This window comes from Eurytemora carolleeae, unplaced genomic scaffold, assembly GCF_000591075.1.
Source record: "Eurytemora carolleeae unplaced genomic scaffold, Eaff_2.0 scaffold1102, whole genome shotgun sequence".
In the NCBI taxonomy this organism is placed as follows: domain Eukaryota; kingdom Metazoa; phylum Arthropoda; class Copepoda; order Calanoida; family Temoridae; genus Eurytemora; species Eurytemora carolleeae.
In genome coordinates, this window is record NW_019397205.1 from 1 (window position 1) to 72,089 (window position 72,089).

Consider the following 72,089-nt stretch of genomic DNA (forward strand, 5'->3'; position numbering starts at 1 on the left):
GCAAATTTAATAGGAATATAATCGGGTTAGAAGAAGACGATCTTTTAGATTTATTTTCCTTTAATAAGTAAGCATATACGACAAAACTACTTTAGAGGAGTAATAAGTTCTACAATCTTTAAAAATAAAATTTTAATTGAATAATCATACCTTTGAATTTATTGATCTGAGAGCTGGATATAAACTGCTTCGGACTGGAGTGTGTTAGGACTAGAACTGGGACAGGAGGGATCTTAGGACGATTAACAAGGACGGAGCTGAGACGGTCCACGGATGGATTCTCCGGGTCTAGATCTAGAAAGAGAACTCCAGTAGTTCCGGAGAATATCGTCTTACGGTCGGACTCAGAAAAGGTGGACTGTTTCAGGTTTTCCTCTGTTATATTTCTAGACATAAAAAAAATAAATGAAAGTAAAAAAAAAAATTATTGTATACTATAAATTGAATAAAGAGACAAAAATTATTTAATTCAATTAAAAGTGTTCGTAAAACAATAACTTGGTCAAAACCGATATCGACATCCCAAAAATTATTTTTATTAANTTTGTTTTTGACAAGTTGCGGTGGCAAAGTGACAAAGTCAGTAAAAAGACGTTAGATTGTTAATTATATTATCTGATAAATTAAATTAAATAATTTACACTAGGCTTTCCATTTTCAGCGACAAAACCGAATAGAATACTTTTTATTCATGAATATCCAAAGAAGGTTTTCAAGAATAAATTACAAGAGTCTTGCAAAAAAATACTAAATTTTTCAAAATAAATCTTAACCTGACGCATATAAAGAGTGAGGCAAGATTAAACGGAACAGTTCTTAGAACTAGGATATCCGGATCCTCTGGCACCACAGGAAACATCTTCCGGAACTTCCGTTTTATCACCTGCTCCAACGGATAGTATTCGGAATCCGAACTCAGATTGTCGGAACTAAGAAGTATCTTGACTCCGATGGAGTAGCGTTGGATCTTATTCCTCCGAGCTTCCTGGAGCATCTCCGGGATATTAAAAGGTTCCAGGATCAGGTTTTGAAGAACCGAATCTTTTAGCTCCGCGTCCTTTAACAAAGCAGTATACTCCATCATGTTTTTCTGTCGTTCAGATATTGATATTCTTTTGGAACCTGATGTACCACGGGTACATTATAATATTTGTTAACTAAGAACAAGAGAATAATGAAAGGAAGAAAGTGCAAATGTAAAACTAACAAATGACGTATAATTGACCGGTATTTAACACAATTTTGATCGATAATTAGATTTCTAAATAATGGCAAAACTTATTGATCTTACGCTTATCAAAAATTAAGGTCTGAAAGTTCAATTGTAATCTTTCTATCAAACTATTAAATTCATCCTGAAAAATGTATAATATACACCCCTGAACCTGAGAATCCGGCCAGCCTGGTATTCTGCTCTGACGAGCTGAGCAAGGACGGAGCTGCTGGAAAATCTGAGATGACCTGCCTCTGCTTTTTTGCACGTAGCGAATATCCTCTCCAGCTCTTGAAGCATCTGGACAACAGTTTGTTTCTAAATCTCTTTTCAAGCAGCTGAATCTTTGTCTCAAGTTCGCGTTTATAATCATCCAACGCAGCAGACGATATAACCCGTAAACTATCCTTAACAGTCTCCTCTACAATTTTATTTCTTAATTCCTCCGCTAGATGTCTCTGTTCTGCATTCTTAAGTTCCTGAACGGATTCTGCTAGGGACTGCTCCGCAACCTCGACTATATTTTCTAGAATAAGGTTCTGCATGATATCGGTGGCAGTGTTTAATATATCCTCCTCTTCCTTCTCCTCCTCCAACCTCTGGAGAAGGAGATTGTTCTTGGACTCTTTAATCTCCCCGAAACAGATGGACACAATCTCTTCCTTCACAGTATCCGTCTCTAGCCTAGACAAAACAATTTATTCACATTTTCTTAGATAAACTTCAAGAAATTCATACTTTTAAAGACTTTATAAACAAAACATAAATCCAGTGCTCAAAACTTTGATTCGCTATGTTTATATTTGGCTAGTTTGTTGGCTTGTCTCCAAAAAATGAGGAACAAAGACAAAAATGTTGGTATATTAAAAGCCACATTTTCTGATCGAAAAATTAGTGCTATGGATTTGGATATGTTGGATTGGTGTGGCTTAGATCCTGAATTTTTAAAAGTAAGCGGATCCACGGACCCGGATTCAAGGGACAAATGTCAATCAAAACCTAATAAGAAATGTTGCTTTATAAGCAAGAAACTAACAAGAGATTCATAAAAGTTTCCAATTCTCTGAATGGTTTATTACGTTTAAGGATAAAAATAAGCGAAATTTTTTTTTCGTTTGTTTAAAAATCCGTAAATCTTCAAGAAATGTTCTGGACCTATTCCGGATCCGGATCCGCAACAAAATTAAATTGATCCTAAGCACTGTGAAAAAAGGGTCCAGACAATTTTCCAGACAACACTAAAGTCTAGATTGTATTTAGACTCCTGTCCCCTACCTGGAGTAGACAAGGTCAGCTTCAGCTTGAATGCGAATATCTCGTAGTACAGATTGTGCAACCTTCACAATCTCTGCACTGCTCACTTCGTCAGTGATTTCCTCTACAACCTGACAAACATAACAGGAGTCAGATCTTGGGATCGATTAATCATTAATCCCCTGCAGAACTACGGATTAATTTAATCCCCTTTATGTCCCGTAGTTGTCGTACCTGGGATAACTTTAATAGAGAGATCAAGCACTGATCCTAACATTTTTAAGTGCTCACATTGGATATAAAGATCAAGCATTCAAGATTAACGATACGCACCACAAAAGTTCCGACCTCGGTTGTATACGCTTACATAACAGTCGGAATTTATGGATTATAAATTACTTAAGAAGCACTAATCTGTTTCCAATGTTCTACCGATTAAGTTTAGAGGATTATCATTTAATCAACGACACTTATTCTACTTAAAACATTGACCAATCAGAAGCAACCAAATACTGCTTTCGGTCAATGAAAGATCACAAAAATACTAGTCCGCTGTTTATCACATCAATGATTTACTTAAATTACAATGTTTCGCTGTGAATATTGATTATGGATATTGGATTAGCGATATCTCCTACAAAAATTCAGAGCTCTGGTCAATGTCATACATAAGACTATATAAACTGTGTTACCACTAATGACACATCATTATTAATTTGATATTTAAAACAAAATTGTGTGCCAAAAATTTGGAATTGAAAAATTACAAGTTTGTTCCTCAATAAATCAGTCGAATCAACCGAAATATAAATTTTTAAAGATTGGTAGAAAGTGTATTTCATAATTTTTAAATTCATACATTCAGTATATTTAAAAATTTAGATACCTGAGTCGAGTAGGATTGAAGACGAACTTTCCTTTCCTCGGCGGCCTTCAGACGAGATAATTCCTCGGGAGACTGTTTGGCGACCTAATTCAATAACATTTTTGTTAGAGTCTAGTGAGATAAATTGTCTTACAAAAATTTAAATATTACTCATACTTTTTAACTAGATTTTAAAAAGTTGTCGGGATGCGTATGAATGAGTGTCTAATTTTCCCATCCTACGCCCGATTACACTCTCATTTATTGACTAGTACTACCCCCCCCCCCCATGACACAAAGCTTGCATACGAAAAATCCGCGAAAAATTGACGTTGGAGTTATCTGCTATGTTCAGAGAATAGTGAGTTCCTTAACTGAATAATCTCTTTAATACAATGATTGGTAAAACCCTAAATCCTTGAGAGTAAGATGCTTTATGCAACAGATATTGTTGATTGGTAAACCCCCCCTCTGAAAGAAAAATTATTTGTACAAAGATCAAGAAAGTGTTCCTTTTTAAAGAAATAGGTAAAACCCAACACCATTAAAAAGTAAAATGCGTTCATCAAAAACTGGTATAAACAATAAGGCCAAGAGTGTTTATTACCTGATCTTTAGCCTCGTAGGACTCAGGTTTTAAATATCCCTGAGCATCGAAGCTGGAGTGTGGAGTATAAGTCAAATAAGGATTCTGAGGAAGCGGAGCTCCGTTAACGATTTCACCGAACGAGCATGTCTTCTTGGAGTCAATCAACCTCTGGGATCTCTTCATCGGAGGCTGGGTCTCCGGGAAGTGGAAGGCCAGTCTCTCCATGAAAACGATATCGTCATCAACCTCGGATTCAACTCCATGAGCGCGAAGGAAGGATGCACACTCGGAGGCTGATTCGAAGAGGAGTAGGTCTACGATCTTCTGGAGTGAATAGTGGAGTATCTGTTTAGGAGCTAGGAAGGATTTTATCATGATCTCCAGAGCTTTCACACGAACCTAGAGAAAAATAAGTGCTTTAGTGAATACAAGACATCAAATATAAAAATGTGTATTCATTCTCAAAAAATCAGTAAATACCAACTTTGTTTTTGGTTTGCGGTTTTATTTTACAATAATTTTTAAATAATAACCTGATAAAAATATCGTTTCAGTATACACATCTCCAAGTAGGTGCTTGCTTTTACAAGACGGAAAAATCTGAAAACCAATATTTATAAAATAATAAAACATAATAATGTCTTTGTATGCATTCAAATGTCATGCTTCACTTCACTTCCTAATATTTAAAATTCTCCCATTTTCATTTCAATTGTTTGTGTAACTGTTCTCTAAAATTGTTTTCATTGTTAGCCTAAAATTTCCCTTTTTAGTCTGACGAATTAAGTCGACACAAAAATATGAAAGAATTACACCATAGACTCTTCTCTACTGTTTACATAATTTCCTCGCTTCTCTAGTTTAAATCATAAGAAAAATCAAGATGTTAAATAATTCTTTCACCTGACGTAGTTGTTACTGTTGAGCGCATAGAAGATATTAAGAGCGTGAACAACACTGAAAAAAAAATATAAGAAATAAAATTTACAAAATAAAAAACAAAATACTTATTTAATAGAATGAAAGAAACACCAAAAACTCCATATATTTGCTAACAAAAAGTATTCTGGAAAAAAACTTTTAAAAATACTTTGTTTTGAATACCTTGGATGGTTTCTAACATTTTCCTCCAGGGTTTGAACTTCTCTGAGTGTATCTCCTTCGTTAAGGTTTAAAAGTATCTCATAACTTCTAAACTCAACCTCCCTCTCACATTCAACATTTTCCAAACTAAAAATATACATTTTTAAATCAATAAATATCTTATTATCTTTAATATATTTGGCTCAATTAGATTTGCAGACTAAAGGGGTGATCTGGAAGGATGTTTGTGTTTATTTGAACTTCAGCCACTGCGAAGACGAATATAAACTGAGGAAGCGGATTTCGACCATATGAAAAAGTCTAACTTTACTCTTTTCCTGGATTGTTCTATTTCTTTTCTTACACTCCCCCCCCCTAATTTTCGAAACATCCCCTTGTTTCCAAACCCTCTTTAATTCCTACCCCCACCCCTTGATTTCTTACACCCCTCCCATTTGTTTACCTAAGATCGTAATACATATGCTTGAGACTTTGAAGACATTTAGTCAGGTTCTCGTTGTTCAGTTTGGGCGCAAAATCATGCGCGTCCTCCTCACAAAGCCGCTCCGCGCAGAATATATGGAAGCGTGCGCACTTTTCAACCAAACTTACACTGACTGCACACACACACAATCAAATTAATATCTTTGACAGAAAAAGTTTTTACATAATCTTGATCAAGCAAAACTAAATCTGACGAAAAGGTCGATATTACAAGAAGATTTTGGTTAACATTGAAAATTCCAATTTACAATTTTGTGTCCATTCCTGAATAACTTTTCCATAAAAGCTACACATTTTTCTTCTTTCGAATCTCTGGTTAAGAAGTTTAAAAAATATGGCTGTGAACATGAGAGCCATGGTAAACATTTGAAATAATAGAATCAAGTGGGAAAGACTTTCGCACGCAACCCCCCTGATCAAAAAAAAAAAAAAAATATCCATGTCTGAATTAGAATTGATAAATGTTCCTGTATCCGCTAGATTCTGTTGTGTAATATCCTTCCTGATTCCTCGTGTAGTACTCCACACAAACTCAAACCAATCTCCAATTGAGAAGTTCTCCTGATAATAAAAGTATTAATATCGCTATTATTAAATAGTAATACTTTTATAATTTATATCTTTTATTTTTGCTTGAAAATTGTCAACCGAGGGGAGGAAGGCCAGCCCCAACAAGTACTTGTCCGAGCCGCATTCTCCTCATTTTCTCGTCTGCGTCACCTTGAAATTCTTGTCCTTCCAAAATTTTTCTTTTTAAGTGTCTAATCGTCCAAGAAAAACTATTTTTTAAGACTCGGGCTACGTTTGGGCATAAATGAAATACTGAATTTTTATAAATCGAAAAGACCAGTTTCAATTGAATTAAAGTTTTTGAGTTAAATGTCCTCAAAAAATGACCTTTTTCAGTCATTCCTGGTATAGAATGCCGAAAATATTTCCGCGTTTATAGAACTTTAATCTTTTGTTTTGCTTAAAGTGAAAACCATAGAATTTTTCCGGATGGTTCCATGGGGAAAATGATTGACAGAGATTTGACAAATATTTTATATCGCGAAGCCATTACGGAGGCAGAAGAGATTTATGTTTTACCTAAATAAATTTGAAATTATTCGCATGGCTTTAAGGATTCCAACATGATGTAATAATTGCAATACTTTAGTCTATCCTACTTGTATGCCCTAATTTAGCCATATCTAAAAATTTAGTTTAATCTCTACACAGGACAATCCAAGGACTAGGATTTAGGGGTGGCTCGTCAACCCCTTCCTCAAATATTTCTATTCATAAGATTTTAAGGTTTAGCAGAATTCTAGCTTTTGAGAATGAAAAAAAATATATTTAAAAACAAAATGTAGAAGTATGGAGAGGCTCATTATATTTTTTACCTAAATATTTTTAAATGAATTGGTTGCAGGGTATAAATATTCAAAACCTTGCAACTCAGTCTCTTCAACATAACTAAAAGTAAACAAGATATATATATATTCTATAAAATAAAACTCTTTGCTCATATATAATTATATATGTATTGTATTTTTAGGCTAGCTATAGCTGGCTAAACGGCTGACCAAAGGGGACCCATTGGTACCCCGGGGATGACATAGGCTAAAAAAATTGTTGAAAATCCACAAGCTATGACGGGCACTTCAGCAAATATCATGATTTAAGACCAAGCGCGGGTGAACGGCGTGAATAACTATGAGTAACTTGAGCAATATATATATTGGTTGCAGAAAGATATTTTTCTTATACATTATTTTTTTCAAGCCAGACCAATATACACTTTGTTTACTTTGAAAAAGAAATAATAATAAGCTATTAACCATTGAAAAAAAAATAAAAAGACCAATTTTATTTAATACTTTTGATTAAGATTTTAAGGGCTCCGAAGTATATGCTCAGATTGAAATTTATAATAATATTATTTTCCATCATACACCAATAACTGNAGATAGATAGATAGATAGATAGATAGATAGATAGATAGATAGATAGATAGATAGATAGATAGATAGATAGATAGATAGATAGATAGATAGATAGATAGATAGATAGATAGATAGATAGATAGATAGATAGATAGATAGATAGATAGATAGATAGATAGATAGATAGATAGATAGATAGATAGATAGATAGATAGATAGATAGATAGATAGATAGATAGATAGATAGATAGATAGATAGATAGATAGATAGATAGATAGATAGATAGATAGATAGAAGGACGGAGTTCATGCGACAGGGGGACATCCTGGTCTGCAGCAGATCTAGAGTGTTCCTAGACAGATATAGATAGATAGATAGATAGAAAGATAGATAGATAGATAGATAGATAGATAGATAGATAGATAGATAGATAGATAGATAGATGGATAGATGAATGGATAGATAGATAGATGGATAGATATATAGAAAGTTTAAAATTACCTTAATAGCTGCTGGATGATAAAGAGCTCCGTCCAGTTTCTCAAACCAACGAAGTAGATTCTTTGCTGATCTGCTATACCGTTCTTTTTCAGGACAAAAATCAGGACAGGTTCCCTACAATCAATAGGAACTTTGGATCAATAGGAACTTAGGTTCAATAGGAATTTAGGAACAATAGGAACTTAGGATCTATGGGAATTTAGGATCAATAGGAACTAAGGATAAATAGGAACTTAGTTTCAATAAGAACTTAGTTTCAATAGGAATTTAGGAACAATAGGAACTAAGGATAAATAGGAACTTAGTTTCGATAGGAATTTAGGTTCAATAGGAATTTAGGAACAATAGGAACTTAGGATCTATGGGAATTTAGGATCAATAGGAACTTAGGATAAATAGGAACTTATTTTCAATAGGAACTTAGGAACAATAGGAACTTATGATCTATGGGAACTTAGGATAATTAGGAACTAAAAAGTCCATTAGGAAATAAAGACCCATTCTATTCTGATCCGGACCTTGGATAAAATCGCAAAACCCAACCCCCCCCCCCCCTCAAAAAAAAATATTTTTGACATATAATACTGCGGGACCCATAAAACAGTGGAATAATAGCTGTACATCAACATAAAATTGATCCACAGAGAATTTTGTTGTAATATCAAGTGGCTTTCCATTTTAATAAGGGCCATGCCCGATTCCCAACAGTTTACAGTACCCTTGAAAACGCTATCTGATTCCTAACGGGAATGATACTGTCGTTGTTTTAATTTGAAAAATAATTATTTCTAACAATTAACTGCATTGCTTCTCTTGTAAGAAATCCATTGGTCACTTTTCAAAGAGAAATCACAATTTAAAAGCTTCAACTGTTTTAAAACGAAATCATGGATGTCTCATTCATTATTGATCAGACAAAGCTTTAAAGAAAACATCGTAAATCGGACCTGCCACTCCTTTTAAATGGAGGGTCGCTTAAAATTACGTCCATTTAAATACCAAGAGCCAGACCGTAGTGTCTCAAAAATTCAAATAATATGTTAAACTAAAACTACACACAATTATTTCGACTCCGTAAAGAATTATGAATATCATCGTACTTGACTTTACCTTGAGATTGATATCTCCGATTTCTAGACCGCTCCTAGTCACACTTTTAGGATTCTTTAATCTAATATACTTGTCTCTGGCTTCCAACACAGTGTATCTAAAGAAAATTAATCAATTTTAATTAACATATTCTTGATTTTGATGGTTATTATATCGTTAGAGATATAAGGTCAACCCAAACCGATATATATTTACTAAAACTGAGACTCTAACAACTCCTTTATTTACTATATCAGGTTTGGATGATCATCATAATCAACACCAAGTTTTAGAACTAATTATTAATTCTGTGATTTATGGTATGTGGATTTAGTAGACAAAAAAACATAGCGGGTACAGAATCAATAATTACTATTTAAAATCTAATTAATAACTAATTGACTGTTAGTTCTTTTAAATCTTTGCATCCGATGTCGTAGACTTTTGAAAATTCAAACTTTTAATTCAGACTAATCAAAAAGAGACTTTTGAAAATTAAAACTTTCAATTCAGCTTAATCAAAAAGATTTACACACCATCAGGATGCAAATACATTGAAACACATAAAACTGTAGAAAGCTATTAAGCATGATGTTTACCAATAGGTTGAAAATCAACTTTCAATGAAATGGATCTATACAATATTCACTGAACAAATACTGTGTTTCATGTTCATCGGAGTGTAATTTCAATTTGAAAATCAATACTTCAATCTTCCTATTTTAGGGTTTTAAGGGTCATATTGTATGTGATTATATTGTATAGGGATAAAATACAAAACATGAGGCAAGTGTTTCATTCCTTGGAAGAAATATTCAGTTTCTTCTCTGTCAAGGAGAATAATAATAATGTACTTCATTGCATTCCTTGGAAGAAATATTCAGTTTCTTCTCTGTCAAGGAGAATAATAATAATGTACTTCATTGCATTCCTTGGAAGAAATATTCAGTTTCTTCTCTGTCAAGGAGAATAATAATAATGTACTTCATTGCATTCCTTGGAAGAAACATTCAGTTTCTTCTTTGTCAAGAAGAATAATAATAATGTACTTCATTTCATTCCTGGGAAGAAATATTCAGTTTCTTCTCTGTCAAGAAGAATAATAATAATGTACTTCATTTCATTCCTTGGAAGAAATATTCAGTTTCTTCTGTCAAGAAAAAAAATAAAAATGTACTTCATTAAATATTAAGTTTATATCTTATTGGGTTTTACCTATCACTATCTGTATTAGCCTGTGATTTCATGATATTTAAAAGCTCTCCTAGCTCTGCTCCTCCAGCTGCTCTCCTAATAGGAGCAGCTACACCAAGATCTCCACCAACTGCTCTTCTAATAGGAGCAGCAATACCAAGATCTCCACCAGCTGCTCTCCTCTTAGGAGCAGGTACTCCAAGATCTCCTCCGGCTGCTTTTCTAACAGGAACCCCTAAGCCCCTCTTTATTACATCTGAACTCTCAGCTTCTACTTTGAAAATTCGATTCATTCAAATATTCAATGCTAATCCATTTGCTTCCGAGTTTGGACACAATTGTGTAATATCTGACAAGATTTGTCCCTTCCAACGGTTTAAAACGAATTATGACAACTTCAAAAAAATTAAGTTAATCCAAAAAATTGTTGGAACTTTTAAAAAAATAGAAACTTCCAAAAAATTGTTGGAACTTTTAAAAAAATTGAAAACTCCAAAAAAATTGAAACTTTCAAAAAAAAATGAAACTTCCAAATCGTATTTTCTTTTAATACGATCTTAAAAAACTCATCTTTAAAGCTTTTCTGCTATAAACCTAGTGCAGTTTATTTAGTGACAATGTGAAGATTTATTACAGTTTTTTGTCTTGACTACAGTCCTTTAATAGTAATACAAATAATCTTACAAAAAACTTCCAGCTACAATGAACTCAGAGTGCAAGAAAAAAGACTGAAAAAATTCCGTACAGTCGTCCCTTAAGTTTCATCCTTTGAGGAGCCCCCTGTAGTTGAATGAATTCTAGAATCCCTGAAGAAGTTAAAGCTTTAGTTATACTAAATGTTTTCTTCTTCAAAGGAAGAGAACTGAACTGAGCTTTCGTGCTTCCACGCACGCTCGCAGCATCATCACTTATCTAACAAATGTTATTTTAATTATTTTTATCGTTTTATCCTTTACTAATAACTAACCTCTGATCTTGAAGTTGTTCTTCTAATTCTTCCCTTTCCTGGAGATATTTGACTGTAGAAAATATGTCCAATTGGCGGAACTTTGCTGCTTACAACTTTTCCTTTCTCCTTAGCGAGTTTAGCGGATTTATGATCGTTGAAGTGAATAATGGCGGTCTTTTGCCGGAGGTTTGACGTCACTCTGGTAACGGTTCCAAAATTAGAAAAATGTTTTGTCATGGTTATTTGGTTATTTATCACGTCAGGGACCTGAAAAAGGAAAATATTTATATTTATATTTAAAAAAGTATCTAACTTTATAAACAACTTACTTCTTCGCAAATTATTGAAGTAATTGTTTGCAATTCCTCTTTACTGAAGCTTCTTATCAACTTTTTCCTAGATTTTCACATTTTAAAATTATTTTCATAACCATTAAAATTTTCTTTACCTTGCAGGTAGTACTGCTGGTTTAGTTTCAGGTTGAGGTTCGGGTTGAGGTTCAGGTTCAGGCTCAGGATCAAGATCAGATCCAACATCATCACCATCCTCTCCGTCTTCTCCTTCCTCACCTTCCTCAAACTCCTCCTCAAAATTCTCTTGTTCTTCCTCATTCCACTCTCCCTGCTCCTCATAATCCTCATCTCTATCCAACCCCTCCTCATCTCCTTCCTTCAAATCATCTATTCTAGAGGATTCTGTGTAAACTTGATTTGATTTGATACAATTTAATCCCCCAATTCAGCGAATAACCCCTAAAAAATGTTGCATATTTAACTTCTGGGGGAAAAAATTATTTTTCAAGAAAATATACACCCCTGTATTTGACCAGAAGTTTAAAATAAGAACTTAAGATAATCTTCTTAATTTTCAAAAGCTGATGTTCGGTTCTTCAGGGCCGACTTAAAATTAAATGATGCAATACATTAAATAAATATATAAAATACTAGCTGAAGGGCCCGACGTTGCCGGTAAATGTAAAAAAAAAATTTTTTTTAAACATTTCGAATTTTTTATAGCCTTTAACACTGCCCGGCCACCACTGAGTGTCCAGAAAAAATTTCAGCCCAATCAGTCCAGCCGTTTAGCCGGCTATAATCAACATATATATTAAATATATACGAATGTCTTGTTTTATTATATAGATATAACGAATGAATAGATGGTTGATTGATAAATGAAACATAATAGATAGATGAAGATTCTGAATGTTGATTGATTGATTGATTTGAGTGGTTGAATAATTGAATAAGAGTGGAATGTCAGATTAAGAACGGTACCCTCAAATGTTTAACAATAATTTTAATTCATTTTCCTTGACAGTAATTTTTAAGACCATAGGAAAACCACAGCCTCACAGGGTGATCCAAAAAATTAGAATATTTTTATGAAGCTTTAACACTAAAATGCAAACAAAATACTAAACTGGAAGAAAGGGAGGGGATTTTAAAGTTTAGGGGGGGGGGGCACATTTTAAATATGTAAATATCGGGTGGAGAGAGGAAGTGATATGGGGAAAAAAACCATCCCCCCTGGAAATTTGTACAGGGAATTTGGTCCTTTTTGTGTCAGAACCATGACCAGCTGGGGGCGGACGGGGGGAATATGTGATACCAAGATTTAAATTTTTATAAAAATATTCATTTTGAGTAATACAGTGGGGCCACAGGCAAGCAAAATTTTTATTCTATTTTTAAAATCTAAATTCAATTGCAATAAGATTTCCATGGAATGTTAATTTTCTAGGGGGTGGGCGTCCACCCCCCCCCCCCTACCTTAAGCCGACTCTGGCAATACTTCATTGTTCATTGTTCTTAGAAAACTATGTAAAATTTAAGATACAAAACCTCTCGATACACTTGTATTACGAAAGCTTACTGCATATTTGATGTTGTACTGTATGTATAAAATCTTAATATCCTATATCAGTAAGCTGTCTTAATCGTACACTCAGGCTAATACACACAGCCAGGTAGCTAAGTTCCAGCCACCCTGGTCATAAATCGAAAGATAGATATTCCTGGTATTGATTGATCGTTTGAGGTCTAGTCTTTGTCACATCTGGAGGTTCAAACATTGTTCTAAATTAATGAAAAATCAACTAAATTTATTATTAATTAATTTTTAGTTATTTAAAAGTGCTTCGACCATTATCTATTTTACTTTGTTCATATTGTTAAAAATGAAAATATGAAAAATAAACGTTTAAAAAAATAAAATTGTTTTATTAACTTGCTTTAACTTCCTACCTGGGGACGGAGCTAGAGAAAGTTTTCCCGCCGAAAACTGAACCAGAACTTCCTGAATCTTGAGAACCAAAGGTCTCGAAAAAATTACTCGCCGGGACTTTTGAAAAGAGGTTTTCTGAACTAATGGGTTTTGAAAACAGTTTCTCAGAGCTTACAGGTTTTGAAAATAGGGTTTCGGAGTCCTTAGGTTTTGAGAAGAGGTTCAGGGACTCCTTGGGTTGGGAGAAGAGGTTCTCAGAGTTCTTGGGTTTTAAGAAGAGGTCTAGGGAGTCACTAGGTTTCGAGAAGAGGTTTTCAGAGTCCTTGGTATTCGAAAACAGGTTTTTCGAATCCTTGGTTTTCGAAAATAAGTTTTCCGAATCCTTGGGTTTGGAAAAGAGATTTTCCGAATCCTTGGGTTTGGAAAAGAGATTTTCAGATCTGCTAAGTTTCGCTCCGAACACATTAACTGACTCCTGAGCCACAGCACTAAATGAACTGGGCTTGAATTCATTTGAAACTCCAGCAGTTAATGGTTTGGCGAACAATGCACTGGGTTGGGTTTGGAAACTGGATCCAGATCCACCTGCTTCAGTCCCGAACCCGGATACTGCTGGTGTGTTGGTATCAGAACCAAAACTCGGTTTTGCACTGAACAGGGAAGACCCACCAGGGTTCCCTTGACTTGATCCAGGGTTCCCTTCAACCCCAAATAGGCTAATCTTAGACTAAAACCAAAAATAAAGCTAAAAATTGATTTTTAAAAAAAAAATGAGATTAATGTATATGATTTTACTGTGATCATCCCCTCAATATTAAAATTTCCCAAAAAATCTAATACAATTACAAATTATTATACAAGATTAGAAAAGGTCTTCAGAGTAGAAAATCTTACAACAATTAAATTCCCTTTTAAGTATTCAAATATTCACCTGGAATGGACTAGTTCCACTGCTCTGACCGAATACATGTGTAGATTTCTCAGCACTAAAATATTACAGTAAGTTATTAATTTCATAACAAAACAACTGAATAATAAGAAACACCCACACTCGCCCTATAACTTACCCAGTGCCGGTTGATTTGGATTCAGCTGAAAAGAATCCGGATCCAGGAGCCGGCATCCCGAACAGTCCACTTGATCCGGATCCCGCAGGCGGCATCCCGAACAACCCTGCAGATCCGGATCCTGGAGCAGGCATCCCGAAGAGTGAGACGGATCCCGATCCAGGCGTTGGCATCCCGAAGAGTCCACTGCCCCCACCCCCCTTCCACTTTGAGCCCCTGCCTCCTCCTTCACTCATATTTAGTTCTGGAAATTATAGAAAAAATGAAACGGTCAAATGCTGGTTTTATTTTCTGTAATGTGAGCTCGAAGTAAGGTAGTGTGGTGTGTACAGAACACTTTTATTTAAATTCACAAGTATATATATCAGATTTATTTACATCAGAGAGAGAGAGTGTATCTATCTATCTATCTATCTGCTAGATGAGACACATAATTTATTTATTTGCCATGTAATTATCCATCTCCTGATCCAGGAGTCCCCGTGTTCCCGCCATATAACTATCTAACTCCTTGTCCAGCTCCTCACGGCTTGGTTGAGGCTGCTTCCGCCCCTGGCCACGACCTCTTCCGCCACCACCACCACGCCTGCCTCTACCTCTGCCCCGACCCCAGTTCCCACCTCCTCCGCCAAAGCGTCCCCGTCCAAATCTCCTTCTTCCGTCCCGGCCAAAGTTGTTGAAAGGTCTTCTTCCCCCTCTAAATCTACCATATGCGCCGCCACCATATCCGCCGTATCGTCTGAATAAAAAAATATTTTTACAAACTACCGCAGAAAGTGAAGAAGACGCCAAGTGGGAAATGGAATAACAAAAACAAGTGAAAAAAATGGGAAAGCAAAAGACAAAATAAAAGAAAAAGGAACGGAACTAAATAGACGGAAGTATTGAAAATTTATTTTTGAAAATACTATTTACTTTAATTTAAATTCTCACACAAGCTAGGACACACATTTTTATGTCTGATATGGTTGCTTTGAATCTAGAAGTACCTTGTACCTTGGTATCTAGGAGTACCTTGGTATCTAGGAGTACCTTGGTATCTAGGAGTACCTTGGTATCTAGGAGTACCTTGGTATCTAGGAGTACCTTGGTATCAAGGAGTACCTTGGTATCTAGGAGTACCTTGGTATCTAGGAGTACCTTGGTATCTATGACTAACTGGGTGGAGTACCTTCGTATATATCTGAGTACCTGAGTATCTAGGAGTACCTGGGTATCTGGTATCTAGGAGTACCTGGGTGTCTGGTATCTAGGAGTACCTGGGTGTCTAGTATCTAGGAGTAACTTAGTGTCTAGTATCTAGGAGTACCTTGGTGTCTGGTATCTAGGAGTACCTTGGTGTCTGGTATCTAGGAGTACCTGGGTGTCTAGTATCTAGGAGTAACTTACTGTCTGGTATCTAGGAGTACCTGGGTGTCTGGTATCTTGGAGTATCAAATGAATGAAGTGAAGTTTGACTGTTCCACCGTGAGAGGGAGTTCATGCTTGTACTTCGAGATAAACCGCTCTGAGCAGATCTCATTCCTCCCATATTCTGCTGAACAACAAACATTATTAGAATAAAAATAGACAAGAGTCCACTTTGTAAGTTTTCTGTTTTAATCGAGATTTAATTTTCATCAATCAATCAACCAGACTTGTAGAGACTTCCCATATTTCAAACTCAAAGTGAACTTTCTTCACTTGTGGTAGATAATTATTTATTTAATTGATTTAGTTTTTATTTCAAAGACGATTTTTAAAATTTCTTTTAAATGGAATAAATAACGTAGTTGATGTTCTTAATTAAAAGACTAAAGAAAGAGGATTCTGATTTCACTGTTCTTCTGCAGGTTGAGGACTGAATTTATTAAATTTGAGCTCTGTCGCTGAACTACATATTACAGATCCGACTACGTATCTGTAATGCTGACGTGAAGTTTACTAACGTAGGACATAAATAAATCATGAATACCAGATTCAAGAAACGTGGTTGAACCGTCTCAAATTCATTAAATCCTGTTGCGGGATTCCTAGTGTCTCTTCCCGTGACCTAAAACTTGTTAGGTTCCCTTACTTCACCTGTCTAGGAGTGTAAGGTTCTGCCCAGACTGGTATCCCAGAAGACATGGTGGGACGAACTCCTAATCTCAGATAAACAGATTTCTTCTTAATCCTGTTGGCAGCTAATACAGTCGAGGAGGGCCGCACACTTACACCTGTGAGAAAATAAATTTATGGTTTACAAAAAAAAACAATTTATATTTACATAAATATAAAAACGAGGGAAAACATGCGGATCTTAGAACATTTTCGGCCTCTACTCTTCACCCCTCAGGGGACGGTGTTAATTCTGGAATATAAATACCCCTAAAACATGTGAACTGCCGAATTTAATTAATGCATAGCATTAAGTAGTTGAACTACGTCGACTAGGTTAAACCATCTCTACTTAAATCGGTGCGGTGCATAAGTGGCTCAACTTTGCTTACGTAGTTTAACTACTGAACACTTATCTTTAATTTTGGTCTTATGATCCGACTAACCGTATGGAGATCTGAGGGGTTGGTTCCTAGGTCTACTCATCCGTCCTACAGGACTTTCACTTCGCCTAATACAAATATTAGACTGTCACCATCAATAAAGATATAAGAGTCTGAATTTATGAATCTATCAATCTATCAATCAATCAATTTATCAATAAAGATATAAACAAGACTAAATCTATGAATTTCTTAATCAAAACTTAATCATTTAATCAAAACTCAAATAAAATCAAAACTTAATCAATTAATCAAAGCTAAATGAATTTATCAGAATTCAATCAATTGATCAATTAATTAAAAACTCGATCTATTAACTTCACTCAATAAAATAATCAAAACTCAATCAACCAACAAATCAATAAGTCAACCATAATGTACATTTTCAAGAACTCCCCCCCCCCCTCCCCCGAGGGGTTATGATTTTTGCAGATATGGGGGGGGAGGTAATCAAATTGGACATAACAGGCAAGTTTATTCATCCTTTTTTATTCTTTTTTCCCAAGAATTTGTTTATTAGTATCCCCTAAAATCATTTATTTTTCCTATTTAAGCAAACAAAATTCTAAAAAAAAAATGGTTTTTTTGAGAAAATTTACAACCCTGATCAACCAACAAACTACTCAAAAAGTCATCACTGATTCAATTAGTCAACTCAGCTTTTTAATCATATAATTCTGACCTCCTTGGAGCGTATCTAGGTTGGTCTGGTGTCCTTGACCTTGGAGTAGAAGGAGAATACTCGTAGCTTCTCATCGTACTAAATATTAATTAATTAGTCAACTTATCAACAAATAAATTAATCAATTAATTTACTTTTTCATTAAATCAACTTATCATTTAATCGATCATTCAATTAGTGTACGTAAACAATAAACTAATTAATTGAAACATCAGCAAGTTAATCAATAATCAACTAATTAACAAACGACCCAACAATAAGCTATTCAAGTAGTAAATCAGCTAATCAAATAAAAAAAGAAATCTGTTCAAAGTGTGGACGGAAAAATAAAAAAATAACTTTTTCTAAGGACGAAAATTAATATCATAAAAAGATGAACTTTTGCTTAATTTTAATCTTTTTCATATAGCAGAAGATAAAAATTGCTCTACTAGAATAATTTAATATTTTTAAAGAGCGCAATAATTTCCTGCCGAAATATTGTAAACTTTTACATTGAATACAGAGATAAACCTTCAACAAATAGACGGACTTAAAAACCCATAAAACAGCGCTTTCATATTGAAAAATGTTTCGACTTGTTGCTTTAAATGATTTGTAAATGAACCTGTGTGAAGTCTGTCTGGATATCTGGCTCTGTCTGGTAAACTGAGGCTGAGGTTTAATCTCCTGTTTAACTATCTGGGAACTCAGCTGGGTAAACCTCTCGTGAAGGGACATCTTTCCCGTTCCCTTCAACACCAGCTTGTTCACCGACATTTTCAGTCTGGAAATGGGAATTCATTTTCAAAATAAACTTGTTAAAAAAATACAATTAATAATTCTTAAATCATCAGCCATTTACAGATATTTTTTTGGATTTCATTTGTTGAGAAAGTTTCAAAGGATTGGTTTTAATGAAAGCGTAACGTGTAATTTTCAGTATACAACATATCATGTGAAACCATTTGGAATTTAATTGGATAAGAATTAACTTATAATTTGATTCATTTTAACAAATAAATATTTCATGATTCGTCTGAAGTATATTCATCAGAATCACTGGTTGCATCCTCAATCATGTGCCCCCTGCAGATCCAGTAGAACGCCTCTTTGTTAAACGCCTTCTTCTTCTTCATGAAGTCCAGGTTGAAAGGATCAAAGATCTTTGCTCCGACAATCTTGGATGTATCGACTTGGAACACTCTCCTGCATCCCTCAAGCTCACAGTTACCAGGCAACTTACTCCGCTTCTATTCATCAAAAACATCTTTGTTTAAAAAATAAATACCAGCGACTGCTGTTTGATGACTAGTGAGAGGTAGTTGAACCATGCAACGCCAGTTCAACCAGTTCTCTTAAACGCCAGTTAAACCTTAAATAGAAGTGGTTAAACCACGTCACGCGTGGTTCAACCATGTCTTGCTAATTACTGATTCTGAGGTCAAATTTAAATAATTTAGACCGCGTCGCTGAACCGCCTAAAACCAGTTTTAATTGAGCGCCAGATCAAATCTCGAAACACTGAATACATTTTCAAGTGGAACCAACCATGTTTGAGCCGCGTCTCAAATTTGTAAAACAAAGAAGGTTATATAGCAAACTCCCCAGTTCGATTTCCAGAACAGGAGATACAAGAGGTCAGGTTTAGATGCAAGCCTGAGCACTCTATAAAGGAGGATCCTCTTCGATCTGGATAAGAAGAAAACCCCTTCCGGACGGACCACTGATGAAGACTTATATCCGCACCTGAAGAAGTTTTAAATACGTGAACCTATTCATAATCTATACTGTGATATTTATAAATAAATTTATTGTATTTTTTTTCTCCCCTAAATTATGACCACTGACCAGTTACATAAGTTATTCTTATAATAGTATATAACCATAACACTATGTAATGTATATTTAAGGTACCCGCCTAGTGGTACATTATCAATCAAAAACAATGTATGGCAAGGATGTTTTCCTTTGAGTGTGGGTAGATTTGTACTCGTTGTCCATATAAAGACACCTCCTAGAAATACACAGATTTTAAAGTCAAAGTTTCTGAAAATTAAATATTCAAGAAACGAATAAACGGCTAAACCTATCGGACCCAATTTTTTTAAATAAACACATTGTCCTAAAAAAAAATGTCGATTTTCATTATTTTTTGAACTGCACCAGTTTAAACAGAAAAAATTTAAAAACGATTAAAACTGGCGACTTTCAGAGCAACATTTAACTTAAAAGCTAAAATTGTTAAAAGGAAAGGAATGCGAAACGGCCTAAACGTCTAATTCTGCTATAATTCACTTTGTCAATAGAATGTCTAAAGTTCTAAACAATAAAAAGTGTGGATTCCTGAGTATTATGGAATTCATCATCTTTTATATCCAGGTTCCTCATATCCTTCAAACCACGGTCAAACCTCGCAACCTTCATGTTCCTGAAAATTACAACTTGGTCAAAGATCAAACTAAGTCCCAAGAGTCCCAAGAGTCCAAAGAGTCCCAAGAGTCCCAAGAGTCCAGAGAGTCCAAAGAGTCAAAGCGTAATAAAGGTCAAAGAGTCGTAAGAGTCGTAAAAGTATAAAAGAGTCAAGGGTAAAAAGACGCCGAAGAATCTAAGAAACAAAAAGTCAAAGCCACAATGATGCAGATGCAGGCTTGGCATAAAAAAACTAGCCAAAAAAACACTCTATAAAACCCACTTTAAAACAACATCTGTAAGTGGGCTTTTTTGGAGTTTATTGGGTTTTTTAAGAATTCTTCTGATTATTACCTTTTCTTCGCTCTTATAATAATAAAGTTTTCTAGAAATAAGGTCACTATCAAAGGACCTCACTAGTCTCCTGGAGTTTGTAATAACTCTTGTAATAATAGAGATAAATGGTGCTAACTTTGCACCTATATTCTTTTAATCCATAAGGGGCATAAAAAAAATTCAATTTTTTTTTCTTGATCAGGGGCGTAGAAAGGGGGGTATTTGGCCCAAAACAGGTATTTATATATATAAATATTTTTTTGCCGATGTATCATTATTGTTTTCAAGATTTTAGGTCTGACAGAATATTAGACCATGACAAAATAGCCTAACAAGGACAGATTCAGCTTGCAGGAGGAGCCCTGTATCGTTCAGGGGCTAAAAAGCCAACAGTCAGGGGGNAAAAAAAAATTTGAAATTTTTTTATGCCCCTTATGGATTAAAAGAATATAAGTGCAAAGTTAGCACCATTTATCTCTATTATTACAAGAGTTATTACAAACTCCAGGAGACTAGTGAGGTCCTTTATTGATTTTTTAGGAGTTGAAAACACTAAAACTGACAAATTTATTTATTTCCTAAGACTTAAACCAAAGATCTTAAAAAATGAATATTGTTCGAATATCGAGTTATTTAAAAAATATTGATTGAATCAAAGTAGTCAACCTTGTCAACCTGGACTTCAAGACGGTTTCTGGTTTTAGGCGAGACAAATCCAATTGTAGAAAACTTTTGAATCAATCGATCATCTGCATCTGAAGTGCTTGTTTTTTTATATGAAGCTTCTAATATAATGAAAAACTAAAGAAGATACACAGAACTACATCAGAGCTGAAGTTTTTCGGTATTTTACCAGTGGTCTTCCTTCTTGAGCATATAAATATCTACCGATTTATCTGAGTAGGGCACCCCCATTCATAAATAAGTATCCAAGTGAGAAAATAGAATTAGTCTGAAATTTATAGAACTATAATATCAAAAAATTGCAGTATTCCCCCTATTAATAAGGTAGGTGATATTGTTGTATTTGAAAAGTATTTACATATAATTGATTATAGCATATTTTCGCGACATTATTATTTTGCTTGCTAGTTCACCTTTTGTTTAAAGTCTTATTATTATGAATTCGTATGAATTTTCGTAGGTTTTTATTTTCAAATTGAAAACCCAAAAAAACCTAAAAACAATAAAACCCAATAGGCTGATTTTTTTTAACCCGGGGTTTTTCCAACCCTGCGGATGTCTAGACAAAGTGATAATCAACTACCTTTTATATCTAAGCTTTTCATCCATCTGTGCAGCTTTATTTCTAGTTGACTGGACTGCAAGCTGATACTTGCCTATCTCCTTCTTATACCTCTTCTAAAATGTTAATAAATTATTTCCTAACCATTCTGAACAATAGATTTTTTCCGAATAAGATTTTCTAAACTATCAAAAATGTCAGGAAATCTTAAAAGGTTGGGTTTAGTAATTGTTTAGAACCAAATTCCAAAATCATAGTCATGAGTTTAAGAATGACAAAATTCAGGGTTGAAAAAAAATTGGTAAAGATCAGAAGATACAAGCTGTCAAGCATGTTAATTGTCAAAAGATATTAATACATTTCTAGTTATAAGTAGAAAGATCCGCATTGTTTTCAACATGGAATAAAAACTAAGAGACCTACCGTGTTCTGTTTATCTATTGCTGTATTCTTGGAGAGCATCTTTATACTATTGGAGAATACTTGCATTAGGTCCTCATCCTTCTCCCTCACATCATAGTAGGGGTTGATAAACTCCTCACCATCCTCCTCATCCTCGCTTACATCAGTCTCACCCTCTTCCTCTTCATCCTCTTTATAATTGCAGGAATTTATTACAAGTTTGGCTTTTATTATCTAGATTTTTCAGTTAAGTTTCCAAATAAATGACCAATTTTTTTCGTACAAAAATGAACTTTTAAAATTGGTTTAACATTTTAGAAGTTCAAGTGATAAGTTTTATGCTAGTAATTTAACAGTCAACTTAATTTGTGTCAGTATATATTCATATATTCATATTGAAAACTTTTAGAGGAATAAAATGTTCTAAAACATGAAAAGGAGAGTAAAATAAAAGAACAAAACTAATGATAAACTACCTTCATCTGAACATTCTTCTTCTTCTTCCTCCTCTTCTCCGAGATCACTTTCTTCCTCTTCTTCAACCTCTTCTGTGTTTCTTAATTTATCACGTTCATCTGAAAAAACGGTTTACAAATTTATCAGCAACAGAACTTAACTCCCACGCCAATCGCCATCCGTCTACCCAGAAATTTCAAATATCTTAAACCCACTATCAATCAACTATTTTTAAGCATAAAGTGATAAATGTTGAATATTCGACCTTCAGAGTCGGGTGGATCTTCTTCATGTTCAAACATGGGCAGATCATCCTAAATAACAAAACTAGATTAAGAAATTAAGAGGAGGACTATGATGAATATATGAACAATGAAAAATAATGTTCTGGAGTAAATATTTTAAATTAAAAAAAAAAATTCAGGGTTTACTGTCTATTTAGAAAATTTAAATACGACTTCAAATTGTTAGTTTTTCTACTTCTTTAACAATAAATCAATTTATTTACCCAACCAAATAATCTATTTTCTCCAATTTAGCGAAAAAGGCATTTCTCGCAGTTGGGAGGGGGGGGGGGGGAGTGTTTAAAAACACTATAAACCTCGTCAATTTCGTCCGACGATCCTTCGTCCCCAGCCTCGTCGTCCAAGAAGCAGAGGCTTCGACCTCTCTTCTAAACACAACAAAATATATTCACATGAAAAACATTTCACAAGATTTTTGATGATAAAATTTTACAATTATAACAAGGACATATTAGTGATTAATCTTGGCAAATGAAATTCAATTTTCAAATCGTTATACAAATTTTTACAGTCTCACGTGACAAAACATTGACTATTAACTGTAAATTATGTATTCGCTGAAAAATCTCTATTTCTTACAAACCGTCCTATTTAGCCTACCTCTCTCACTTTGGAAGCCATCATCTTCAACTTTTTTAACCTAGATAAAAAACCTTTAACCATTTAACCCAAAATTTATAGAAAAAAAATAAATTGAATTATAGTAAAAAATTGGACACATGTAACTTTGACTCTAACAATAAAACAATTTTTTAATACTCAAATTATCTTGTCAATTTTCTATTACTAAGTGGATCAGAATATAATTAAATTTTTTAACTAAACCTTTCTAATTTAGGAGTGCAGTCCTCATCAGAAGAATCCAGGCAACGTTTAAACCGACGGGGAGTTGATACTTTCACCTGATTAACAAAATTATATAATACATAAAGGATTAAATAATATTTAATAATTAATAAAAATGGTAAAAGTCTCTTGTTTCAATATAACTAATTCTCAGTAGAATTATCTTAAAAACAATAATCTTTTTAACATCTTTATATCAAAATATTCTAATCCACATTATTCTGGATTCTAATGTAATGTTACTTATAAGAAGTTCAAAAAATAACTGAGTAGCTTGCAGAAACATTTCATTCAATAAAATTTTAACCTTTTCTTCCTTTATCTCAGGTTTCTCGACATTTTCCTCTATTTCACTCTCATCACTGGAATCCAGTATTTTCTGGCATCTCGATTTACAAACAGTTATTTCGTCTCCGGAACTCTCACCTGATAAAACTTCGGGATCTATTTTAACAGTAGAATTGATTTTATCACTTTTCTTAGATTTCCTTTCTGGTTGATCATCTACAATTTCTTGAACGGAATTTTTGTTTCTTTTAGTTTTTTTCAAGCTGGAGCTATTTATTAGGAGGGGAGATGTCTCTTCCGATTTCTTCCGTCGTCCAGCCCTTTCCTTTATGGAAGTGATGGATTCTTCTGCAATATCTTCACTTTTATTTTCTTCTTTACTTATTTGATCTTCTTTGAGTTTTTTCTGACGCTTTGATCTTTTAACCAGGTTTAAGTCAACGAGTTCGTCAATTTCAACCGATTCTTCCTCATTTGGAACATCTTCACTAAAATTTTCCGGCCGCTTCGACTTTTTAACCTTTTTAGGAATTTGACTATCAACCACCACTATCTCGTTTTCAACATTTGCCTCTTTAAGCTTTTTCTTACGCTTTGATTGTTTACCAAGCTTTTGGCTAGAACTATCTACATTTATTTCCTCAATTATTTCAATTGTATCCAATTGGTTCTCTGAGTCCTGTGATAATTTATTTTTGTCTTTTTTCTTCTTTTTCCTTTTCTTGGTAGGCTCGTCTATGACTTCAACACTGATATCAACAGCGTCATCAATATGATCCTCTGTTTCTTCCATAATTTTCTTAGATTTTTTACTCTTTACTTTCACCGGTTCTATCTCAATTTGTTCCGAGGCTGAATTTTCTTTAGTTGGTTTTTTCTTTTTAGATTTTCCAAGAGAAGTGTCCAATGACACAAGATTTGGGAGTACATCATTTAATCTAGTGCTGCTTCTTTGTTTAGAAGTAGATTTAGGTTCTGCTGTATTTTCATTTTTAATCTCGTTTAACACTTCCTCTGGTTCGATATTCTTTTTCTTTTTCCGTTTTTTGCTCTCTGTCGCCAAAGTTATTGCTTCTTGAACCATTTCCTTGGCTTTCATTTTCCGACTGTTTGGAACATTCGTGTTTGCGATGTTTGCATCGTTTTCATTAGACGGAGCAATTTCCAACAACACGTGGGCATTTTTAATTTTCTTTTTAGACTTCATCTGAAAAATTTAAACATCAGTTTACAAGGTGAAAATAAGAAAAAGATTGGAAATGTGTTATACATGACCATTCATGATATAAATCAAATTATAGGTTGTAGTTTGGTTTGATTTCAATTTCCCAATCATTTCTGGCAGTAACAAACTCTATCAAATAAAAGACTTTCTTTCCCACCTTTCAGCGTTCACCTTTCTTAATTTATACCCACTGTGAATGGTAAACCTGAGGGTAGCCCTTATTTAAAAAGCTTTTAACTATTGCATACTATTATGATCCATATGATATTGCTTTAGCTATGAGTTAAAGAACATCAGTCATTTAGACAATACAAATTTTAGCTATAGTTTACAAATAAAGCGTAATTTGTTTTTTAACTTTTTAACGTAACGATCTATATATTTTTATGATTTCATGTTTTTTTTTCGACAGAATAAAATAAGTGATATAAACTATTAAATAAAAGATTCTTTTATACCTACTTTATTAAACCATTTTTTCAGTTGGATTTCAGCTAATTTATGAATTTATTTAATATAATTCAAAATTTGATGTGTTTATTCTATCACAAAATAAAAACATAACAAAAATCATTTAATGATAATTTTACAAACTTGCATTTTCTATTTACAAACAACAGTTCAGTTAAAATATTTAGATAATAACCTCTGAGTTAAACAATTAGACAATTAAATATTTACAAAAAATGGCTTTCTTCTCCCCATTGAAGCTTTTTACACCCCTATCCCTATTATTACATCTTTTTCTCCTCCAAAACTAAACAATCAAAACCCCCCTCCCCTTCCCTCCTTAAATCCATAAAACTAATACCCTCCGCCTCCCCCGCCATACATTTGCCTTCTTTGGGTTCCTTGTTGCTGGCCATATCCCCCTACTTGTCCATAACCCTGGTCATAATTGCTTGGTGGTTGTTGGCCATAACCCCCCATTCCATAACCATCTTGGCCATAATCAGCGGTAGGCCGTTGTTGAGGAGGGCCATAACTTTGAGCTCCATAACCCCCCATTCCATACATATCATTGCCGTATGCCGGGGCTCCATACAACTGTTGTTGAGTATATCCAGGTTGTTGTTGTTGCTGCTGTTGTTGTTGGCCATATCCATAAGGTTGTCTTTGTGTAGGGAAGGTAGGTTGAGACTGTGCTGAGTAAGAAGGTTGAGAATATCCTGAGTAGGATGGTTGAGATTGCCCAAATGAAGCTTGGGCATACTGTTGGTTGTAATTAGTTCTAGGCCTTCCTAAGCTTCCATAGTTACCTATACCTCCTCCTCCTCCACCTCGTCCTCCACCTAGTCCTCCACCTAGTCCATCCATACCGAGATAATCTCCTCCATTGGTCTGTCTACTGGCTCCAAAGGGAGCATAGTTCATCCCTGGATCTGGGTTTGGGTCTCTATAATCTGCTAAGGAGGTTCGTTGATCAAATGAGGATCTTCGATTCAGAGAACCATATTTTCTCTCCGGACTAGGACTGGGTTTAAATGTATCCTTAAACTTTGCAATGGGTTCAAATTTTGGCGGAGTTACGTCTCTAAAATCCAGGTCTCCGAGAATATCCGACATATGTCGTCGACTGGTCTTCTCCTTCAGGTTTTTAATCATAAAATCTGTGTCATCATCATCTACAAAGGTCTTTCTAGAAGCTGGAGCAGGTTCATCATCCAAATCCTTCCTTCTACTAAACCTTGTTGGTTCCGGATACCTGGAGAGCTCAGGACGGTACTTGTCATACTCTCCCATGGAGTCGTTCCTGAGTCCAAGAATTGAGTTAGCAAGTTCTCCAGCATGTCTGTCCTCCTCCTGGTGATCATCCTCGTCCTGATTGTGCCGAAGAAACCTTGATTTCTTCCTCTGCTTCCCCTTCATCTTCTCCTCCATTAGGAATCCATCAGCTCCCTCCGCCAATCCTTGCAGAGCCTAAATATAAAGTCATTTATAGAAAATATGCAATTTTTACTCAATAAATATCAATAAATGTATCACAGATATATAGTCTGTGTACTTGTTGACCATAAACCTATCTCCTAACCTACCTTTCCAGCCCAAAATCCAAACCAAACAATTTCTCCGACTTTACCTCTCTACCCAGTCAAAGGAAAATCGAAAAAGTGAAATATTTTACTAAGTGAAAGATCAAATCCATAAATAACTTTCCAATCCTTTGCAATTCCACTTTAAAAGTTCGAGTTTATATTTTCAGAAGTGTTTACAAATGTTTTAAACTATTCCATCAAACCCTCAAATTTTTATAATCACTCCTTTTTTTACTCCAACACGGAAAACTAGTAAGTTAAACTATTAAATATTCAACTACATTAATACATCATAATTTGATGTTTTTAATATTGTCATTTAATTTTATTATACCTGAATTCTATTGCAGGTTTGAAATATATCTATTTACTGATTATTGGAGACTATAACTGTGTCCGAGTTGAGGAGCCATAACCAACGAACAAACCTAACCAACGAACAAACCTAACCAACGAACCAACCTAACCAACGAACCAATTAGGCAATTAACCAACCAGATCACCGACGCCTGCCTATAATTGTTTTACAGTACTGTATCCAATGTCAACTTTACCGTATCTTGTATTCTGTACCTCATCCTCTATCCTTATTCTGTATACTTCAACTTGTATCCTGTTTACTGTAACTTGTAGATTTTATCCTGTAGCCTACATCATGTATCCTGCCTCATGTATCCTGTATCCTGTATCATGTTTCCTGTATCCAGCATCCAGCATCCTGTATCCTTTACCTGAGTAGATTCTTTCAGTTTCTCCAGCATACTTCTGGTTCCAGAACTTAGTGTGGAATCCCTGGGATCCCTCTCAGGACCTATAGACATTAATAATAATAGGTTATAAAAGAAATTGAGTCCTTCCCAAAACTTAGATTTTCATATCTCTATTTTCTTGCATTTAATGTTTTAAAATAAGAGCTCTGTTGGATCAAATTATCTAAATTTGAAATATCAAAGGTTTCCAGATTAGAAAATTTGAAATGTGGTAAAGACTTAGTTAATGATTCACAATAATTCAAATACTTTAGAGTTAATATATACCATTATTCTTAATCATGAAAATCAAAAGTATATGAAGAAAAAAGATTTGGAAACAAAGAGGTTTCAGAAATCGTGTTTAATAAAAAAATAACATACTTGTAGATTTAAAATAATCAGACTTATTATTTTACCTTTCGGGGGACGGAGCATCTCGAATTCATCTAGGTCCTGGTTTTCGTATGGATTTCTAAAATCTTGGATTGGTTTAGATCTTGTATGCCTCGCCTTCTCTAGGATAAGCCTAGTGGCTGGATCAATGGAGTCGAACTCATCAAACCCGTTTCCATTGTTTCTTTGCTCCTGGATATTCTGTCTGTAGGTCGAATCCTGGCCTGTATAGCTCTCAGGATCGGAAAACTTCTTCCTTGGATACAAATCCTGTTCGTTATCCATCCTACCCCTCCTTGGCTCTTCATCCTCAAACTCCTGGTTCCTGCGCGCACCGTGCACCCGACCTAGGGCGTTCCTTTGGGTTTTGTAGTTGGAGTAAAAATCCATTAGGTCATTGATGTCATCCCCTTTAGGCTTATTAAACTCAAAGTTGCAAGGTCTGTACTTCTCCAGGGACTCAGTTTCAGCCTCCAATGCATCAAGGCTGGAAAGTTTAGGTCGAGGACGGTCAAATTTATCCAAACCATCATCGTTTAGCTCACTAGAGTAATTAGAGGCTTTTGATGGATCAGCCTTAAAATGACCATTGCTGGTCTTTTTTGGCTTTGGAATATCAAAATCCTCATCATAATCGCTACATTCGAAAGTTTTAAAGTTCGGTTTCTCATATACTTCTCCAAAATCCTTCCCTCTTCCCTTCCCCGCCTGCTCTTCATCCCACCTGGAGAAATCAGGTTTATAGTTCTCTGGTCTATCAAACTCATTTATATCAGGGAGCTTATACTCTCTTCTTGGTTGAGGTTTGGGACGAGAAAACTGTTCCTCCTCCTCCTCCTCCTCCTCTTCTTCTATGATTGGGTTGTGAGCAGGACGTCTAACCTAGATAAATTAGTCATTAGTTAACTCTTGGATGAGATATAGAACTCATTGATTGTGGTGTTAGAAAGTTCCGAAACCTATTAGCATGAATAAATCTAGCATGACAACCATCCATATTCCATATCCCATAACTACTGATGAGCATTAATTATAGCTTGGTATATTTTTACAAACTTTAAAGAATTTTGAACTTTTAAAACACAGAATTGAGAAGTGTTACAAATTTCAAACTTGGTTTTTCTAAACATTTGGATTCCTTACACTAAGTCCAATTTTAACAACGAGAAAAGATGTAGTATGCAAAAATTTGATCAAAAAGCTGGTTTTGAAATGATCGTGTTTCTATTGGGTTTCCTTATAATTTTTGTAAGGTTTAACATTTGGACTTAGTTTCATAACAGCAAACTTCTATAAAAATACAGCTTTGAAATGTTTTAAAACCCATCTTAGAGTTTTGTGGGGCCTTTGGTAAATCCCAAAACCTAAAAATAAATATATACAAAAAAACGAATCTAGTTATCGCCTACGTACGGGCCGATACTGTCCAAGCATATAAAAGTATTTACACTATAGGTTAATAAATAAATAGTGCACAGTAGTAACCAGAAAACAGTCTTCTTTCTTTTTAAATATCATCCAGGATTGAGAACTTATTTATGTCTAAAATGAATCTTTTAAAAAAATATCTGTTATGAGAATTACAAATTTCAAAATACTCATTGAAATTTTGTCATTAAAAAATCAAGATGACAATTGTTGCCCCAGTTTTCTGTTTACAACTGTACAATTGTACAATGTTGAAATTTCGTAAAGTATAACAAACACAAGTTTCCTTGATGTTACAATAATCTTTATATAATATATCTAATCCGTAGAAAAGAGAGATTTCATCTCATCATATAAAACAAATAAAAGGCATGAAGATATTGCAGTTTCTAAGTAGTTTGTTTTTAAACTTGAGAGTAAATATATTGAAGCATTTATCATTAATTGCTTTTTGCTAATTATTTTAAGATGTTTTAAGATTATTTTTCTCTTCCTAAATTAGCATTTTCACAAAACACAAATTTTTTTTTACAAAGATGTTTATATTATGAAATATAATTAATATTAACTTCAGAAGATGTACTTCTTGGAGATGGGAATATAAATCTAGCATATTCCTTATCATAAACCCCGCGGTCTGTTTTCTGCCAAATATTGTGCATGTTATTTGTAAATATTTTGAAACATGTGAGAGGGGGGGGGGAAATATTGCCTAAGGAAATGTTGGGGAAACGTTGTAAATTGGGGAATTTTCTTGACGAATTTTATTTTTCTGAGATTCCTCCCGCCCTCATCTATCTACAGCTTAACCCACTACATGTCCGTATTGTGATTTGTGCCAAACCTTATTTTCTCCTCATTGCTGTCGTTTTTATTGCTTATTTCGTGTCCTATTTTTAACTAGTTTCCTGTCCTATTTCCAACTTATTTTGTGTCCTATCTCTCCCTAGTTTCATGTCCTATCTCTCCCTAGTTTCATGTCCTATCTCCCCCTAGTTTTCTTTTAATCTATTTCTCCCTAGTTTCCTGTCATATCTCCCCCTAGTTTCCTGCCCTTTCTCCCCCTAGTTTCCTGTCTTATCTCCCCCTAGTTTCATGTTCTATCTCCCCCTAGTTTCATGTTCTATCTCTTCCTGGTTTTATTTCCTATCTCTCCCTAGTTTTCTGTCCTCTTCATCCCTTTTTCCTGTCCTATTTCCCCCTAGTTTCATGTTCTATCTCTCCCCTTTTCTTGTCTTATCTTCCCCTAGTTTCATGTCCTTTCTCCCTCTAGTTTCCTATCCTATCTCCCCAATAGTTTCATGTCTCTCTCTAGTTTCCTATCCTATCTCCCCAATAGTTTCATGTCTCTCTCTAGTTTCCTATCCTATCTCCCCAATAGTTTCATGCCTCTCCATAGTTTCCTGTCCTATCTTCCCAATAGCTTCATGTCATATATCTCTGTTTATCTTTCCGTAGTTCCATTTCTAATGTAGAAAAAACCTGCTCTGTTCCCAACCTGTGTTACCCCAAATTTATTATTCATGGCTTAATTTACAAAAAAGACCAATGTTTAAACTTAAACTTAAAACTTTATAAATATTAAAGTAAGGTCTGAATTAAATTCAATTAACTTTTGCAAACCATAAATGGGCAGTAACATAACCTGTCTGCATGAAATATTTGAATAAATAAAAAGTTGTTAAATAATTCCTTATTTTATAATTCAATTCTTTTTTATCTTTTCTGAAAAATCAAATAATGAAATGAATTGAGTCTTTCCTCAAACTCTAATCGTCTATTTCTTGAAAATCCAGTTTCGTGGACCATAGATATATCAAATTATGAATTTAGTTTTATTTTTTTACATAAACTGTACAGTGTGCACTGTACAGTCATGTCACCTGTATTCAAGTATATCATTGTTATTTATAGATATAACATCACGGGGAAAGGGGAAATGCAAAGTTGTTTAGTAACACAAAAATCGAATGAGGAAAGTTTTCTGATTTCTTGCAGACTTTCTTGTACATTTAATATAAGAATAAAATTATGAATTATTTAAGAATGGAATTATTTTTTTTTCAAATTACGAATTAAAGGTTTACCTACAATCTACATATGTAATATAATTTTTAATTTTTTTTTTGGGGGGGGGGGATATCTGTGTGTACCCCCCCCCCGTGACATAATGAAGAACTTTCTCTTTGTAAGCAATTCCTTGATTACATAATTTAGTAGATTAGTTCAGCCAGAGATAAAAGATTTGGTTCATCCAACACGATCTAATCTTAATATGCAACAAAACACTCTTTTAAACTCATCATAAGAGATCCAAAATTTAACTTTTTAAAAGACTTCTTTTCATAAATTTATAATTGTTATAAAAGGAATCTAGTCTTGCCACAAATTCAAACTTTCCAATCCCTATATCTTTGAAACCCGATGGTTTAAACTTAGATCTTTTGATCTAATAGAACTCATAGTTGAAAATATCTACGGTCTATAAAATTGGGTTGCAAAGATACAGGGTTTAGAAAATCAGAGTTTGTGGTAAGACTCAATGTACGAAATTGGCCAAACTGGAGTATAAAATAAATCTTACTTTAGGCTCTTCTTTGATGGGAGACTTCTCCATTCTTCCAGTAGATCCACCCTCCTCCTTTCCCTCCAACCTTCTCTTTCTCTTATCCATAGGAGACAAGAAGAATTCAATACCATTATCATCTATAAGAGTATAGGAGGCCTCACCCAGTAGAATGCTTCTTGATGCTTCCCTTGGTATAATTGCTTGGAACCCCTCCTTCAAGATAATCAGGGCTTTAGAGCACTCCCACGGAATATCTTCCACAACAGACTCAGATAGGAAGTTTTGTAGCCACGATTCACTCCTCTCACCTCCTGATGTTTTCATGGCCAGGAAAGCATTCATTGGGATGTCTTTGGCAGACATGATCATGGAGCGGGATTTTTTTACCATGGATTTGGATTTCTTAAGTTTATTATTGTCATTGGGAGGCTTTGTGAGGGCTTCTGTTTGATCCCAAAGTTCCTGAAGTAAAACATCATTTCTGTCCCCTGATCCAAATCTTTGCAATTTTGATATCTTATCCCTTTTCTCAGAGTCTTTCTCTGCTAGCTTCCGCATACAGAGTAGCTTTTTCAGGACATCTATAACAACTGGGTCATCCTTAATTGCCCGAAGCTTGTCTGGGTCACATAACAGCTGGGAGAGAGCTGCAGCTGTTGAATCCTGTCTCATGTATGTAGCAAGACCCACAGCTTGCTCAATCATTGCAGCCAATCCTTTATCTTTGCCGAGACAGTTTCTATCCAGTTCCATCATGTTCACTACCTCGTTTATTTCATCTTGACAATACTTGTTCATAACCTTTGCTATTGAATGGTGAAGAATATCAATTGCTGAAAATCCCTCGATGTCTTTGACATCTCCTTTGAGAGTGTTGAGAACATCTTTGATAATATCCGGCCTGTTCATGCTCATTATGTGAAAAGCTCTTTGCAAATGAAACCTAGGAGCAAGGATCTGAATCAGTCTGTTTAGCAATTCACTCATGTCAAACCCAAAGTTGGGGAGGTTTGCTTTTTCTGAAAAGTTTTTCAGTAAGGTATTCATAAACTTGCTGTTACATCGTCCTTCTGAGACAGCCGCTACTTTGGCAAAGAATGACTGATTGCCAACAAACTCAAGATCCTTTGCAAGCTGTATAAGTTCTTTGATGTCCTCCACAAGGCCTTTTGGGACCATTCCCTCCTCCTGAAGAATATTTCTAATAGAGTCTTCAATACAAGAGAGTAGAGTTGCCTTGAGTTTTCGCTCCTCTACATCCTCTGCATTCTCACAACACTCTTTCAGAGCTCCCGGTATTGAGCAGCTGATTATGCCGGAAATAAGGTTCATTATGTCATACTCTTTAGGATCATTTGTATTGTTTTCTTGGAAATAGTTCTTTAATGCTTCAATAGCTGGGTTCAGTTTCATTCTTGACATAACTGTCTTGTGAATGTTATTGCTTAAGTTTCCATTGATGTAATCATCCATCATTTTAACTACCTCATCAACATTCTCACAGATTTCTGCAAACACAGCAATAAACACAGATTTAATTATCTGTCTAACTGGGGGAGTATCATAACAGTCCAAGAGTTCATCCTCTAGGATTTTCTCAACATTTTTCTCTTCTTCCCTCTCACCAAAGATAGTGACAACATCCTTAGATTTATGAGGCTTGAATCCCATAGCCAGAGCCTTTAGGGCTTCTCCCCCTACAGTTGATCCTCCAGCACCACTCAAAATATCTGTAACATTTATTGGAGTCTTTGAATTGCCGAGGAGCAGTTGCATTTCTTCCTGGTTGATATCAAACCCTTGTACACAAAACTCTCCATCACCACCATCAATATCAGGAGGTAAAAGCCTTGGTCCTTCAGGAGTATCAATGACTTGTCCGGGAACAAACTTACATCCATCTGGAGAATCTATAACTTGACCTGGAACAAACACTGCTCCATGTTCCGTTTCAACAATTTGACCTGGAACAAACTTCATTCCATTGTCTGTATGAATAACTTGTCCTGGAATGAATTTTGACCCACTTTTGGTTTCAATCATCTGTCCAGGAACAAACTTGGGCCCATCTGGAGAATCCATAACTTGCCCTGGGATGAATTTCTCTCCTTCAGCAGTTTCAATAACTTGTCCTGGAACAAACTTTGGCCCATTTTTAGTCTCAATCATTTTTCCAGGAACAAATATTTCTTCTCCATCTTCATTAGTCATTAGCTTACCTGGAATAAATGTTTTGACACCATTTATTTCCATAACTTTTCCAGGAACAAACTTTGGCCCATCTTTTGTATATTCCATACGTCCTTGAACAACTTCAGCACCTTCAAGACCTTCAGGTACTTTTCCTTCAGCATAGAACCTCATCCCATCCTTTGTTTTTACCATTAATCCCCCACAAGGTCTGTATTTCTTAAAGATCATAGACAGATTATGAGGATCTATCAATAGTGCAGAGGACGGAGATTTTTGAAGGCTTAAGCTTTTACTATCAGTGACCTTGTCAAATCTATTAGATACTCCATCAATAAAAACAGATGTTTTCCCAGGGATGAACAGTGCTGTATCACCTTTCTTTAAAAATTTGCCTTCAATAAATTCTGTTCCAGTAGGAGTTTCCCCAAGTATCCCGGGAATAAATTCTGACTTGTCACGCTCTGAGTTATGCACAAGTTGGCCTGGCAAGAATTGTACCTGATTCTTAGTATTTACAATCACATCACCATTTAAATACATTGGGCCATCTGCTGTGTCAACCATTTGACCATGCAAGAATATTTTTTGTCCATCTGGTAGTGTGACTGTTTGCCCAGGAACAAACACCTGTTTCTCCATTATTTCTCCCATCTGACCAGGAATGAAAGTAATATCTTTTCCCGGTTCTCCAAGCATTTGACCTGGAAGGAATTTAGCTTCTTCTCCCATGTCTATAAGAGCTCCACATATGAAATTTGGCCCAATTTCAGTGTAAATTGTAAGGCCGGCAACAAACTTTAATCCATCGGCTGTTTTTACGGTTTGTCCTTCTATGTATAATGCTCCACGAGATGAATGCACAACTTGTCCTCTGATAAAATTGATGCTACCATTAGATTCAATAAATTGACCAAGAACTAGACCCACCTCATCCTCAGAAACTACGCCAGGTAGAAATTGAAATTTATTTTCTTTAGTTCTAATACTAGCTCCAGGTATAAACTCTCCTTTAACAGTGCTCATTCTTTGACCTGGAATGAACTTCTCTTCAGACCCAACCTTGATATTTTCTCCAGGAATGAACACAGGTCCATCCTCAAGACGGACTATGATACCCGAAACTATTTTGGAACCTGCTGGAATCTCCTTCTTTACAGTTGCAAATTTGAGCATGTCTCCATCTTCATAAATATATCCTGCTCTCACATTAGAGTAGGTGAAAATAGAAGAGTCCAGCTTTCTTATTGCCTTCAGGAATTCTGTCATGCTGGGTAAAATTCTTACAGATTCCTCTTCAGAAAACAAAGATTTTAGACTAGAACTGCTTCCACTTAATTCTAGTTTGGATGTTTTAATCAATTCTATTAGTTCTTTTGGAATATTAGCTGTAGAAATATTGACTTCCTCTACGGAGGGAACTATTTCAATCCCAGGCATTCCTGGGTCATAGATATTCTTAATTCGCTTCCGGTCTGTCAGTTGGTTGTCATCTGGAGATGAGAGTTTTGCCTGCTTGGGAAGTGGACCTTCAAGTTCCATTGATTTCACACTAGAAGATTTCTCCCAATCAAATTTTGACAAATCAATCTTGAGACTTGATTTCCAATCCCCATACAGAGCCATGTTACCTTCCGGAGTGTACATTTCAATAAAGTCCAGAATTTTCTGTTTATATTGTTTGGCTTCCTTCGATATACCTCCAAAAATCCTAGCCTTGCCTTTGGGACGATCCTGATCATTTAGCATTTCTTCATCTCCTGCTTTCTCCAGATCTTCAAATATCTTCCTTGTAGCAAACATCTTCTTCTTCTTCTCTTCCAGAACCTTCTTCTGGCGGCCAAGGGTTTCTTTATTTTGTCCCTTTCCATTAAACAAATTATTTCTATCTGCCTGAGAGATGTCTGATTCTTTTAAAGGAATAAACATGGTGGGTCTGCCCTTGATCTTAAAGATGGCTTTGTTACAGGTCTTTGAGATGCTGACTGTCTCTAGTTCTCCCAATCTAAAAAGGTTTCAAAAATGACATTTTTTGTTACAATATTGTGGAAGTTGAATTTGATAAAGCTGAAAGAAAAATTCTAGAGAAAAAAAATGCTTTTTTAATCTAACAAGAGAAATAAAAGGGATTTTTATTATGTAAGATTTTCATGTCTTATTGAGATCTTTCCTGATGGCCTCTTCCACCTCAGCGGGGACTATTAGTCCACAAAGAACTGATGGGAGAAGATAAACATAGTTTTTCTCCAGGTCTTCATCCTTCACTGTCTTCTTCAGCCTTTTCAGCAGTTTCTGAAGATCTTCGAAGGATCTTAAGTACTCCTACGACCATTTGGAGAAGTTATACCATCATTAAACATTCTGATATTAAATTCAAGAACACTAGATAAAGATCAAGCTCAATATCTAAATAAAGATAATACCTAGATGAAAGATCAATATCTAGATGAAAGATCAATATCTAGATGAAAGATCAATATCTAAATGAAAGATCAATATCTAGATGAAAGATCTATATCTAGATAAAGATCAAAATCAAAATCTAAATAAGATCAAAATAAATGCAGATCAAATCAAAATGCAGATCAATATCATGCGAGATCGGCATCAAAATCTATACCAAATAGATTAGATTAAAATCAAACCAAGAATATACAGCATATTGGAACATATTGGACATATCGAAGGTCCAGCGAGAGATTTAGTTGAACCAATTCTTTTGCGCCGCTTAATGTTTAAGTGGTTTAACTCAGTCTACTTGGTTCAACTATACTTTCTGCTATCAACTAAATTTTAGGCCTAGTGTATTTTCCTTGAACCAATCAAGATCAAAAGATCAAGATAAACTGCCATTTTAGTGCACAAATCATAATCAAGATGAATTCAAATGGTTTCCTTGTCAATTGCTTCTTTCTTGAGTATTGGTGTAACATACTTGTAATCATCCCTTCACAAAGAATATTTAATTTTAGATAGAATAAAATCAAAAAGTATGGGAAAGCACTTTATGGCTGAGGGTGGGGGGGGGGTAAACAGGAAAAACGAGGGTAGGGGGTGTCACGGAATAAATTAGCGGAGTGGATGGGGCAAGGAATTGGGGCTTTGCCACAAACTCCGATTTTCTAATACCTGTGTCGTTGAAACCAAATGTCGAAGACCTTAGATTTTTCAAATTATGAATTCTGTTAGAACAAATATCTAAGTATGAAATTAGAATGGTTTACACCATCAGGATGCAAAGATTAGAAAATTTGAGTTTGTGACAAAGACTCAATTCCTGTAAGGCAACTCAAGATTTGTAAAAGATACTGAAGGTTCTGTATTAAATATCCCTGGTGGAATGGGTTCTCTCATCATCTTTAGGCATTTCCTTTTTCACATTTCCAGCTCCAGTAACCTATATATATATAAATATAAAGCAATAATATATAAATATATATGCAGTAGGGGTATTAGTAACTGAGAAAACAAATTTCGTTCAATTTTTACGATCAAGGTGTCATTCGAAAGCTCTATATTTCAGTTATTTCATGATGTAAAATTTTTCCTCCTAGGCATCATACTTTTTTTGTTACAAACAATTATTTGAACGAAGTCAAAAATCGATTTCCCGGATGTTTCAATTTTTCGATTTTTCACATCTCACTTTCATTCGTTCATAAAGTATGAAAAAATTTAAAGATTTCGAATTTTTTTTTAAATCATAAGCTGTTACTCTTAGGTTTCATTTTTAACTAAAATTTCGGATCAGCGTTTATCTATTTGGAGCTAAAGCAATCTAAATATAAAATATGCATTAAAAAACCGGAATTTTAGTTAAAAATGAAACCTAAGACTAACAGCTTATCAATTAAAAAAAAATTCGAAAATCTTTAAATTTTTCCATACTTTATGAACGAATGAAAATGAGGTGTGAAAAATCGAAAAATTGAAATATCCGGGAAATCGATTTTCGACTTCGTTCAAATAATTGGTTGTAAAAAAAAAGTATGAGAAAAATTTCGCATAACTGAAATATAGAGCTTTCGAATGACACCTTGATCGTAAAAATTGAACGAAAATTGTTTCCTCAGTTACTAATACCCCTACTGCACAGTTTTTTCTGGGACACCCTGTATATAAATATATTTTTTCGATGCAATTATCAATCTGAAATGCATATATACATTATACATATAAATGTTTTCTTATAAATGACCTTATACATAACAATAACATTTGAAATTAATACATTAAAATAACATATTCTCAAAATTTAAAAAATTCACCAATGAAATAAAACAAAATTCTGCGAAATTTTACCATACACTTGACACAGTCCGGTCGTCTTCCAAACTCCAGAAGAGGAACATAATTGTGATCATCCATTCTCTTACTTGTTATCTTACACAGCTTCCTGTATTATATATGTACAGATTAATAGGACCGTTCACAGTTAATAGTAAGAATATTAAAAATAGCAAAGAAAAGTTTTTAACAAAATTATTTTTTATCTTCAATAAAAAATAAAGTTAATTCAAGGATATTAACAATTTTTATTTTTATTTGTTTTATATTTATCTTCAGTATTCAAGAATCAACGCTAATCTTTATCATACGATCAGTATAGTTCGTTTAGGTTTCATTCAATCTTTCGTCTACGTAAAAACTTTAGTATAAATTTCAGTAAAAACAAAAATTGCATAACTTAGATTGTTTTTTTTTTCTTAGTAAGACTTTGAATTTTTCTTAAGTCTTAGAAAGTTTAAAAAAGGAAACAAAAACTAATAAATTCTGTATATAGTACTTGGCAGAAAAAATAGGAAAACCCTTTGCGCACAATTTTTATTCAAAAATGTTTAGATATTTAACAGATAAATCACAAATCTGATTAAACCTATTTTGCTCAGAAAATGTTTTTTTTAAAATTCAAAATACAGCTTGTTCAGACACACAAACAAGAACTTAAAAGTACCAGCACATATAAAGGAAAACAAGGACATAAAGTGCTAGTGTAGTAAATATCGTAGTAAACCCTATATCTGTAAACCTTAACATAATTGCATATATAATTACGGTGTCCATTATCTGTAACCTAACTATGCTCTTTATTGATAAACTACACTATAAATAATAATGTACAACTTATATTACGATTTAGCATAATTACGTTAATTAATTTAACCTGTATCATAAGACTCAAAATATTCATTAGTTAGAATAATACTCTGCTTGATTACGGTGTTCGAGAAATCATATTCCTGGTATAGCGAACTGAGATGGACCTGAGGTATATCTTGAAAGATAGACATAGGCTAGGAAATACAGAGAGTTGTATATCTGGATTCATTACAGACTAAGGTATTACATTGAGGCTTATCTTGAAATACAGATACCTCAGAATATATATACAGCGTCTTCTGGATTGATACAAACCAAATATTATAACTGAGAGTCAGCACAACTTGATATATCTTGAAAGACAGATACAAGAAAAGAGAGAGATTTGTATCCGGATTGATATTAACTAAAGTATTACTGAGGAACCATGAGTTCGAGATTGAAGTGTATCTGTACGATACACATACAAGAATACAGAGAGAGTTGTATCCGGCTTGATATTGACAAATGTATTATTGAGGAACCTGGCGTTCGGGATTGAGTTGTGTCTGTACAATAGATACTTGAGGATTCAGAAGGTTATACCTGGATTTGGTACTGGTCTAAAAGAATTATTGTAGTAGGGCATTTACTAAACTAGCACATATAAAGGAAAACATGAACATAAATACAAATGAACAAACGCAACAGTATGAATTAACAAACTATAAACTCAAAAATTATACAACTAACAAACACAAAATATTTTAGGACATAAAACATAAACACAGTCACTTCATCCACTATGTAAGTGCCAGCACATATTTGCAATAGTATTGAACATATGAAAAGTGAACCTTAAAACCAAATCATGAACAACAGAAAATATGAAAAATGACAACTTCCAACAATTTTAATCTATAAATTGTTTATTTTGGCTGCAAATATAATTGCTAGAAACATAATTGCTGGAAAGAAAGTTTCTAAAAAATAAGACTAAATAATGGTTTATGTCATGTGCAATACATTAAATGTTTTTAGTTTTTAGGATCGGCGCTCATATCTAATCAATTATCACCCCACCCAAGCCTTACTTTTTTAAAATCGTGCACACTACTATTTTAATTGTTTACAAATACACAGAATAATACACTCGTTTTTCTAGAAACTGCGGTTCTAGCAATTAAACTTCGAGCAATATATTTGCAGCCTTTGTTGTCTCTACCTTGCATCTGCTGGAGATATCGGAGGAATTATCGGGAAGAAATTCGGCTTCGGCATATCCTTCGCCTTCCCGGTTATTCGGCAAAACGACGACATTTCTAATTTATTTTCTGCCGCGTCCTATTCTCTGTTCACATGCTGTAGGTCCTGGTATAGTTAAACTACTGATAATCTAAGCTTTCCCCCGTGTCCCTGCCTGCGCCAGGATTGACTCCGTCAGCTGATATACTTGCAGCCGGCCGGTCAGAGTGCTCTTACAATATAAGTATGAAGGGAGGGAAGGGGTACAGGGTGTTACCAGAAAAAAGTCATCAACAAAGAATTCAGCTGAATTCTTGTAATCAATGCAATTTTTTTTTTTTTTTTCTTAAACAGGTTTAGATTTTTATAGGGGTCACACTGTAGTAGAAGAGACCCCCCCCCCCCCTCCACTGAAGGGTAGAGTTACACAGGCCACAAGTTTAATATTTATTTCCTTCCTTCATGACACAAACTTTGAAAAAAAATTGGAATAATTCAATTGGAATTTAATAACATTACAATGTTGCATGAGAATATTTTTGATAAAAAATACAAAAAAATGCATAAAATTATGTGGTCTGGACTTATTATGCAGTTTCACTTTTGGGTATTCTTGAGTTTTTTGATAATTACAAAATCAAAATCACAAAAATGTCTTTTTAAAATGTGTATTTTAAGCGAGAATACAAAAGTTTGCTTATGAAAAAAAGAAAAATTGTAACGGATAGTAGAAAAGTAGACTCATACATGCTTATTTTAAGCTCAATGATTCGTTTGCTTGTATTATGATGTAAAAATCTATTTAAAAAAACAGAAAAATAAAAAATTGAGCCGAAAAATGTCATTACTGCACTGAAAACTGAACATATACAAGTATCAAAGGGAAACTATTTTTTTTATTTTTTATTTTAAAATACTTTGAATTATGTTTATTTTTTTCCTGGTCGAAAGCTGAGGGTCCATGACAAATAAAAGAATATTAATAAATTTACAAATATTGTCTTTCAACTCTGTTATAAGGGAGATTTTAGAAAAAACATTTGTATGAATTCAATTAATATTAATTCTATTTTGTAAACAACAAAACATAAAAAAATGATTCGCAATTTGCTCTTGTGTAGTTTTACATGTAGTTTTTGTGTATATATATTTTTTGTACTGAAAACGATTTTATTCAATGGTTTTAATAGAAATCCATAACAAATGCTAAAAATGATATAATAATGCATTTAGATTGAATTTTAAAAAAATTAACTGTTTAGTCTACTCCCCTGCTAGGGAAACATAAAGGGGTGGGGGGGGATATCTGTGCTAAGCCCCTTCCCTCCCCCCCCTTTGACAAATTCCTGTGTACGCCCTGGGTTCCTCCTCTTGTTTCAATGTTTTGATAGAATTCCGCCTTAATCATAGAATATTCTCTTCTCAAGCAGTTCTACATTTCACCTCTATAAATTGTAAATAATTTGATAACATCCTTTGAATTTCAGTTCAGCAGAGGCGTATTTAAGGAGCCGGGGGGGGGGCTGTTAGGGGCTAAGCCCCCCCTCCCTGGTTCAGTAAAATCTATGGTGTTCAGTTTTTCGGCGCGCTACATTAAAAAAAATTACCCCCCCCCTCTCCCTACAGAATCCATATTTACGCCCCTGCCAGCTAAATAGGTTAATACAGCGTTAAAAGTGTAATGCAGGCGTTCAATGTTTCTGTAGTTTATTTCTTTTCCATTTGTGTGCAGGGGTGTACACGGGGGATATACACCCCTGGCTAAAGTTTCTCTTGTTTGCCATTTTCTCTCTCTCACCCTGTATCTCTGAGTACTTTTAGAAGCACCGAGCCAGAGCCAGTGGATGAATATTTTTAAAATTAATTTATTATAAATCTTAAATTTTCGAATCTTCAAATAAAAAGGCCGACAAAATAATTTTTTTGGTTATTAATCTTTTTTTCTGGAATAACATTATCATACAATTGTTGTATATGAATATAAAAAAGATTGTCTTGTGGATATTTAAATTTAAAGCTTTGAAATGTTCTAAATTTTCTGAATTTCCGGAAAAGTAAGGAAGGTAGGGGATCGAACAAAGTCGAGGTCCGTGGGGAGGGGTATTTTCTAAGAAAAGACAATTTATTAACAGGGGGGGGGGGTCGATGACTTAAAAGATAATTTGATTGTCATTTTGTGTATACCTTTAATAAAATCATGTTTTTGTTGATACAGAGAGACCCACAAAACTGTAAAAATGGAAAGACAGCTGTTAGTCCAAACATCATGAAATGTTCATTCACTATGCAGACATGCAGTGTACACTACATAATAAACAGACCTACAGGGTTATCCTCAAAGAATTAGACTGTAAAGATGACAGGGTACTCTTAAAATGTGATTCAAGGTTTAATTATGTATTCTGTCTTAAATATAGTAATCTGATGGCTCATTTAATGATTTGGCTAAGAAAGAAACAAGTTTACAGTTGCAGGGAATCGTGAATATAAGAAAACAGGAGTATTCATTCCGTAGAATCGTCCCTGAAGTCTCATCCTTTGTGGGTAGCCCTGTATATTACTTATAATAAGTTAATTTTTAACTTTCTCAAAAAACATAGTGTTTGATATGTTAAATCTGTAAACATAGGAATTAGCTCATATATTGTTAAATCTGCAAAAATTGGAATTAGTTCGATATCGCTAAATCTGTTAAATCTGTAAACATAGGAACTAGTTCATATATTTTTAAATCTGTTAAATCTGTACAAAATTGAACTAGTTCATATATTATTAAATCTGTTAAATCTGTAAAAATAGGAATTAGTTCATATATTGTTTGATATGTTAAATCTGTAAAAATAGGAACTATAGTTCATATATTGTTAAATCTGTAAAAATAGGAATTAGTTCATATATTGTCAAATCTGTTAAATCTGTAAACATAGGAATTAGTTCATATATTGTTAAATTTGTAAAAATAGTAATTAGTTCATATATTCTTTAATATATTAAATCTGTAAAAATAGGAATTAGTTCATATATTATTTAATATGTTAAATCTGTAAAAATAGGAATTAGTTCTTATATCATTTAATATTGTTAAATCTGTTAAATCTTTGAAAAGTTGCAAACTTGTGTGCAAAATGGAACAATTCCTTAAGAAGAACTAGGTCAAAAAGTGAAAGCTTAAAGATGCTTAAAGAAGACCAGCTGTCAAACAGCGAATCTGTCAAGTAAAAATGTCAATTAGTACAGCTGTCAAGCATCCATTAAGCTGCCATGCTGTCGCGCTGACCCCACAGCGAACAGGAAGTAGTAAATAAAATTGAGAAAGTCGAGAAACAGGAAAATCCGGATTCATTTCATTATCTAATCTAAATGAGAGGAAGAAGATAGGGAGAAGAGGGAGAATGCACGAAAAAAGAAAAAAACGATAAAATAATTTTTGCTTAATTTTCAAAACTAAAATATAAAATTTTCTTTTAACGGTCGTAGATTCTGAAAACCCATAAACAGTAACAGTTTGTATGAATAACATTTTGTTAAAATAACACTTGACATTGATAAGGAACATTTGAACAATTATTGCATCAGATTATTAAATATTTAGATGTTTCGATTGAAACTTAAATCTACTGTTTATGAAGCCATATCTATCTCCAAAATTTATAAATACTGCACAGGAAATGGGAAAAAATAGATCAATTGAATTTGTTTAGATATTCAAAATTATTCTAGGTTTATGGTAAACAGTGTTTTTCTTTTGAATATATGAATCAGGAGAATACTAAAGTATCAACCTCAAGGGAAGGAATATAGTAATATTTATTATATTAGAATAAAATAAGAAAATGAAATATAAAGATAGTATGTAACATTTAAAAGGTCTTTAGATCAAATCAACCCGATGTCCTAGAAGTTTCATATTTCGAGCTATGAACTTGTTAGTTCGAAGAGTTCAAATAATCTTAGTTTGAAATATTAAATATTTACACCAAAGGGATAGTAAAAGGAATTGAGTCTTTGCCACAAACTCTGATTTTCGAATCCCTATATCTTTGCAACTCAATCTCTGATACCTTAGATATTTCAAAATATTAATTCTATTGGATCGAATAATACAAGTTTGAAATATCAAAGATTTACACCATCAGGTTGCAAGGATATAGAGATTACAAAATTTGAGTTTGTGGTAAAGACTCAGTTCCTTTGAGATTGTTGCAAAGAAATAATTCATTAAGCTTGAACAACGGAACGAGACCTGTTTAGGTTTTGCTTTGAGCCCATTTATAAAAAATGTTATAAAAATCCAATTTTAAAAGTAATCTATAAAGGAATAAATAATTCTAATCAAATTTTTCATAATATAATATAAAGATATCACATTTCTTATGGACTAGGCTTTTTGGACGCTTCGCCCCCATCTACCATTTCAACTATTTATTGTGGCTCTATCTGTAAGCATCTTATTTTAGAACTTTCTAAAACAATAACAAAAAATCAATGACTTAATATTTTTTCGTGAATTTTCCATATTTTACAAAAAATCAAAAAAATTTGGAGACAAACGTTTTTAATTACTAGGATCTATAAACCTTTCCTGGGATCATGTGAGGTCCCACAAAAAATGTGGACCCGATCGGTTCAGCCGTTTTTACGTTTATCGGTTCCACATATACAAATTATATATATAGATTAGTATGTAAGTTTCCAGGGCTCTATATAACAATACATCTCCCCTAGAACTAAATTCTTTACAGAAATGTAGAAAACTTAATTCTTCAAAGAAAAGTATGGTGTACAGAAAATTACCTAATCTCAAACTTTGTAATAGAAAATATTATTTACACTAAACGTATATAGGAACTACTAGCCTTCCAGGGCACTTCGCACCCCTCTTTGTAATAATCTATCTTTTATCAAATACTTCAGATTTTTTATATATAACAATATTTTTCTTCGTAAGCTTTCAAAGAAAATGTAAAAGTTTGTCGACTTTTCTGTTTTCATCAACAGGTTTCCCCTAAAAATATTTAATCGAAAGCCGAAGATATAACCTTTGATTGATTTAAATCATTCTGGAAATAATTATGCACATTATATATCAATACTTTTCATACAGAATCCTTAACGTTTTTTATAAACGGAAGGTGAGAAACCTTTATACTTTAATCATCACAAGAATGAGGCCAACCCCCTGTATGCAGTATATGCTCCTGGATATAAAATACGAATATAACAATAATTACAGAGTTAGTACATGACATGTACAATGTATAGCATAAATAAACAAACATACATGATCGACGACCGTACAGTAAACAATATTGAGTTCTGATTTTCTAATCCCTTTATTTTTGGAACCAAATGTTGCAGACCTTTGATATTTCAAACTATGAATTCTGTTAGATCGAATAATCTGAGTTTGAAATATCAAAGGTTTACAACATCGAGTTCTAAAGATATTGAGGTTTAAATATTTGATTTTGTTCCAAAGACTCAATTCCTTTGAGTGATTTATCAACAACAATAAAAATGAAACATGAGATATACAAAATGTTGATAAACAATAAGACTGCAGTCAACTAAAATCTATTGTAATAATAGAAATATTTTAATTCTTATTAAGTTCCTAAGTATACGGTAAAACAGGTTTAAAGTTGGGTTTACAATAAAAGAAAGCTTATTTAATAATTAAAAAGTTAAAAGTTATTTGACGTGAGGTTGACCAATGTGTTTGTTTAGTTCGGTTGCACTGCAGACCCTATCATGATATACAGTTGTATAATAGAGTTTAAACAGTGAAATACCAGTCTAGAAACTAAATAATATTACATTGGAAAAAAGGGAATGTTGTTGTGATTTAAGGGACCTTCCATTAAAAAGTTTAGACATACCAAGTTCACAATGATATATGTTAAAGCCTTATCTGATAAATATTGTGGATGATATTGTCGTTTTTTTATCGGAATAAGTTTGAAAACTGTGTGATTTCATAATCATTTGTCTGAGTAGCAGAAACGGACCAGTTAATTTAGTTGAGAACCCACAATGGAAAATAGTCGGGTTTCAAAGAGGAAAAACGTATCACATCTATTTATTATTTGTGGACCGTTGTGAATCGTACATGCCACTCTATAAATGTATGCTCATCTTCGCACTTTAGAGGAACTGTAAGCGTAATTTTAACCCATGAAAAGATTAACAACGATACCCTTGAAACAATCATCTGATAAAAATGTGAATGAAAGCTTAGTTTTCTGACTCGAAAAGTGATTATTCTGAAAGCTTTTCCATTGATTCTTAACGAGAAATGCGCAAGTTAGTCTAGCAGAGAAACTGCAAATAAAATTAACAGTTTTGCAAAACAAAAACATCCAACATCTAATCAAACTTGAGCAGCCAATGCTTTTAGGGGTACCGTTTGCTTTTAGGGGTACCGTTTGAATTTAAATTTACCAGAGATGAAAACTTTAGAATGAGATATCCTTAATCCCGATTACTTAATCTGAGTATCCAATGGACAAACTTTTGATTTTCTTCTTAAACCGTTCTTTCTTGGATAGTAGAGACAAATCAAAAACCGGTTTTTCTAAATTAGAAAATTCCTGCCATTTCTGTATATAATCTGAAATGGCGCGCAAAATTTCAAATTTATCTGCTTCACATACGCGACTCTGATTGGTTGAATTTTATACACTATTCAGGATACAAGTACATGATTAGATTAGTCTCGATATTATGAAAAAGAGAGGATCAAGCATTAATCTCGATATCCACCATTCTAAAGTGTTCAGCTCAGACCCAGAAAAGTACTGGGTTGTTTACATTTTTCTCTGCAGTAATATAATCCCTGGAACATGCTTTATCGTAAATAAATAACATTTACTAAAATGATTGCTCAAGGTTTATCAGGAATTCCTTGTTAACAATATTTGTTTTTGCGTACAATAAAACTAGTTTCTTAGATGTTATAAATCGTCAGTGTATAATGTAAACATAGGAATCGAGTCTTTGCCACAAACTCAGAACTATGAATTCTCTTGGCTTAATGAGTGTGACAACTCAAACAGTGAATTAGCTGTATACCGTCCATACTACACAGATATCGTGTACGTAATTGTTTCACAGTGTACAGACAACAATTGTTAACTGTGTGTGTAGTGTGTACAAGGCTAGTGGTTGTACAGATTACAGTGCAGTATACAGAACAAGTTCATATTACAAACTGTAAAAAAAATAAGTGAAATATATAACGTTGTTTTCCAACTGAAGATAATTAGAGGTAAAAACTTAATTTCTGCATAATAAATTCTAATATCTATATATATATATATATTTGTTCGTTATAACTGGTTAACATTTGTTGAGGGTAGTCAACGTAGTAGCAGATAAAGCAGTTTCTCTAATAAGTGCAAGAAAATGAAAAAAAAACCTTTAATACAAGGACGCAGATAGATTTTAGTAATCTAAAATGTAAAAGATGAATATTAAGGACAAACTTTACAAAGCCAAGTTTTCAAAGAAAACTTCAGAAGTAGAAGTAACCTTGTAAAGTGCAAACTCCAAAAATGCTCACTTAAGGACAAATTCCTAAAGAACAATTACTCTTAAAAGACAAACGTCTAAAGGAAAAAAGTACAAACTCGATCATAAAAGTCAAATACTTTAAGAATTGAGTCTTTGCCACCAACTCTGATTATAAAAAGCCAACATAACATGACTCCAGATATTTTAAACTATTAATTCTATTACATCAAATAATCTAAGTTTAGAATATGAAAGTTTCACATCTTCAGGTTGCCAAAATATAGTAATAAGAAGATGATTGTGGCGTCATTTCTTTCCGAATGACAAATCCCCAAAGAACAAACTCACTTAACGGCAAATTCCGGAAAAATATACTTTGAAAGGATTTTATTCATGAATTAAAGTTTATCACTGCGCCAATTATATGTTGTTTGTATCGGAATAATGTAAACAATGAGTGCAGTACTAAAACACATCTTTGAAACTTCAATCGTAGTAGCCTCCAGTTCAGCAACCTTTCAACCGCTCTGAAAGTGTGTCTATCATTAGTCAAGCAGTACAATTAGTAAATTTACAAAAATACAACAAATCTAAATGCTGTAATCTTATTCATAAAATAAAAATCCCCAAAAACTTATAAACATTTTTCTTGGTTTGGTAGACAGGAAGTTCAGACGGAATTCGTAATTTAAAATTCTATTTGAAATTCTGTTTAAACTTCACATTCGTCATACATTGTCGAGGATAAGATGGAATATATATGATAAACTTAAAACAAAAATCCTTTTTTTTTATTTTTACACATTATTTTATGGAAGCAAAGAGATTCTGAGGAATGAGAAATCTATCTATTAAAATGTGAGGAATATCTGTTAAGTGCTAAAATGTGAGGAATATCTGTTTAGTGCTAAAATGTGAGGAATATCTGTTTAGTGCTAAAATGTGAGGAATATATTTGTTTAGTGCTAAAATGTGATGAATATATTTGTTTAGTGCTAAAATGTGATGAATATATTTGTTTAGTGCTAAAATGAGAGGAATATATCTGTTTAGTGCTAAAATGTGAGGAATATCTGTTTTGTGCTGAAATGTGAGGAATATATCTGTTTAGTGCTAAAATGTGAGGAATATCTGTTTAGTGCTAAAATGTGAGGAATATATCTGTTTTGTGCAAAAATGTGAGGAATATTTCTGTTTAGTGCTAAAATGTGAGGAATATATCTGTTTAGTGCTAAAATGTGAGAAATATATCTGTTTAGTGCTAAAATGTGATGAATATATCTGTTTAGTGCTAAAATGTGAGGAATATATCTGTTTAGTGCCAAAATGTAAGGAATATATTTGTTTAGTGCAAACATGTGATGAATATATCTGTTTAGTGCCAAAATGTGAGGAATATATCTGTTCAGTGCTAAAATGTGAGGAATATATCTGTTTAGAGCTAAAATGTGAGGAATTTATCTGTTTAGTGCTAAAATGTGATGAATATATTTGTTTAGGGCTAAAATGTGATGAATATATCTGTTTAGGGCTAACATGTGAGGAATATATCTGTTTTGTGTTGAGAGATGAGGAATATAACTGTTAAGTGCTAAGGGATGAGGAATATATCTGTTTTGTGCTAAGGGATGAGGAATATATCTGTTTTGTGCTAAGGGATGAGGAATATAACTGTGAAGTGCTAAGGAACGAGGAATATATCTGTTTAGTGCTAAAGGATGAGGAATATATCTGTTTAGTGCAAAAATGTGAGGAATATTTCTGTTTAGTGCTAAAATGTGAGGAATTTATCTGTTTAGTGCTAAAATGTGATGAATATATCTGTTTAGTGCTAAAATGTGAGGAATATATCTGTTTAATGCTAAAATGTCAGGATTATATCTGTTTAGTGCTAAAATGTGAGGTATATATCTGTTTAGGGCTAAAATGTGAGGAATTTATCTGTTTAGTGCCAAAATGTGAGGAATATATCTGTTTACGGCTAAAATGTGAGGAATATCTGTTTAGGGCTAAAATGTGAGGAATATATCTGTTTAGTGCTAAAATGTGAGGAATTTATCTGTTTAGAGCCAAAATGTGAGGAATATATATGTTTAGTGCTAAAATGTGAGGAATATATTTGTTCAGGGCTAAAATGTGAGGAATATCTGTTTAGTGCTAAAATGTGATGAATATATCTGTTTAGGGCTAAAATGTGATGAATATATCTGTTAAGGGTTAAAATGTGAGGAAAATATCTGTTTAGTGTTGAGAGATGAGGAATATAACTGTTTAGTGCTAAGGGATGAGGAATATATCTGTTTAGTGCTAAAGGATGAGGAATATATTTGTTTTTGCTAAGGGATAAGGAATATAACTGTTAAGTGCTAAGGAATGAGGAATATATCTGTTTTGGTGCTAAAGGATGAGGAATATATCTGTTTAGTGCTAAGGGATGAGGAATATAACTGTTTAGTTCTAAGGGATGAGGACTATATCTGTTTAGTGCTAAAGTATGAGGAATGCATCTGTTTAGTGGTAAGGGATGAGGGATATAAGTGGATTGGAGGATGAGGAGGATGAACCCGAGGATTGCTTCATGAAGATGGTATCTTGCTGCTGTTGGGTAAGTTTAGATTTTGGAACTCTAATTTTGAACAATGAACCCTTTTCAATAATGTTAAATACCGGACGAATATATGCTTTAATATGTATTCCAATATGTTCTTAATGTTTAGTTTTAGTTTTATTTTAAATTAAAGATTTAGGTTTGTATATTTAATAGTTTGTCATTGTGTAAGAAATACATTCTTTAAAGGTGAAATAATAATTTATCAAGACTTTACTGTGTACAGTGTACAGATTATAATGGGCAGTTTAGTGTGCATTTAAACTTTAGATTATATAAACCTCTTTTACCCATAGAACCATAGAGAATAGAATATATAGAGAGGAATTAAAAGAATCTCTCGGTATGAATTTTTTCAGTCCCTTTCAGCCTGAAAGGGAGTTCAAAGTGTACAAATCATGTAAATGTTCACAAATTATATGCAGTAGAGTACATTAATACAGTATGTTCCCTAGACTATTCATTTCAATTTCGAATTTTTTAAACTGTTAAATAAACTTTATTATGAATTAGGTGAATGAAAACATCACTTGATTTATAATTATAACGGAAAATCATCGTTTGTAAAGTGGAAGGCATAGAGTCTATGTGAAATGATCATTGGTCAATTATGAAACCAGCCTATTTCATAATTTGGGTTTCTTTTAACAATGATTTTAGATTTTCAATAAAATGATATTCCAGGGCCCAACAGGTTATATAACACAAATATGTGAAGTACACCTGCAGTATGGAAACAGTACAACAAAATGGCCGTTTTACACTTTTTTCTAGTAAATTCCTCTCTATATACATATTCTATTCTCTATGCATAGAACCCACCATATTTGGCATTTTGATTTTCTTTTAATTGATGTTTTGCAATTTGATATGGTTTGTATTTTGATATGTTTGCATTGCCATGTATTTTCATTTTGATGTGTTTATCAATATGTTATAAAGAAAATAAATTGGATGCAAATTTATTTGATCATCAGCCATCAAGGAATTTACATGAAAACTCAGGAAACATTAAAGGATTTGAAAAAATAAAAAGATTGCAGTCCGTTTTAATGGAATCTATTGTTAGCTACTAAAGAAAAATCTTCGGTACCTTGGTATCCTGGTACCCTGTTATCTTGGTATCCTGGTATCTTGCTATCCTGGTATTCAGGTATACTAGTACCCTGGTATCCTGGTATCCTGGTATCCTGGTATCCTGGTATCCTGGTATCCTGGTATCCTGGTATCCTGGTATCCTAGTATCCTGATATCCTAAACTAAACAAACAAATATTATATTCTTTCCTAAAATATTGTTTGTTTCCACAAAGTAAACTCAAGAAATCGGATCCGGAGATACATATGTTGGAATCGTTTACAAACACATTACTTGGTTATAGTATCAAGGAGAATAGAAATAAGGAGATGGTTGGAAACTGCTTGAGGTTTACTTTGACATACTATTACATCTCATGCAGAAGGGTGTCTCTAATAAAGTGTGTTTAAGTAGAAAAAAATGACTTACACTTGATATAAACCATGCTAGAAACTTAATTCAATGTTCTTTAAATGAATCCTATTACAAATAAACATTTCCAGGATGGAAAAGGTTTAACAATAAGTTCATTGTATTGTATTGTGTTATACATTTTCATATATGAATTTTAAAACAAAGCGAGAACTGTCTGCTATTATCTAACTTATATGTTTCTAAAATTGTTTTAAATAAATAAAATCTACTGCTTTTTCTGATCCTATATTCTTTCATCCTTCCCCTTGTATCGTCATCCCTAACCCCAGTCTTGTTTACATAGGCGGTTTCAGGGGGGGAAGTTCATAAACCCCCCCTGAGTAAAGTTAGGGGGAAATGTACCCCCCTGGATTTTTACAAAGTCATTACTCTGAAGGCTTTTGACCTGGAACAGGTTATCTAAGACCACCGAAAGGCTGGTCAACCTGGGAAAAAGGATGGGGCTATGCACCCAAAGAGGATTGTCTCAATTTCGGACAACAGTGTTTAATGCCTTTATTTCAAGCGGCCCGAGAGAACTAACTTATCGTAGATTGGAAGAGGGAGGATATTTTTATTTTGTTTTATTTTGAACAAAAATTCCTGTATTTACTTTTAGCCTTCTTATGGTATTTTTTTATTGGTAACTCAAAAAATAAACATAGAAACTACTTGCAGTCTCCTGCAAGAAAATTTAAGAAGCATTATTTATTAAAGGAAATAATAATAGCAGGAAATAAAAAATAGTGCTGCTTTTATTAGAATAATATGATATGGTATGTCATGTATGTAATGTTAATGTATAAAGTTCCACCAATAGTATCATTTCTATTTAATATCGTTTTTTAGAGAAATAAATGGATTAATAAGACATTTGCCTACCCTGTATCTTAAGGCCAAAGTGTAAAAGAAACTGTAGTTTTAGTAGGGTTAAGGGGGGTAAAAAGAACTTTTCAGAAATAGAGGTAGGGGGTAGAATTATTTTATAAGATTTCATAATAAATATAGGGGCGGTAAAAACATATTCGCACGAACCCCCCCTCCTTGAATTCTGATGCCGCCCTTGCTTATTTAACCCCATTCCCCACTCAAATCCCCCATCCAATCCAGCATGATGAATTGGTATATGAATGATGTTAGCACTTGATCCAATACCATTATTTGAGTATTCTTATATATATAAATACTTTATATAAATAAATATATATACAGTTAGAATATTAAATAACGAAGCTACCCGCAATAAATAAGTTAATTTGATGTTGGCTGTTACAAAGAAAATAGTTTTATTACAGTGATAACCTAAAAACTCTGAAATGTGAAGACGACTTTCAGACAGAAGATATCACATTAAATGGTCCAATTAGCATGGTACCAGCAATTGTACAGTTTAAACAGACCCATTTCACTTAACTAGTGATTTAATAAATTTCTAGTAAAACTATTTGCTTTGAAACACCATTAAATACACTTAAGATTGCCATAAAGTCGTCTTCCTATTTCCTGTATATAACTTATTAAATCATTTAAGTATTTATAAAGTAAAATGGGTCTAGTGACACAATGTCTGTCTCTCATGTTTATTGTACTGTTTAAACCTGATATTTAAAGATAACTTCCTATTCCACAGTTTTCTGGTTATCTCTGTATATAACTTCCTATTCCACAGTTTTCTGGTTATCCCTGTATATAACTTCCTATTCCACAGTTTTCTGGTTATCTCTGTATATAACTTCCTATTCCACAGTTTAATGGTTCTCACTTTACATCCGCGAACCCTTTGTCGTATTTTTTTTTTCTTATTGGACAGATAAAGGGACTGTAAGCATAATTTCAAGTGACCCTCCGTGCAAAGATGGAAATACCCTTTTCACAATGGTACTCTTGAAACCCTTTTCTGACTGAAAGTAATTGTTAGTTTAAACATGTTAAATGTGATGATCATGAATATGGATTCCGTGCAGTAGAATTGGTACCAGTCATTTTTGCAGAGAAACCATAATCAGTCAACTTTAAAATTTGATCAACCAAAGCTTTTGTAAATCTCTCATTGCAATCTTTGCATGGAAGGCCACTTTAAATTATGCTATAAATGTACGCTATTTATAAAAAAACGGGTTCCTGACAAAACTGCAATAATTAATTTGACAGAAAGTAATGACACTTCCGACTCTCAAGTCTCAATAACGATCTTTGAGTTATACGATTGGCTTAGTCGTGTTCTTGATTCTAAATATGTGGTTGCTATGTACATTGTACAATGTACAATTAAGGAACAATTCTGCAGTTTAATCTGATAGTGTGTCATGATATTAAATGGTTTAAACAATAAGAGAATGATGGATTAGGCTTACTACTACTACTACAGTTGCTGAATAGGATAATTAACAGAAACTGTACATCTAGCAGGTTCTATCTCATCACACAGTTTCCAGGTAGAGAGGGGAAGGAGAGGGAAGGAGAGGGAAGGAGAGAGAAGGAGAGGGAAGGAGAGAGAAGGAGAGGGAAGGAGAGGGAAGGAGAGGGAAGGAGAGGGAAGGAGAGGGAAGGAAAAAACGTGCACAAAAGCTGACGAAAAAATTTCTGATAATTTAAAATTTTACTGAAACACCGAGTTTCCTCTAATTATCCAAAGAAAATCAAGGGATTTTCATAATCAAAATTGGTCTTGGTAAAGTGAAACGTTGTATTTCCTAACTTTCTTGTTAACTTTTTATTTATATACAAAAACCGCATATTTATTGACATATGCATGATGGGGGTTGGGACAATAATGTCTTAGATAATTACGAATCTCCCTCATTCATTGTATTCTATCTAATGCAATTTTCATGTCTACAATATACTTAATATTGATAGATATGTTAAAGATTGATAGATAGATAGTTAGATAGATTATCAGTTGTTGATCTAACAATAATGGAACTTATTACTTACAGGGGCGTACGAGTTGTGCCCCCCCCCCTGAGGGAGGGCACCCATATAAAAAATACTTTAAATCTCACTTTTGCCCTTAACTAAAAAAGTTTCATTAAAAAAGCTGCGTCCAGTGTAAATACATCTTTGATATCATTATTTATAATTATACAATATGTATCGTTTCTATGGAAATAAAAATATTTTTAAGAAACGTTTCCATCTCTATTTTCACCCATTGGAGCATGTACCACACTATTAAGAGGATGTGTCTGATGAGTCTACTTCCGAAAATTACATAAATAATTTATTAACACTTGTGATATGGAAGTGTGTATATGATCGAATAGTTTACAAAGTTAAAAATAGGTATCAATATTTTTTCAAAAAAGGAGTTTTTAAGGGGGAAGCACACTGTCGCCAAGGGGGGGGGGAGGCACACTGTTGCCAAGGGGGGGGCACAAAAGCGCTTCCCCCCTACACAAATGCTTTAGTACGCCCCTGTACTTACGAATTTTATATCTTTGCCAACAGATGTAGTAGAGCTTAGATATTTCAAAATATTCTCTTAGATCTAACTTTGTAACTTAGGAATAAAGTAACTTTAAGATTTGTAACTATGGGATTTTGGGATATTTGGCTATAAGATTATGTAAGTTTGGGATTTGGTAACTTTAGGATTATATACATCTTTGGGATTTAGTATTTTTAGAATTTTGTAGCTCTGGAATTTTTTAAGATTGGAATTATGGAACTTTCGGATCTTGGAACTTTAGGATTTGTAACTTTGCGTATTTGTATCTTTGAAATTTTGTAGCTTCGGGATTTAGTAACTGTGGGATTATGCAACTTTGGGATTATGTCACTTTGGGATTATGTAACTTTGGGATTATGTAACTTTGGAATTATGTAACTTTGGATTTCTGGAACTTTGGGTATTTTTAACTTTGGGTATTTGTAACTTTGGGATTATGTAACTTTGTGTATTTGTAACTGTGGGATAAAATAGCAATTTTGAACTTTGGAACTTTGGAATTTGAAGGCTTTGTGCAAATGTAAGTGTCGGGCAAATAAACCTTGGGATTTTTTTTTGTATCCAACCAATCTGGTTGAAAAGAATAAATGGGAAATATGATTCATTTTTTAACTCTTCTTTATCTACACAATTTGATGATACTACAAAAAAAAACATAGCATTACGATCTATTGCACTACTGTTTAAAATAGTTAAATAGATCAATTTTAGTTTTATATGTAGACGATCAGATAAAACTATAAATATTTCTGAAGATTACGTGTATAATATCCTTTAAGAAATTATACAAAAGAAACATTACAAAGAATAAGTGTTCTTCTAATTTGTTGAATTATGGTAAAAAGGACTTTTGAATTATTTATCAGATAATGGAAGCAAGTAAACAAATATTCACGAGCAAACAATTATAGTTTTGTTTAGAGAATATCTTAAATTTTCGTTTTGTTGTAGCTTTATGTACTATTTGTCTTTATTTAAACATTTTTGACATTTTTAACAGTGGTACCCTTTATTTAAGCATTTGTAAGATCATCAACGGTGGATAAATCCATGTTTTCCTAGTAATAATGGTATAACGCATGCTATACTGGAAAGCTGGAGTAATTTTTTTACCAAGCGGTTTGAAAAATTTGACTAAAAATAAATAATAATATTTTTAATGTAAGAACTGCAATTTGTATTGTTCCTGCAGATTAAACTAAAATAACTACATAATACTTGATCAATCAAAGGTTCAAGGGATGTCGAACATTCCTCTCTACTAATTTGGGATCATATTGAAATAATACGTCCTTTTAAAGCGGGCCAGGTCATCATCAAAGTTTAATACTTTTTGGGAAACCCCGTATTGTATGTTGATTTCAAAGTTTAATCAAAACTTGAGATAAATAAGAGAATGAGAAAAGCACAAAAAGTTTAGTAGAGATATCCTCAGAAATGTTTTTGCTGAGAATGAGAATTTAAAAGTCTTTCTCTTTGTAAATATATTTGCTATCTGGGAAATTTCCCAAATCCCTATAGGTTTTTGAGGGTGGTATATTTTTAAGATATTTGCCTAACGTTAGTGACCCTCCATTTAAAGAGAGGAAAAGTTCTTAAACCTTTAAAATCTGATCAACACTGTGGAAGAAAACGCATTGAACTTTTTAAAGATTTGTAAATCCTGAGGTTGAAAGCAAAATCGATGTTCAAATTACTCCTACTTTGGGGGTGGATACGTTTTCAGAATTAGTTTTTTTTAAATTATTAAATAACGATGACATAAAATGTAAAAAAGTTCTACAATAAACTATAGACGTCATGTATAGGAACATGTTGAGAAAATAAAAATTAATCTTATCGTCGAAAATAAGTAATCTTGTTCAATTATTAGTTTCTATTATCTCATTATTCACAAAGATTTTCGCAGATTTCAAAGAAAATTAGAAATTCAATATAATAATGAAAACGGAATAATCGATTTTAGCATTGATTTATTGACACATTTCTTTTGTGAAATATGTTCCTAGCCATCTAATTCGATTACTGTATAATTTTTACTTTATTTTTCGTTGTCGTTATTTAATAATTAAAAAAAACTAATTCTGAAAACGTCGTATCCACCCCCAAAGTAGGAGTTTTGAACATCGAAATTGCGCTCAAACTCAGGATTTACAGATCTTTAAAAAGTTTTGTTATGTCTCAAATGAATCCAAAAGAAGTTTTTCACAAGACTGTATACTCAATTCAACTACCTTACATGGCCGGTCACTCCCTTTAAGGAAATTTCCCAGATACCAAGGCCTTTGGAAAATTCCCCAAATATCACGTCATTTGAGAAATTTCCAAAATCTTGAAAATAAACCACCCTCAAATAAACACCTGTAGGTATTTGGGAAACTTACCAAATGCCTGGGTATCTGGGAAATTTCCCAAAAGGTATTTAAGAGTGGTATATTTTCAAAACTTTGGAAATTTCTCAAATCGACTAGATATTTGGGGAAATTCTCAAAAACCTAGGCATTTGGAAAATTTCCCGAATTTCTAAGGGTGGTAAATTTTTAAGATTTTGAAAATTTCTCAAATGACTGGATATTTAGGGAATTTCCCAAAAACCTAGGTATTTTGAAAATTTCCCAGATACCCAGGCATTTGGGAAATTTCCCAGATACCAAGACCTTTGGGAAATTCCCCAAATATCCAGTCATTTGAGAAATTTCCAAAATCTTAAAAATATACCAACCTCAAATATCTTTGGGAAATTTCCTTAATCCCGATCGGTTAATTAATCTGGAGATTAATAACAAAATGAGAACAAGCATTTTTAATCTCGAGATTAAGAAAAAGAGGGGATCAAGCATTAATCCTGATATCCACTATTCAACAGTTCCCAACTCAGGACAATTTGCTTAATCAACTGCCGTTTTATAGTCTAATCTAATATAACCTCTTTTGTCTCATCCTGGGTTTCCTACCGTTCCCCACCCTTATTTTTACTCCTTCGCACTAACTTGTATCTCCTCTTTTCAAGTTTTTATCTCACATAGAAAATAGAATTTAAAGGAATTCAATACTGAGAAATAATCAATCTTGCCTCTATACTGCTTCTTTATATTTTATCATTTTTATTTTGATGTATTCATGTTGTATATTTACAATTATAATACGATAAAAATCCAATTCAATTCGTGGTATACTGGTTACTGAACTGTACATTAGATAATGTACAGCTCGCACATTATAAATTGACAGTACCCTAGTGCATATAGATTTTAGTATACAATAGATGGCAACGTAGAATTTGTAAACTCTCAGTACAGCTGTATTCTTACTTCACAAGTGTCTTCTTAGTTTTTGTGTCCGACAAAAATATTAATAAAATTATTAATAATAGAATAAAGTGCTTATCTTACAGAAAAAAAATTCAATTTTATCTTTTCTTTATTTTCTGCTTTTACACGCTCATACTTAATCTTGGAAAACATGTCAACTAATGCGAGATTATTTCGTTTTCCTTGTTATATTCGCATTTGTGACGACGTATAATTAGTCCATTTCTCTGTTGCCACCAACTGTACTTAATTATCTATTTGCCCTATAGTGCACCCTACAATAAATTGTATCTAACTCTGGGTGTAAATTCAACCTTTAATATAATGGAACAAATCCTTACTTTAACTTTATCCACGTGCTGAACACTTTACAATTTTGGATATTGAGATCAAAGCTTGATCTCCTCTTTTTAGATTTTTTTGATCTCCTATAGTTTGTATCAAAGGAAGTGTTTAAAATTCAATAAATCAGAGTGGCGTACGTAGAATTCCGAACAGCCAATTAGAAGTCGGGAAATTTTAAATTTTGCGCGCCACTTAATAATAAAACTCTCATTGGTCGGACTCTGGTCGGAAAGAGCGGATTAAGCAGAAATCAAAAGTTATCCACAGTGGATTAAGGGATCTGTATTAAGGGTTCCCAATTCTAAAGTTTTAACCTCAGATGAGATTTGAAATGAAAAAAACCTCTGTTCTCCCTCCCCGAACCAACCCTCAAAGGAGATGCAGGGAACATTTTACAAATAGGTTCAATTTCGGACAAGTTCCAGAGAGTTCAGTTCTCATCAACTTCTCACGAGGGGGGGGGNGGCATTAAGTGCCCCTCTATACATTTATTTTTTGTCAAAGCATATAAGTTATTGCCACAGACTCTGATTCTCAAATCTCTAAAACTTTGCAACCCAATGCCATAACCTTAGATAGTTCAAAGTATGCATTCTGTTGAAATCAAATCAAGTTTGCGTCAAAAGCCTTTTTCATGCTTTAACCATCATCTGAGGGAAACTAGAAATAATGTGCTAAATGAGAGGAAAAATGTGTAATGAGAAGATAAAGAACTAGAAAATTTGAGAATGATGAAAATAAGAAAAAATGCGGTAAATGAGGAGAAGAAGGGAGATTAGAGAATGAGGAAAATAAGGAATAATGTGATAAGTGAGAGGAGAATTGTTGAATAAGAAGAAGGGAGGATGCTGATGCATCTCAAATAACGGAGAATATCCTTTCAGTCGGTCCAACCATCTACTCTTGTAATATTGTCTAGAGTCGGTCCCAACCATCTACTCTTGTAATATTGTCTAGAGTCGGTCCCTACCATCTACTCTTGTAATATTGTCTAGAGTCGGTCCCAACCATCTACTCTTGTAATATTGTCTAGAGTCGGTCCCAACCATCTACTCTTGTAATATTGTCTGGATAAACCAATTCTGCAATATATCTAACAAATCTGAACATTACTAGACATTTCTCACATCAAATGAACTTATTACTCGCTTCAAACTCTAATTTTGTAATTCCTATAACTTTGCGTCCTGATGTCTTAAATTTATAGGTAGTAGGTACTATACACTGTGAATTCAAATAATCATTGTTAAAAATATCAAAGGTTTACACTATCAGAGTAGAAGGATTAAGAAATTATTAAAATTCGAATTAGTGGAAAGTGATCATTTCCTTTTAAAAAATGTGACTAAAAAACAAATAAAAAAAAAAAAATTTCAATACGCTTGGGAATCGTATTATAACTAGTCTTGACTTTCAGTATCATTTGCACATTTCTGGGCCGGCTCTTCTGTGTAAAAGAAAGGATAAGTTAATTGATTCGATTATTATAATAAGTGATATCTAGTACGTTTAATTTTTGTATGCCTCGTATATAAAAGACGACTTTTAATTCCTATTACTTTTAATTTGTAACGTTTATTACGTTTTATTAAAAAAAATCCATTTAACAAAAAAAGATTTTTCTCATTTAAAAAATTTTCCAAAATAAAAATTGTAAAAAGTATGAAAAATTGCTTTTATGAAAAATAGCATTTAGAATATAGAATTCTTTTAGTAAGATATATTTCAAATATACCAACAAACCGTTTCTATCCAATCTCTTTATTTACTATGTATCCAATCTAACTTTTTAATCAAGCAACAATCGAATCAAGGATAAAACATTCGTGTTGGAATTAGATTTTTAATAAATTAAGATAAACATTGATATATATTTAATCAGAATGAACATTTTTTTAAGATTTAGTAATCAGCCCAAACGTTTCTTTTTAGATTTAGATGCAAACTTTAACTTTAATAATTGAAAACATATTTTTCAATTTCTTTTTGATAACTTTGTGAATTTCAAAAAAAAGTAAGCTTTTTCAATAATGTTTTTATTCAGGTCTATAATATCATTTGCTAACAGAAATAGAGCCATTTAATTTAAAGTACATATATATATATACTTAAACTTTTAAAGTTATACATAGGTAGGCGAACTTTTTAAAGTAAAACTACTTAAATCTCTAAGTTTGTTTTATTTTGATATGGAGGTTCACTTGAAATTACGTTTACAGTCCCTTTAATAGAAATCTAACAGTTTCATCTGAGGGCAAATTTGTTGTATACGAGATCATTTGAATTTGAGGCGTCCAAAGCACCCAAAATTACATTCATATTGCTAACAATATCAATTTCAATTATAGGAGTAGGCTTCTGCGACTAAGCTTGATATCCACTACAAAACTGTTGAATGTGGTTTAAGTCAGTTAATCTGAGAGTTATCTATTTAAGACACTGACGAGGTATGGTGGAATATGAACCGTCTGAGCCCATGAAGTCAAATATTCAAAAGTTTCTCCCTCCGCAAATATTATTAATTTGCTTCAAACAGAAAACTTTTATTTTCCTGTTGTTTTATTTTGTTCAAATAGACTGTTTTATAATCAATAAAACTAGAAATGCTTGGACCAAATTAACATAACAGAAAAAGCTGCAGTTTTACTCAACTTTTACGTTTTTAACATTGAATCCTGAAATAGAATAGGGGGGAGGGGGGGGGGGGGGGGGCACATACACTTTTAAAACTTTTTTGACTTTCAAGAAATATTAAGAAAAACTAATTTTTTTTTAAACCGTTAAACATTTCAAGTTTCAATGATCTAATATTGTGTTATGAACCCAACTCTGTGGAAGCTTAGTCTTGAGTCTTAATTTCTTCAATACTTAAAAAATATTTTCAATATAAAAGTCAACCCACGCAACTCCCACAATTTAAATCTAAGGCAAATCGGTCCAAGAGTTTATGGGTTATGATGACCAGACATCTAAACAAACAGACACCTGGGTTGAAAAATTGAAATTACTACTTTATAGATATATAGATAGATACTAACAAAAGCTTTTATCTATATATAAATTTGGCTTCTCTGTCTGTTTGTCTGTCTGTCTGTCTGTCTGTCTGTTTGTATGTAATAAACGTCAAAACGGCTGAGCCGATCGGGCCCAAATTTTTTGTGAGACGTCTAGGGACCCCAGGGAAAGTTTATGAATGATTGAAATTTTAAATATGTGTCTCCATCAAAATTTGATCTTCATTAAATTTTTAAAAATGTTGAAAATCCACGAAATTTTTTGTGAAAATCCGCGAATTATTTTTGTTTTGTTTTACGATGTACACAAAGAGAACATGTTCACAATTAATTTAGAAGATGGGCGCGAAGCGCCCTCTAAGGTTAGTTTATTAAAAAATTCGAATTTAAGTTTCAACCTAGAGGTTGTTTTATATTCAAAGAGTTTCAAGTCGTCATTTCAGTTTCATCCTTTGCTGGTTACCCTGAAAGTAAACGGTTCATAACTTTATTTGCATAAGAATGTTTACGTAAAGAGAAACAAATCCAATGCCAGTTTTTCTTAAACACCCTATATGTATTAAACATGGTATATGTTTGTATTGGTGCAGCCCTTTTATATGATTTATGTCATATTTGATGAGAAACACGTCTGGAGGTTTCATCTGAGCTACACTGTTGCATGTCCATACAATCATTTCTTATAACTTTATCTTTGCAACCTGATGTCGTAGAGTGTATATCTTATTTATGTCATGCTTTAAATTCTGCTAGGTAAAATAGTCAAAGTTAGAAATATTAAAGGTTTATACCATCAGGTTGAAAAGGTAAATGATTTTTAGAGGTTTCCTCTCAGCTTTAACTATCCATTCAATCAGATTTCAAATTTATGTCTGGTATTTGCAGAACCAATCAGGAAAGAATACAATAATAAATGATACTTAAAGTGGAAATATTAAGCAGGAACGTTTTTTAAAGATCTTAGCTCTTTAACCACCACCAACAATATTAACATTTTAAAATTTTTGAAATAATAATTTTAAAGAAAACAGATTACTTTTCATCAAAATATAATATTCTAATCATTATATATTTGCAACCTGAAGTTGTAGACGTACAATTTAATTCAATGTGCCTAATTCCTACATGTTTGAAAATTTAACCATTAAATATACAGGGGGATTTTTAAAAGTCGATTTTTAAAAAATGTTCCCCAACGTAAAACAAGGTACAAAAAAAGATAAATTTAAAGGGACCGTTCACTTATTTGGATAATTTCATTGTAAACTAAACAACCTATTAGCTTTAGTTTCAAAGGAATTGAGTTTTTGCCGCAAACTCAAATTTTCGAATTGCTATATCTGTGCAACCGAATGGTTTAAACCTTTGATATTTCAAACTTAGAATACTTAATCTAACAGAATTCATAGTTTGAAATATCTAAGGTTTACGAGATTGGATTGTAAAGATATTAGGATTAGAAAATCAGAGTTTGTGGCAAAAAATCAATTCCTTTAACGATTTTACTGGTTTTGAATTGTCTGTACAAAATATTGAAATAGAGGCAATGTTTCTGCCAAATTTAAGAATTGATTTTTTATACATACTGGAAAATGTTTGTTACATTGCATGTTTTAAGCATGTACATCGACAAAGCGAAAGAAACACGAACCAACTCACTCTGAAAATCTTACCTCAGGACAAATATTTTTATTATAAAGAATGTTTATTTTGGTTGGTCTGAGGAAACAGCTCCAATAAACAAGTGTTCAGACATAGAACATATATTATCCACTATACAGTATTCAGAATGATAACAAATTTTTAAAACTTTAAATGCTAATATTTCTCAATTTAGACAAAGGGACCTTGCGCTCGAATTCTGAACTAAAAATCGGCTTTTTTCTCCGGCCCCAGTTGTCTTTGAAAAGTAAGACTAATACCAATCAATAGCTAAGAAGCTAAGAAGTTTACCCCGAAATTACCCAAATTAGAGAATGGTACAGTTCCTTTAATATTTATTAACGCGTTATTACATGTAGGCATTTGATGAAGAAATTTTATCATCTCCAGCATTGTTAATCTTAAAACAACTTCCAAACTTCAAACAAGATAATTTGGACAATTTGACTTTTTTCATCACATTGAGGACGAATTTGATATTTTTAAAACTGGAATCGTACTCTACAAGATCTTCTCATATATATTTAGTTCTAGGGTCCTTCAAAGTTCTTACAATTGGTCAGAAAAAAACATAATTTAGCGTTTGGAAAAAATTATATTAGGGAGAAAATGAAGAAAAGCTCCGAAAAATGTCTTATTTTTTAAACTGGTTCACCTGTTTAAGGGTCTCTAGAACCTGTAATCTTATTTTTCGTGGTTAAGCCAATGTTGCTTCAGGAATGATGTCAGAAAGTAAGTAAGAAATTGGGAGATTTTCTTATGCAAAGTTGCGGATTTGTCTTACAATTAAGCAAAAATTAAAATACCGACTTTTAAAAATCACCCTGTAAAGGTAAATGTTTTCAATTTTGAATGTTACCGGCCTACAAGGAACATAGAAGGTTAAGGAGGTATAACACTGTTATAATGTTACAATCAGTAAAAGAAGCCCACTTAGCACTAGACAATCAGAATATATTCAGCACTTCCTATAAACACTTTCATATACATAAAATATATTCAGCACTTTCTATAAACACTTTTATATACATAAAATATATTCAGGGGCTTTGCAAGATGAATGAATTAAGCTATAATAGCAATTGTGTTCTTAGACGTACTATACTGCAATTAACATAATATAGTTTTTTTAAAAACTTTTAAGATAGTTAGAAAAAAGGGAGGTCTGAGCAAATTTTTAAAACATTTACAATCTAGAACTCCTCTTTCAAAAGGTATTTGTGTTTATAACCCGGCTGAATGCACTAATTGGGTCCAATTTTTGTGGTAACTTACATCAATACATAACCCTAGGGAAGGTTTATGGCTATAGTCCATATAAATAAGTTTGCTTTAAAGTCAACATTTTAAATGATTTAAAAAATCCACCAATATAAGCAGGAAAATCCACCAATATAAGCCAGGAAAATCCACTAATATAAGCAGGAAAATCCACCAATATAAGCAGGAAAACCCACCAATATAAGCAGGAAAATCACCAATATAAGCAGGAAAATGCACCAATATAAGCAGGAAAATCCACCAATATAACCAGGAAAATCCACCAAAATAAACAGGAAAATCCACTAATATAAGCAGGAAAATCCACCAAAATAAACAGGAAAATCCACTAATATAAGCAGGAAAATCCCACCAATATAAGCAGGAAAATCCATTAATATAAGCAGGAAAATCCACCAATATTAGCAGGAAAATCCATCAATATAAGCAGGAAAATCCACCAATATAACCAGGAAAATATGCGAAATCTAAAACGTGGAATTCTCCGAAATTTTAGTTTAAGAATTTAAGAAAAGTTAAGTTTTGTTATTTACATAAAATCTCAATTAACTCAAACGATGTTTTTTCATGAAAGTGGCATTTTCATTTTTGACAAAAAAGGAGATTTAAAGTTGAAAAATTGGACGAATTTCAAATTTCTTCTCTTGCTTGGTTTATTAAAAAAAATTTATCACAATCAAAATGATTAAACGCTTTAGACGTAATTTAAAGCGACCTTTTACTTCTAGAGTAGGGGGGGGGGGTAAAAATATAAAGTTAATTTCAATTTTATTTTTCAATTGAAAAAAAAATTTTGGGAAATATCCTAATTTTTTGAGAAAATCCGGGAACCAATTAAAACTATAAAGCACACGTACTATAATGTAAAGCTAGTTTAACTTTATAGCACGATGACTACTTTATTGCACGTTCATTATGAAATTCACGATGAAGTGAGGAAGAATGATAAAGTGCAGTATAGTTTCTTAAATATCTATATAATAATTACACTGCGCCAATTAGTAAACGTAAACAGTTTAAAACCCGTAATATAATTCTACAAATTCCAAACATAGACCTTTTTTAAAATAAAAATCAATTTAATGTAGTTGTTGTTTTTTAGATGTAATACATGAACAAATTAATATGGAAGTACAAAATGTACCAGAATTGTGGCAATTGGTGATTGTGAGTTCAGATTTATGTAGTAAAAACCGATTTTAAAGTACCGGTTTTGGTAGAACCAGTTATAGAACAGAACTATTTCAAGGCTCCAGCATCAAGACGGGTTAACACTCGACCTATTCAAGTTTTAGTTCATGCAGTGTTACATTATTAAATTACAAAACATCTTAAGTGTGTTTCTGTAATATGTACAAAAGGATATTGGAGATATGGTAATATTGATCTATTTTGCGCGTAAGTGAACTTTTAAGCTCTAAAGCTATCAAGATATTGCTTGAGATATTAAACTCTTAAGCCAGTAATATTTTAAGTTACAAAACTATCCAACTATAAGTGAGATATTCATGTATTGCGCTAGTGATATTTTGAGCTACAAAGCCATTCAGCAAAAAGTCAGATAATGATGCATTGAGTTAGTGATATTTTGAGCTACTGAGCTATCTAGCGAGTGAGATATTGATGTATTGAATAAGTGATATTTTGTGCTACTGAGCTATCTAGCTTGTGAGATATTGATGAATTGAGTTAGTGATATTTTGAGCTACTGAGCTATCTAGCGAGTGAGATATTGACGTATTAAGTTGGTGATATTTTGAGCTACTGAGCTATCAAGCTAGTGAGATATTGATGTATTGAAATAGTGATATTTTGATCTACTGAGCTAGTGAGATATTGATATAACGAGGGCTGTAAGAAATCAGTATGCATGGAGGAACTATGTCTGGGGGAGGAGGAGGAGGCGGATCAACATATAAAGATCCTCTAGAGGTAATATCTTCATTAGGAGGGATGGGAAAACAATTTTTTGGAAAATACATTAAGTATCTACTTATTGCTTCTTAATTATTAACGTATGTTCACTGTACAATTTACATAAAAATTATGATTATATATATGTATTTTTTTTATACAGAACCCAATATATTTTATATATTAATATGCCAGAAATATGATGTATTTTCTGCCCCGAAAATGCTATTATTTTTTTACCAGGAAATAAATAATACTGTACAGAATTCACCAAGAGAAACGTTTAAGAAAATTGGTCCTTTGGGAGGATTAAAATAAACTCGCTAAAACGTGAACACAAATTCAAATGAAACAAAAATACCTTGAAGAGATTATTTAACTGTTTCAAAATGCTCCTACAACCTCCATGTTCAGGTTTATAGTCTATCTTATTACTCAAAGATGGTGTAGAGCCCAGCCCCCATGAAAAACATCTTATCAGAAATTATCTTAATAAAGCTAAGATACTTAAAAATTATCCGAATAATGGTAAAAAACTCAAAATTACCTTATTAAGCTAGAATACTCAAAAACTGTCTTTATAGCCTTGATACTCAAAATTTTACCGAATAATGCTAAAATACTCAAAAATTACCTTAATAAAGCTTAAATACTCAAAAAATTGTCTTTATAAAGCTAAAATTCTCAAAAATTACCTTAATAAAGCTTAAATACTCAAAAATTGTCTATATAAAGCTAAAATTCTCAAAAATCAACTTAACTCATTATGCATTATGGACGAGAACATTTATTTCCCTCAGAATCGGTTAAAATTTTGAACATCATCTATGTTTGACCCAAAATATTTGGTACATTTTTTTTGTCATTTTTTATTTACAGTTGGAGCTATGGACAGACGTCCATGTCAACGTTTTCTGAACTGATGTTTAATAAAACCAGTCAATATCCACTGTTTCAAAACAATAAATTGTGCTTTTATACAAAATCGACAATTGTCTGGAACAAAAATAAAAAAATATATGACAAAGGGTGTTTTGTAACAGAAAAACATAATTTTAAAGGAAAAATGTCTTAAAACTCTCTCAATATTTCCTGATATTGGATGTGAGGGGGGGGGCTTGAAATAGGTGTTAAGGGATTGGGGGAGGTATGGTTCCGCTAAGAAATTAAAAGTCTTCACCTACATTTGTTTAACTCTTGCACATAAAGGCTTTTGAGGGGTACCCTGAGAGGTACAACGAGGGCATTGGGAAGGGTGTACGTACTGGGGTAGGGGGGGTGGGGGGAGAATTATCAAGCAACGGACGTATCTCAAGACGTTTTCCAAGAATTTTGAAAAATTCTTCCATACATATTTGTTCATGTATAATTTATACAGTATCGTTTCCGAATACGTCGATATCAACGTTTTTATACAGTATCGTTTCCGAATACGTCGTTATCGACGGACTTGAAAATGGCAATGAAAATCTAAATTATAGTGACTAATAAAATCAAATATTATTGAGAAATAAAAATTCACTATATATGGACACAAAAAAAATCAAAAAGATTGAAAAAAAGATAAAAAAATAAACTAAATGTATTTACCATGTTTTACTTTTTCCATATATTTTCGTCGTGTCTTTGCATAATGATTAGCTCTAAAAGACTTATGATGGGCAGTACAGCGGGGCCTTTATAGACATTATTTAAACTAGTCTGACCTAATGTATTTGAGACCAAAAACTTTTAATACAGGACACAGGGTGTCACTAAGTTGGACGTCAATATCGACAGTTTTGCCCAAATGGGTATAGCTAAAATACTCAAAAATTACCCTATACCTAATAAAGCTAAAGTACTCACACATGTCATTGTTTTGTAGATAGATTGAAAAACAAATGTTCACTATTAAAAGATTTTACGCGTAATTTCACTTTACATTTTGTTTAATAAGATCATTTACAATAATGTGATTTTTTTTCATCTTTAGTACAAGGGTAGCATTTTTTTTGAAAATTAAAATTTCTGAGGTTTGAACAAAAATTGAAAAAAAAAAACATTTACCAACTACAAATTTAAATTTACTTTGTATTGTTTTCAGTTAAAATGTAATTGACCAAAACCATTTAAAATGTAAAATGAACCCATTAAGGAAATCTATTTAAAGAATTAGTCCGTTTTAAAATAGCCAAATCCCATTGTTTTGAACTCCACATTTTTATGATTTTAAAAAGAATACAATCATGAGCTTTAAATTAGAACTTTAATCCGGTGGTTTTAATAGACAATAGGCTGGCGTAACTTTAAATTAGAACTTTAATCCGTTGGTTTCAATAGACTATAGGCCGGCGTAAATTTAAATTAGAACTTTAATCCGTTGGTTTCAATAGACTATAGGCCGGCGTAAATTTAAATTAGAACTTTAATCCGTTGGTTTCAATAGACTATAGGCCGGCGTAAATTTAAATTAGAACTTTAATCCGTTGGTTTCAATAGACTATAGGCCGGCGTAAATTTAAATTAGAACTTTAATCCGTTGGTTTCAATAGACTATAGGCCGGCGTAAATTTAAATTAGAACTTTAATCCGTTGGTTTCAATAGACTATAGGCCGGCGTAAATTTAAATTAGAACTTTAATCCGTTGGTTTCAATAGACTATAGGCCGGCGTAAATTTAAATTAGAACTTTAATCCGTTGGTTTCAATAGACTATAGGCCGGCGTAAATTTAAATTAGAACTTTAATCCGTTGGTTTCAATAGACTATAGGCCGGCGTAAATTTAAATTAGAACTTTAATCCGTTGGTTACAATAGACTATAGGCCGGCGTAATTTTAAATTAGAACTTTAATTCGTTGGTTTCAATAGACTATAGGCCGGCGTAACTTTAAATTAGAACTTTAATCCGTTGGTTTCAATAGACTATAGGCCGACGTAAATTTAAATTAGAACTTTAATCCGTTGTTTTAAATAGACCAAAGGCCGGCGTAACTTTAAATTAGAACTTTAGTCCGTTGGTTTAAATAGACCAAAGGCCTGCGTAACTTTAAGTGGCATTTCCGATTTACAAAACACTCTGTAACTGATCAAGTATGATGGCTTTATCCGTTATATATTGACGGAAACGATTGTAATTATTGAACCCTTTTACAAGTGGTTTTGTAATTTAGATATATTAATATTTTAGAGGAATATATGTAATGTCAGCTGTGTTGAGTTCACACTGTACGCTAGCGTACACACCAGTTTTAGGGCAGTTCAAACACCATTTTAGAGATATACACACGGAGATCTCAGTCAAAGGGTTAAAGGGTACCGTGGTAGACATAATTTTTGTAGGCATGTATTAGAATTGTAATAAATAGAATCATGATGAAATCCACTCTTGAATGTTTATTTTCGTTTTCATATTTTCCACCAAATATAAGAAGGAAGAAATTTCCGAGTCCAAATATGATATTTTATTGACACATGGAAAATATTTTGCAGATTCATCTTCACAAAAATATTTATAGAAACACATATATTTGGTATAAGACTTGAATTGTTGGAGGATTTTCTCCATCACCCGCCTCCCCTCCTCGGTCGGTCGGATTTTTATAGTTGAGAACGGTAGGGAGTAAAGCAGATGGTTCTAATGCTTGTAGAAGAGAACTAACAAAGATTACTAAGATTGGACAATATATTGACCTCTCATGACCAACTTTAAGTTTATAGAGCTTTATGCAGGTCCTTACTCTTCAGGTCAAAACTTGTGGGTTGTGTTAATTATTTTGTCCATCGATGGATCAAATTAATTCCTCATAATCCTGTGTTCGGAACCCAACAGGGATATCTATGAATTGAGGGTTCAAACACTTTAAGTTGCCACCGTGGATATCAAGATTAAGCGCTGTGGATTAGGGCTTTCTTACTCAAAAGTTCTAACCTCTGTATGTATTGGGAAAAACTTGTCACTTTAGATCAGTCATTCAAAATTCATCAAACCGAAAAATTATTGAACCTTTTTATTTTTGAAATTAAAAAAGTGCGAAAAATCTTGATTCAATGGGATTGAATAGGAAGGAATGTTGACTATTAAACCAAGACAGCTGAACCATTTGAATTGAAATTATCTAATTCAAAGATAATCTTGATTCAATGGGATTGAATAGGAAGGAGTGTTGACTATTAAACCAAGACAGCTGAACCATTTGAATTGAAATTATCTAATTCTAAGACGCGCTCTATATAAAGATGCGGCATCGGAAAATCTACGCAAATTCTACGCACTTTGTTTGGTCTAATAAAGAATGTAAACAAATGTCGTCTTCTCTAATGAATAAAGGCATTTTTTGCATGCTTGGAAGTTTCATTACATTTCTCATTACATGATTCATACTTTTTAACCCAAATCCAAACAATCAATTAACGAGTTAATTGGTTAGCTATGCAGACATTCATGCAAAATTATTTTTTGGCTTATAACGAAACAAAAGACGACATTAGCTCACATTTTTTAACATCTTATTTGGATATATTTAAAGTCCTGCCCCTTTCACTGCTTAAAATGTCACTCCGTAGCATTTGAAAAAACATACTTGACTACATCTGAAAATTTTCATTAACTTTTATTGGCTATTTTTCATACAGAGAGATGCGTAACTTATTCACAAATACAGG

At 33.1% G+C, this 72,089-nt stretch overlaps 4 protein-coding genes across 5 annotated transcripts; all 4 read right to left on the reverse strand.

The window, feature by feature from the left end:
• Positions 1-103: 103 nt before the first annotated feature.
• On the reverse strand, positions 104-6,084 carry LOC111712723 (germinal-center associated nuclear protein). Its single transcript, XM_023487422.1, has 11 exons — positions 5,976-6,084; positions 5,468-5,621; positions 5,026-5,151; positions 4,825-4,878; positions 4,455-4,521; positions 3,940-4,320; positions 3,354-3,437; positions 2,489-2,598; positions 1,380-1,897; positions 774-1,122; positions 104-386 (listed from the first exon to the last, which is right to left on the reverse strand). Exons 2-11 carry the CDS (start codon positions 5,482-5,484, stop codon positions 119-121), a joined length of 1,974 nt encoding a protein of 657 aa, XP_023343190.1. The 5' UTR covers positions 5,485-5,621; positions 5,976-6,084; the 3' UTR covers positions 104-118.
• Positions 6,085-14,705: 8,621 nt separating this feature from the next.
• Positions 14,706-18,454, reverse strand: LOC111712717 (chromatin target of PRMT1 protein). 2 transcript variants are annotated; one of them, XM_023487418.1, is made up of 6 exons: positions 18,275-18,454; positions 17,668-17,745; positions 16,989-17,053; positions 16,525-16,661; positions 15,873-15,997; positions 14,706-15,202 (listed from the first exon to the last, which is right to left on the reverse strand). In XM_023487418.1, exons 1-6 carry the CDS (start codon positions 18,424-18,426, stop codon positions 14,899-14,901), a joined length of 861 nt encoding a protein of 286 aa, XP_023343186.1. In that variant the 5' UTR covers positions 18,427-18,454; the 3' UTR covers positions 14,706-14,898. The 2 variants fall into 2 exon arrangements, with proteins under 2 accessions (XP_023343186.1, XP_023343185.1); XM_023487417.1 differs by having other exon boundaries at positions 15,873-16,000.
• A 62-nt stretch (positions 18,455-18,516) lies between these two features.
• Positions 18,517-25,172, reverse strand: LOC111712716 (glutamic acid-rich protein). The gene is made up of 11 exons (XM_023487416.1): positions 23,957-25,172; positions 23,629-23,705; positions 23,404-23,443; positions 23,100-23,171; positions 22,764-22,812; positions 22,519-22,617; positions 22,064-22,233; positions 21,662-21,756; positions 19,993-20,077; positions 19,616-19,663; positions 18,517-18,899 (listed from the first exon to the last, which is right to left on the reverse strand). The coding sequence occupies exons 1-11, from the start codon at positions 25,142-25,144 to the stop codon at positions 18,675-18,677; spliced, it is 2,148 nt and encodes a 715-aa protein (XP_023343184.1). The 5' UTR covers positions 25,145-25,172; the 3' UTR covers positions 18,517-18,674.
• A 510-nt stretch (positions 25,173-25,682) lies between these two features.
• On the reverse strand, positions 25,683-41,008 carry LOC111712718 (uncharacterized). The gene is made up of 9 exons (XM_023487419.1): positions 40,835-41,008; positions 38,833-38,926; positions 37,863-37,927; positions 37,426-37,477; positions 36,701-36,852; positions 32,356-36,535; positions 28,367-29,225; positions 27,930-28,009; positions 25,683-27,082 (listed from the first exon to the last, which is right to left on the reverse strand). Exons 1-9 carry the CDS (start codon positions 40,927-40,929, stop codon positions 25,967-25,969), a joined length of 6,693 nt encoding a protein of 2,230 aa, XP_023343187.1. The 5' UTR covers positions 40,930-41,008; the 3' UTR covers positions 25,683-25,966.
• Positions 41,009-72,089: the final 31,081 nt, after the last annotated feature.

Bases quoted from the DNA above. Each gene is read 5' to 3' on its own strand.
- LOC111712723 (XM_023487422.1), bottom strand. The intron at 2,599-3,353 runs GTATCTAAATTT...TATGTTTGTCAG, and splicing joins TTCAATCCTACTCGACTCAG to GTTGTAGAGGAAATCACTGA. The intron at 1,898-2,488 runs GTAGGGGACAGG...TGTTTTGTCTAG, and splicing joins GCTGACCTTGTCTACTCCAG to GCTAGAGACGGATACTGTGA.
- LOC111712717 (XM_023487417.1), bottom strand. From the start codon at position 18,426: ATGTCGGTGAACAAGCTGGTGTTGAAGGGAACGGGAAAGATGTCCCTT. The intron at 16,001-16,524 runs GTGAAGTAAGGG...TTTGTTGTTCAG, and splicing joins AACCTTACACTCCTAGACAG to CAGAATATGGGAGGAATGAG. The intron at 15,203-15,872 runs GTACTCCTAGAT...TTTTTTATTCAG, and splicing joins CCAAGATACCAGACACCCAG to ACGATACGGCGGATATGGTG.
- LOC111712716 (XM_023487416.1), bottom strand. From the start codon at position 25,144: ATGAAGTCTAAAAAGAAAATTAAAAATGCCCACGTGTTGTTGGAAATT. The intron at 23,706-23,956 runs GTTAAAATTTTA...TTTGTTAATCAG, and splicing joins CTGAGATAAAGGAAGAAAAG to GTGAAAGTATCAACTCCCCG. The intron at 22,618-22,763 runs GTCGAATATTCA...CCGTTTTTTCAG, and splicing joins AGATCCACCCGACTCTGAAG to ATGAACGTGATAAATTAAGA.
- LOC111712718 (XM_023487419.1), bottom strand. From the start codon at position 40,929: ATGTCGTCGTTTTGCCGAATAACCGGGAAGGCGAAGGATATGCCGAAG. The intron at 37,928-38,832 runs GTAAAATTTCGC...ATATATATATAG, and splicing joins CGGACTGTGTCAAGTGTATG to GTTACTGGAGCTGGAAATGT. The intron at 28,010-28,366 runs GTAAAATAATAA...TAATGTCTATAG, and splicing joins GATGCTCCGTCCCCCGAAAG to GTCCTGAGAGGGATCCCAGG.